This window comes from Malania oleifera, chromosome 1 (assembly GCF_029873635.1).
Source record: "Malania oleifera isolate guangnan ecotype guangnan chromosome 1, ASM2987363v1, whole genome shotgun sequence".
Lineage (NCBI taxonomy): Eukaryota > Viridiplantae > Streptophyta > Magnoliopsida > Santalales > Ximeniaceae > Malania > Malania oleifera.
In genome coordinates, this window is record NC_080417.1 from 12,985,815 (window position 1) to 13,057,903 (window position 72,089).

At 36.6% G+C, this 72,089-nt stretch overlaps 2 protein-coding genes and 1 long non-coding RNA gene across 4 annotated transcripts; 1 reads left to right on the forward strand and 2 right to left on the reverse strand.

Moving 5' to 3' along the window:
- Positions 1 to 19,662: 19,662 nt before the first annotated feature.
- LOC131160489 (uncharacterized) lies at positions 19,663 to 20,919 on the forward strand. The gene is made up of 2 exons (XR_009138071.1): positions 19,663 to 19,972; positions 20,643 to 20,919. It is a non-coding gene; the product is annotated as an uncharacterized LOC131160489 (long non-coding RNA).
- Positions 20,920 to 21,692: 773 nt separating this feature from the next.
- Positions 21,693 to 50,152, reverse strand: LOC131160690 (protein NONRESPONDING TO OXYLIPINS 2, mitochondrial-like). Of its 2 annotated transcripts, XM_058116557.1 has the most exons (3): positions 49,885 to 50,152; positions 49,519 to 49,641; positions 21,693 to 22,064 (listed from the first exon to the last, which is right to left on the reverse strand). In XM_058116557.1, the coding sequence occupies exons 1-3, from the start codon at positions 50,037 to 50,039 to the stop codon at positions 22,061 to 22,063; spliced, it is 282 nt and encodes a 93-aa protein (XP_057972540.1). In that variant the 5' UTR covers positions 50,040 to 50,152; the 3' UTR covers positions 21,693 to 22,060. The 2 variants fall into 2 exon arrangements, with proteins under 2 accessions (XP_057972540.1, XP_057972532.1); XM_058116549.1 differs by lacking the exon at positions 21,693 to 22,064 and having other exon boundaries at positions 49,293 to 49,641.
- Positions 50,153 to 62,320: 12,168 nt separating this feature from the next.
- On the reverse strand, positions 62,321 to 63,328 carry LOC131149803 (putative fasciclin-like arabinogalactan protein 20). Its single transcript, XM_058100597.1, has one exon. It carries the CDS (start codon positions 63,326 to 63,328, stop codon positions 62,321 to 62,323), a length of 1,008 nt encoding a protein of 335 aa, XP_057956580.1.
- Between the last annotated feature and the right edge of the window lie 8,761 nt (positions 63,329 to 72,089).

Here is a 72,089-nt window from a genome sequence, read left to right on the forward strand (position 1 = left end):
CAGGAATTACGTGGGTTTGTCAATGCTTGCATCCACAGGAACAAACAGCAAGAATTCACTATATTCTATGTAGGAAAACTGGAATTAATCAACTCTGTTATCCAAGGAGTAGAATGCTTCTGGCTTGCTATCTTTCCTATTCGATCCATACAAGGTTCTAGAGCATATTGTTAAATTGTGCAGGGCCTTTCTTTGGGGTGGAAGAAGGAAACCATTAGTGGCATGGAGGGAAGTATGCCTCCCGAAATCTGAAGGTGGACTAGGGATCTTTGATCTAAAAACTAGGAATAAAGCTTTTCTCACTAGAGCCGTGTGGAATGTACACGCAAAAAAGGACTCTTTGTGGTCAAAATAGGTGCACCATTTTTATTTAAAAGGTTCTAACCTTTAGGGGATGTCCTTAAAGCATGAAGACTCACTGATGTTTAAGAAAATGATTAACACCAAGGATCAAATTCTTCAAGGGTGTGGTAATCAAATAATTACAGCATAAAGATTGTTAATTGAGTGGTTTATGAATCATAACAGTTCATCTAAATGCTATGATTTCTAGAGACTTAAGGGTTGCAAGGTTCAGTGGGTTAAAGAAGCATGGAAAAATGGGATTACAACCAAGCATGCTTTTACTCTTTGGCTGGGAGTTAAAGGTAAGCTACTCACAAGCGACAGGATATGCTGGAGTGATGGTGACAATAATTGTGTATTCTATATAGATGAGATTGAAACGATTGACCACATTTTCTTTAAATGAAACTTCTCCTCACATGTCTGGGAAAATATCAGGAGATGGTTGGGTATTTGAAGTTTCATGACCACTTTAAAAGCTATAGTGAAATGGCTACACAAAGAGGTAAGAGGGACGGGTATTCATGCAATGGGGAAGAGGATTGGTCTTGCCGCTACAGTCTTCTTCATATGGCATTTCAAAAACAAGAGGAGATTTGAGGATGAAGCTATTACACCCGAGGAATTGATTGTAGTAATCCAAAGACATATCTATAGAGTTGTTTATGGAAAATTTGATCTTCACTCTCTAGGCTAGTTATCCAGTTGATATACTAGTGTTTAACTTATCTTTTGTAGAGTGGATTAAAGGATGATTATTTTTTATTAGTACATAATTGACTTAGTACTATGTAACTATGATGGGGTATGCCCCTTTCTTGGGAATTCCTAGTGTATATTGTATATATGCATTTTGATCAATATACTTTACTTTTACTGATCAAAAAAAAAAAAATTCACTATCTTCTTGTGTGAATTACAAGAGTAGTACAAGCACCCTTTTAATTCTCTCAACAACCATCAACCAACACTCTAAATACATGCAATAAGACATATAAATAGAGTTCTCAGAGGTTTTCGCTCCAAACTCCAACCATACTAACGTATCCCATTCAAAATATGAAATCTGTGCTGGGCATTCCAAGCCAAACCGTCGACAGTTACAAGGCTACCATCGACAATTTGCCCTGCTGCACTGTTGCACCCTAATTTCCTTCATACTTGCCCTTTGTGTGTGCTATCCACTCAGTATATGAGCCACAATTCACAACAATTCATTTTGGCCCAAAAATTTAAAATTTTAAAGAATAAGTTGAAAGGATGGAAGCTAGTGCTCTTTTCAAGAAGAAAATGCATTGCAAAAGCATAAGCTAATGCAAAACATTGGCAAGTGGAATAGGTTGGAAGAAGGCAATCAGTTAGAGGCAAATGATAGAGAGGACAAAAATAATTCAATGAAGAATTTACTTCTCATTCTCAATCAAGAGGAGTCTTCATGGAGGCTTAAATCAAGAGAATTATGGCTTAAAGTAGGGGACACGAATTCTAATTAAGTTCTTCCACAACATGACTACTTTTAGAAGAAAGATCAATTATATATTGAATATAGTTGTTAATGAAAATTCCTATAAGTCTTCTAAGGAGATAAAGAAAGGGGTGGTTGACTATTTCCAAATGTTGTACAAGGAGACTAGCTCATGGAGACCAAAGCTTGATAGAAAGGGCTTCAAGAAACTCTTAGTTGAGGACAAAAATTCACTCAAAGGGGATTTTTCACAGGAAGAAGTGTTATATGCAATTAAATCCTTAAATGGTGACCAGTCTCTCAGACTAGATGGTTTGACTACCGCTCTCATTGTGAAATGTTGGGAATCCTTTAAACATGAATTCATCAAGGCCTTCAAAGAGTTCGCTTCAACGGGTCAGTTTGTGAAAAGTTTAAATGTCACATTCATTTTTATTATTCCCAAAAAGAGGGGTGCTAAAAATGTGAAGGACTTCAAACCTATTAGTCTTCTTGATACTTTATACAAAATTCTAGCCAAAACTCTAGCCATCCATCTCAGATTGGTATTGTCGTCTATAATTTCAAAGAATCAAATGGCACTTGTGAGCAATAGACAAATTCTTGACACATCCATACTGGCAAACGAGTGCATTGACTTCTAAAGAAAGAAAAAAAGGAGGGCTTACTTTGCAAATTATATTTGAAGAAAGCTTTTGATCATGTGAATTGGTGGCTCCTGTTAAATATAATGGAGAATATGGGCTTTGTGCAAAAATGGATAAATTGGATCAGTTATTGCATCTTTTTTGCTTCATTTTCCATTCTTATTAATGGTGAAGCGACAGGTTTCTTTAATAGTACCAGAGGGTTGAGACAAGGTGACCCACTCTTGCCTTTCCTATTCACCTTGATTATGGAAGCTCTATCACAAATGATTTTCAAGATAATCGAGCTAGATCTCCTTCGTGGTGTTAACTTCAAAAGGATAGGTGTGTCCCTTAATTTTGTGCATATCTTTTTTTTGTAGATGAGGTTAGAAATTTGCATAATCTATTATTGTGTTTTAAGGCATCGACAGGGCTGAAACCTCCTTGAGACAAAAACCTCATCTTCCAACTCGCCACCTTATTTCAAATTTTTGAGACCTGCGGTTCAAGCATTCTAGCAGTAAGGTGACCAAAAATCAAAGGTGCCCCAAGGTACATCATTGAAAAATTTCTTTCCGCAAAACCCGTCAATCGTAATAGCCTCCTTCTTCTAGAAATGTTGATCTTATTGGACAAAAAGAGAGCTAATTTCTCCTTGTTGATTAATTGGCCAGACCAACTTTCTGATGGGTGGAGGGGACTCACTCAAGGTTGTGATTGAAACTCAGTGAGGATTGCACTCAATTGCAAAATAATTAATTTCAATAATAAACTAGAAATAAATTAAAGAGGAAAATCTCAATACAAAATCTCTCAGTAGTTATTCACCCTCTCTACACCACACACTACATTACATACACACACACATCTATTTATAGCAAGGCAAGAACAATATAATCAACAATGGTGGCTGAAGTTGGTGAGATTTTGGTGAGGTTTGCTGCCAACTCTAGCCCAAATTCAATAGAGGTGGGCTACCAGCCATCTCTAGTCAAGTTTAATTTTCAACATTCCCGTTAAACTTGACTCTCCTGGTTTTGTCATTTTGAGCATTGTCTTCCGTCTTACAAAAATATCATGTCTAAGTGGCTTTGTAAAAATGTCAGCAATCTGATCATACGTTCTGCAAGATATCAACTTGACTTTTTTCTTCTTGACATGCTCCCCTTTAGCCTTGGTGTATTCCCAAGAGGGGCATGAATTGGAATTTTAAAATTTATTCCTAGGTTAAACCAGATGTTAGCAGTATATCACAACCTAAGGTATTTCTAAGAAATCCCAAATGCGTAGATAAATATAATATGTAAAAATTTAAATCATGCACATCATTCACACTATAACATACACGTGTAGGAATATAAATGGCGAAAATATAAATAGACTCATGATATGTTATCGGGGTTTGGTTAATACTACCTACATGGGCCTTTAGCTCGCAAGTCCGAGGATTCCACTAATGCTTACTTAACGGGTGGAGCAACACCATTTACAACCAGGTCAATTAATGGGGCTGACCTCAACCTACACCTTACCAGGATAGTGCACCTAACTATCCTAATCGGGTTTAAGCCAATCCGGGACTATTCAACAGGGCTAGTCTCCCTCTTCAAGCCCACGCCTAAAATACAACACATATGAAATTTTTGTACATGGAAATGTGCTTCTCAACTAAGCAAATATGTAACACTATGCACAATATAATCAATGCACCTCAAGAATGTATGAACTATAAGCTTGGTGCTCTACGTGTGCAATCAACACTCAAGGTTATGTCTATAGTCTATCAAGCACAGGAGTGTTTTACAAGCTAGTCTTTGAAAGCAAAGTATATCAAATCTCAATATCAGATTAGTGTTTCAAAGATGCTAGCAACAATATTCAAATCAACTCAAAATATTTTCCTCAATGAAATATGGCACAAAAGTTGTTTGAAAAATATTATAGCTTGTGAAAATATTTGCACAACAAAAATATAGCTATAGGAATCTTGCAATGACAATGCAAAGATCCTCAAGCTACTTAGTTTATCCAAAAACAAGATTTATTAAATCTGTGGGATAAACTTAGCTTAACTCCCCAAAATAAATATCAACCAATCAAGCAAACAATGGGAGTATTAGCCAATTAATAATATAGCAATAGCTCACTAGATACTCTCACAATGCTAGGATTTATCAAAGGTATTAAGGTATGAGAGTATTTGGAAGTAGAATGGGCAAAATAAGGTCATGGATTTTCAAAGAATTTTTTCCCTAATCTTTTTGCTAATCCCCACTAATTTTGACAAATGATTGGGTATATATAGAAATGGGGGAAAAATAATCGTTGGGGGACATTGGGGTCATTATTAAGAATGTTTTAAAACCAATCAAGAAAATTAACCCCATTTAATTAAATTTAATCCCGGTAAAAAAATAAGCAACCCGAGAGGTTTCGAGTGGCTGAACCTTAGTTTGGTCGCCCAAATAGACTTAGCTCAAAAAGCTATTTTTAAATATTCGGGTGCCCGAGTCTAGGTTCGGTTGGCTGAACCAAGGTGATTTTCCTACTGACCGCGATTCGGGTGCTTGGTCTAACATTCGGTTAATCAAATTGACAAGTTTGATCCCCAAAGGCCATTTTGAACGCAAAGGTTCAGGCCCCCAGGTTGGTGAAAAGTACCTTGACACATGTTCGATCGCCCGAGGGCGATACATTCATTACAGGTTTGGTCGCCTAAAACCTGGTCAACCCACTGACTTCTCAGCAATTCGGGCACCCGAGGTGTTTTGAACACCAAGGGTTTGGTCGCCCGACCTCTCACAGTGTTTTTCATTTTAAGTCCAATTTTGCCTCTGTTAATTCTCCTGATATGATAAGTGATGTTGGAGACTATGTGCACTAAGTGTTGGTACCTAGGGTCTTTTTTAAGGTCTTTTTACCTTACTAGAAAAATTCAGTGTCGGTCGATCGGTGTTCCTTAAGGTCATTCGGTCTTTCCGAGCTTATAGATCCTACATGTATGTAACGCATTAATTATTATAGACCGTTCCTATATTACTATAATAGACCCAATATTAAACTTATAAAATTACAACAATGAATCTTATGGGTCTTCTTTTTTTTCAAGCCAGTGTGTGCCACATGCCATCAATATGATCTAGTTAGTATGATCCTGCACACAAACTTGAAAGCCATCAAATACAAAGAGTATTTGTCATTATCAAAACCGAGTATGACCAATAGGGTCAATACTCCCTGATAAAATAATACCGAGTATCAATATGCTTGCTTCTTTCATGGAATATTGGATTCTTCGCAAGTGCAATCGCTGATCAATTATTGATGTAGACTTTTGTGGGGTCATTTTGAAGAAATCTCGGATATTTCAGTACATTCCTGAACCATATACCATGACAAATAGCTGATATGGTAGCAACATATTCAGCTTCACATGATGACAGCGTTACGATGGGTTGCTTCTTCAATGACCACGTTGTATCTCCCATGAAGAATGTGAATCCAGTCGTGCTTTATATTTCATCAAGATCTCTTCCCCAATCGCTATCTGAATAGCCAATAAGTTTGCAATCACATCTTGATGAATAAAACATACCATCAGTGATGGTACCCTTAACATAGCGAAGTATCCTCTTTGCTGCATTCAAATAGGACTGGTTAGGAGTCTCCATGTACCTGCTGACAAGTCTAACTCCATAGAGTATATTTGGTCTCGTGCATGTCAAATACCTCAAGCTTCTAACCAAACTCTTGAAATATGTGGGTTCAACATTTCATTGCTCATTTTTTCACAACTCTAATCTTGTTTCAAATGGAGTTGTCACAGGGTTGCATTTGTCCATCCCAAATTTCTTCAGTACTTCTTTTGCATAGTGGCTCTAGGAGATGAAGATTCCCTTCTTGCTTTGCACGACTTCTATGCCAAGAAAATGAGCCATCTAGCCAATATCCGTTATTTTGAATTCTTTGACCATGCTCCTTTTGAAAGCAGCAAACATATCTGGATTGTTGTCTGTTGACTTTTTGGTCAGCTCCCTGTTTTGATTATGAAAAATCACAGTATCTCATCTGTGTGTTTTGAGTGTATGAATAGGATTACTTGTCTAAGCACAGATGACATATGAGAGATTGAAGCTGAGATGCACTTAAACGTGCACATTTTTTTGGCATATTCCATGGATTTGCAAAGGAGTAGCGCATGAAGACCGATGTCTATTTCTAGTTGTATCTTTATATTCTATTTTATATTTGGGTTTGTAATAATTTATATCGGTCTGTAAAATCTCTGCATGACATGCATGTAGGTTTTGTAAGCTCAACATGACCATAGGGACCGAATGACCTTAGGGCACCCTTCGGTCGACCGACGTCAGATTTTTGGGACTATCTCAAAACAGTCTTAGAAAATACCCTAGTAAGACCTTAGGTCTGAAACACTCATGCACAAATATCATTCACAATCATGAGTGTTAAATATGAATTGAATTGAACACTATAGGAAAGTTTGAGAGAGCTCGGGCAACCAAACCCAAGGAGTTCAAAACTCCTCAAGTGCCCGAACTGTTGAAAAGTCAACAGTTGACCAAGCTCTTGGGCAACCAAACCTATTTTAAACATATCTTCCCCGGGCGCCCAAACCCTCTGAAAGGGACCCCTCACCAACTCAGGCTGCCAAGGAAAATAGTTCAAAATAAGCCCAGGCGACCGAACCTCTGAGTTCGAGCTACCGACCCACTAACTGGGCACCCGAAACTAAAAATGAATGCTACTAACTTTGGTTCGGGCTATTGAGCTAATATTCGAGCTGCAGAAATGTTTTAAAAATTTTTTTAAAATAAGTCTGTTCGAGTGACAGAACATCGGTTCAGCCACCCAAACTTCTCGGGTTAAATTTATTTTACCCGAGGTAAAATAAGGGTTAAAATGGGTTAATTACTCTTAAGTGTTTTTATACTTTTCTAAGAATAACCAATAGGTCCCAAACGGTTATATTTTTACCTTTGTCTATAAATATAGGTTCATTTATGAAGATTAAGATGAGATTAGCCAAAATCATTCGCAAAATTCCTCTCTATCTCAAAATCTCATTTTGCCCAAAATACTCTCAAATATTCATTCCCTTGATACATCTTGATATTGTAAGAGTTTATGGATTGTTCTTGTGTTTATTAGATAGTGCTAATACTCTCATTTGTTTGGTTGATTGTTTGATATTATTTTGGAGAGTTTAGTTAGGTTTGTCCCATAGATTTGAACATCATAAATCTTGTGTTGGGATAAACTAACAAGCTTAAGGATCTTTGCATTGTCATTGCAAGATTCCTACAGCTTTGATTTTGTTGTGCAAAATATTTTTCTACAAGCTAAAATATTTTCAAACTACTCTTGTGCTCATTACATTGAAGGAAAATATTTTGAGTTAAGTTTGAATATTTGATTAACATCTTTGAAACCTTAATTTGCTATTGAGATTTCATTTAACTTATTTCAAAGATACAACTTGTTTAGAACACTTTTGAACATTCTTACGATCATATCTTGTTGAGTGTGGCTTGCACAAAAATACACATCACTGAGCTTACATTTACCTATATAGTTGATGTGCATTTGATTGATCTGTATTGGTACAAATCTTCTTATATTAGAAGCATTTTTCATTGTATGAAAAAGTTTTATCTGTTTGTATTTCCAAGCGTGGCCTGAGGGGGCTTGATCTAGCCCGTAAGAATGTAACAGGTGCCGCTCCACCTACTAAGTGAGCTTTAGTGGAATCCTCGGGCTTGCGAGCTAGAGGCGAAGATGTAGGCACAGTTAGCCGAACCCCAATAACATATCGTGCATGTTCTTTATATTTTAGAAATTTTATTTTTTGCACTTTTAATTTCTGCACATGTATGTTGTATGTTTGATTCATTATATGTAGTACATGTGTATGTGTTGATTGGGTTTATAATTAAATAGAAAGATCCTAGGTTTGTGTAATGCTGCTACTAGATTGGTTGACCTAGGAACAAATTTTTTTGAAACCCAATTCACCCCCCCCCCTCTTGGGAATTCACCAAAGCTAACATTGTCGATGAAAATTAGATCATCAACATATAGGCAGGCAATCAGCATGCTTCCGTCTATCCACATCTTCATGTATAGTGCGTACTCGTATGGACACTTCTGAAATCCATTCTTCTAGAAATAGTCATCAATCCTCATGTTTCATGCACGAGGTGTCTGCTTCAAACCATAAAGTGATTTCTTCAGCTTGTACACTCTATCTTCTTTTCCCTTCTTCACATATCCAGATGGTTGATCGATGTAGATCTCTTCTTCCAGAAAACTGTTCAGAAATGCTGATTTCATGTCCAGCTAGTAAATCTTCCATCCATTTTGTGTTGATAGTGAAATTAGTAATTTGATGGTTTCAAGTCCGGCAACTATGGTAAAGATTTCTCCATAATCAATCCCTTCTTTCTGCTAGTAACCCTTGGTGACAAGTCTTGCTTTGTATTTCTGGACTTCTCCTTGAGTGTTCTTCTTAGTCCTGTAGACCCATTTTACACCAATAGTTTTACGGCCCTTCGAGAGATTTTTTAGCTCCCAAGTCTTATTCTTCTCAATGGATTGAATCTCCTCATCCATCGTTTTTCTCCATTTTTCTTCTTCATTAGCCTCCTCAAAGCTAACTGGGTCACTGGTCAACAATAGACAGTATAGTGTAACATACTCTTCTATAGGTTCAGTAGTTTCATACAGGTCAGCTAGATTACAGGCTCCTCTAGGCCTCATATCTGAGATTTCACGCTCAATTGGTGATGGAGCTTCATTCCTCTGTAGTGAACCGTATGGAGGTGTCTGCAGCTCGAGAACTTGTGACTTGATAGTCACTTCTCTTGTCTGTATGGGTTCTTCTTTTTCAAGCGTCAATTCCGCATCTTTGGAAGATTTGGCCTAGTTCCACTTACAGGATTCATTTTCTTCAAAAATGGCATCCCAACTATGAATGACTTTCTTGTTGATGGGATTGTAGAGTCGATATCCCATGGTGTTGTCTCCGTATCCAACAAGGATATATTTCTCTCCTTTATCTTACAACTTTGCCCTTCTTGCCTCTAGGATCTTGGCGTAGGCTATGGACCCAAATACTCTAAGATGACTCACACAGGGCTTATGAGTACTCCAGGCTTCATGTGGTGTCTTTGTATATAGACTCTTCGTAGGACATCTGTTGAGTAGATAGACTACACATGACACTGTTTCTGCCCAAAAATTTTTGGCATATTCTTATCCTTTAACATGCTCTTGGCTATGTCAAGGATCGTACAGTTCTTCCTCTCAACTACATTGTTCAGCTGGAGAGTGTAGGTCGGTGTGAACTAATTTTGAATCCCTTGTTGCCTAAGGAATTCCAGGAAAGTTTCATCCTTGTACTCTCCTCCTTGGTCTAATCAGAGTGATTTAATGTGATAGCCACTCTGCTTCTCCACAAGAGTTTTGAATTCTTTGAAATTGTTGAACACCTCAAACTTACCCAAATCTTCCTAATGTAATCTTCAATGAAGGTGAGGAAGTATCGGTTTTGTCCATTTGAAAACGACCTCAATGGACCACACATGTCCGTGTGTACTAGCCGAAGCGGCATGGAAGATCTCTAGTCGGCTTGCTTTCCAAAGCTATTTCTGTGTTGCTTGCTTAGAACACAGCTTTCACATATCACATTTGAGTGATGGATGTTAGGTAAGCCTTTCACCATCTTGTTGCTTCCCAACTGTTTCAAAATTTCAAAGTTCAGATGTCCAAACCTGAGATGCCATAGCCAGTCTTTCATGATAGCGTTCAAACACCTTGGCATATCATGTTGAATGGTGAGTGGAAACATTCGATTCTTTGTCATTTTTACTTGAGTAGCGAGCTTACCTCGAGCATCTGTTATCACCATCTGGTTATCTTTAAGGATAATTCGGTAGCCTTTCTCCACAAGTTGTCCAAGACTTAAGATGTTAGTCTTCATGTCTGGCACGTAGTACACATTGGAGATAAAAGCATGGTCTCCATCCTTTTTCTTGATTAGGACATTTCCCCTTTCTCGAACTTAGACTTTAAAGAGATCACCAAATGATATCTCTCCCTAAACTTTCTTATCAAGTTCAGTAAACAGGTTCTTTCCTCTAGTTATGTGATTACTAGCTCCAGACTCAAGGTACCAAACATTTTGGTCTTGGTGGGTTGAATTGTTTGCCATCAGCATCAACGATTCTCCTTTGGCTTTCTCTTTTTCTGCAAAGTTAGCATTTTCATTTATTTTGTGATTTTGGGGATTACCTCTGCACTTATTATTGTAGTGTTCGTACTTGTGGCAGTTGTAGCACTGAACGTTTCTCTTATCTAAGTTCAGACAGTTATTGTATCCCCCTCTTCTTCTTTGTCTTTTGTCTCGTGGGACATAATTCTATTGATTGTGTCGTTCTCTAGTGGGACCTCTTCCTATCGCCTTCTTTAGATTCAAAATTTCTAAAATTTCTTCCACGAGATTCTTGGCCTTGTCCTCTTCCTCGTTGTGACGTCCCCCTTTTTTTGTATTTATTTGTAGTGAGGGACAACTTCGTTTGGAGGGCTTACTCCAGTGTTTTATCTTCACTCCTTCTGTTGAATTTTTGCTCATGGGCTTGGAGTGAGCCCACAAGTTCTTCTACGGACATGGTTTCTAGATCTTTTGTTTCTTCCATTGTCACAGCTATATAATCAAATTTTAGATCCAAAGATTGCAAAATTTACTCACAAATTCTCTCATCGTTAAGAGTCTCTCTATTTCTTTTCAATTGATTTGATACTACCATAACTCATGTATAGTAGTCAGCAATAGATTCAGTAGATTTTATTCTTAAAGATTCGAAATCACCTTGCAATGTTTGAAGGCAAATCTTCTTCACTTTGTCTACACCTTTATGTGTTCAATGGAGAGAGTCCCAAACTTCTTTAGACGTCTTGGCGGAGGTGATGATTTCAAACGTGGCCTCATTAAGGCCTTGGTAGATTATGGACTTCGCCTTTCAATCCTTCTTTCGATCGGCTCGCAAGGTCGTTCTTTGAGCGTCAGACATAGTTGTTTCATCTTTTCTTAATGGGGCTTCTACGTACCCATCTTCAACGATGTCTATGATATCCTGAGAACTTAGTAAGGCTCTCATTTGAATAGACCAATTGTCATAGTTCTCCCGTGTCAACTTTGTAATAACAATTTGTGTAGTATCGTTAGCCATTAGATTTAATATATCAAAAAACAGAGTGATAGGGATAGATTTTGGAAAATTTGATGCCACCACTGTGTTCAAAAGGTCGAAAAACTTTAAGAACTAGTTTAAAAATCACTGAACCGACTCAAAGAAGTTTTGGACTTTTTTTTTTAAAAAACGGTTTGACTTAACAGAGTTTAACGGTGTCAAATATTACCGTTAGGGTGACTGGATGCGGGTTTGTCAACCGAGTCGGGTCGTCCATGCAGGTCTAGAGCCGGGTTGCTGGGCCGGGTTGCGGATTGGGTTTTCGGTGTATCCAGGTTGAATCTCACCATCCGAGCGAAGAAGACGCGTGCGAGTGCATGAGGAGTGTGGCGTCAGTGGTCAGTATCCTCTCCGGAACGTGCGGTGCATGTGGAGGGCGTTGTTTCGTCTGTCGGCGCATGAGAGCACGTGTGGGGACTCCCGAAGTCCGTTTAAAGCACGGTTTTCACTGCTGAACTCGTCTCGATGCGAATTTCATAATAGTATGCTCGATTTTGGATTTAGAGTAACTTCAAATCTGGGAAGAAATCAAATTTCCTCTCTGTTCGTCTCTGTTTAACGAATTCCTGCAAACTTGAATCTCTGATACCACTTATGGGTGGAGGGGACTCACTCAATCACTGGTTGTTATTGAAACTCGGTGAGGATTGCACTCAATGGCAAAATAATTAATTTCAATAATAAATTGAAAATAAATTACAAAGGAAAATCTCATTCTAGAAATGTTGATCTTGTTTGACAAAAAGAGAGTTTATTTCTCCTTGTTGATTAATTGGCCAAACCAACTTTCATATAAATGCAATGTCTTCAAAAGCATTTTCAAAGACCTCCTTTCTCTGTTAGCAAAAACAAGTAAGTCATCTGCATATAATAAATGGGAGATTAAAGGAGCTCCCCTCAGAAGATAAAAAATTTCAATCTTGCCTTCCTCAAAAAAAAAATTTAATAGTTTAAAAATAATTTCTTACATCAAAATAAAAAAACAAGGAGATAGTGGATCACCTTGTAGCCACATTGAGACTTGAAAAAACCCCTATACGTATCATTCATCATGATCAAAAATCATGGGATCTTAAGTAACACACTCTGCTATTAAGTTACGAAGATGACTAGAAAAGTCAAAACCTTTCAAGACCCAAATCAAAAATCTCTAGTCAACCCAATCATAAGTTTTTGTCATATTCACTTTTAATACTACATTTCCCCTTTTACTCTTTTTGTTGATTGAGTATGAACCATTTTCTGTGCTAGAGTAATATTTTCAAAAATACTTCTACTAGGGAGAAAAGCCCCTTACTCCGGAGAGATAATTCTATTCAGGAAACGTGTCAATCGACCTACAATAATTTTTGAAAAAATTTTGTATGCGAAAGAACACAGGCTAATTGGTCTAAACTTTTCAAAACTTCTTGGATCCTTCACCTTCGGGATAAGATCAAAATACGAAGAAGTGAAAAATCTGGGTAGAGGCCCTCCACAGAAAAATTCCTTGGCAGCTTCCAACAAGTCATCTTTAACAAAGTCCCAACAAGATTTATAAAATCCTGAGCCAAAACCATCGGGTCCTAGACTACTATCTTTTGGGATAGAATTTAGAGTTGTTCTCAACTCCACCAAACACTCATTTTCTTCATCCGAAGGTGCGGTCAAGCATTTTCAAAATGTTCTCTTAGATGATGTATATTATTATTTCTTCCTAATGAAATGTACTGGAGTTGTCTAAATACTATTATCCAACATGACCTCTACAACTTATTCACGCCAGAAAAGAAGGAAAAGGAAAAGGAAAGATTTTGAGTAATGTTTATCCTCTTCCCCTATAAAAGAATGTCAAGTTAATTCAGAAAAGAATATAATTTCACTATCTGCATGATAACAAACTTTTCCCGAAAACGAAGAATCATTAAAAGTAAAGAAGTTTTCGAAAAACAAATACAAAGCTAACGATTAGCCATTTACATGGGGAGCTATTTCGAAACAAGAAAATTAATGCTGGTAATCGACACATGATTTTGACAACTTCAAGAAGGGCAGCCAAAAGTGCAAAAGAAAAGGACCCGTAAAGAAAAAGAGCAAAAAGGAAAGGCAAAAACCCGTATAGATTAATGCACACTGGATGAAAGTCTGGATCCCTTGCTGGTGCATTCGTACCAAAGCTGCATGAATGCTTTGCGAAAAATGCATGGACAAGAACATTGAACCGCAAGGTGGGCGCTGAATCTCTCTCTCATCACAGGCACCAATTCCACTGAGCTCTCTCCAAATTTATGCATGCTGAGGCATTTGAAGAAAATTGAGTTCCAATTGGCATGCGAATGTGTGGTTCTATATGGTAAAAATATAGAAACTGCATACCCAACAAATTGACCACAGGTCCATTTCCTTTTCCCTTCATTGAATCTTGTGCTAGCTAATTTGTTCTCTACATTCATTGCTTGCTACCTTTCTCGCTCTTGCTTGCTTTCTCTTCTTGTCATTTATATGAATTGAATACTGAATACTCTTCTTTTCTGATAGCGCTGCTCCCATACTACAAGTAAAGGCCACGACAAAGCAAAGAAATAAAGTGAAAAGGACGTTCAGGGCATGCATGTTTAATTGTGAAATTAAATATTTTTTATCATTTAATTTATTTTTAACTAATTACAAAATGTCCAGTTCTGTTATTTAGTTTCCAGAGTTTATATAGAAGAAAGTCGAAACACAAATTTTTCTTTATTAATTTAAAGTATTTCATATAAATACTAGAGAAAAAAAAATTGCTACGACGGTTCGCTAGCACTTTGAAAATTTTAAATAAAAACTAACATTATTGCAATATCAAGTTACTATATGTGTGACGATTGATGAGTTTTTGCCTGTGGGCTTATTTTATGCGAGTGAATTTGCATCCTTCCCAATATAGACAAAACTTATCTTATTGAGTATATATAACTTTTAGAATTGTCCAGCTCAATTTGATATATATACATATGGCCAATCTTACAGAACAGATGAGTAGCACATGTTTTTCTCAATCTTCTCTCAATCATGTCATAAAATTTGAACATATGATCTCCAAGAATTACGGTATTATGTGATTGTCTACATTCATCAAATGTCTCTATCATCACTATGCATTGGTGTCCATCTTTGAACATCAATACCATTCAAAAGTTTTAATCATTAAATTAATCTTGAACTCATTTTATTTGCCTAATAACTGATTAATTTGTAGCTAGTAGGAGAGCAAGAACATTTACTTAACCAGCGGGGGCAATTATTACTACTATATATAGTTTCAATATTTAAAAAAAAAAAGTATATTAGTATATATGTTGCCTATTTTTACCATATAATTTCAAAGCAACTAGATACAAATTAAAATGTTTTTTTACTAAAAAAAAACTATTAAAATGACAAAATTACATCTCACATTCATGAAGTAAATTAGTTTTTGGAAGTATTAAGTAGTTATTTCCATTCTCATCGGCCAATATAGACTACCTATTCTTACAATATAGACCAAAAGAATGTACTGGTGAAGAAGAGCGGTAGTTTACTGGTTGTAGCTAGGTAGGAAATTGAAAGATACATATATAAAGTAACTCGGACAAAATTACCAAATAAAAATATGATATATACTTTTTACTTTCGAAAAGGATTGTCTAAAATAATAAAACTCACCTATAAACATATATGCACATAGGTACTCACTTGTGGTCTTTATCTAAATACTATATGTTAAAAATAATATTCCTACATATCTTTCCTCTACCCTCCCTATACTTCTTCTTATGTATTTCTTCACCTTCAATTCTTTCTCTCTACTTCTCATCTTCATTCTCCTTAACTATCTCCATATATTTCTATCATATTTTGAACTCTAATTAGTTTTTAACTCCTTACAGTATCTTTACATATTAATTATACGGCCAACAGGCACGTACGTACGCAAGTAAACATATATTTTTCATTGTTTATTTTGAAGTGCAAGCAATATCATTGCAGCTTCCTGGCTAGCTAACAACACTAGTGTCGTAGTTAAAAATTTCAGTGACAACCATGCAGCCATGCATGTGCAGCCACGTAGGAGGGCTCGACACACCTCATTATAAATATTATATATGCTAACTTAATTGGTGAAATGCTAGCTAGCTAGCTAGAATCCATGCATGTTCATTGCGACCATAGACGGAGTAATTAATTCCTATGTATAATTTCCTGTTAACTCAAACATGCACGCACGCAGTCCTAAGCAAGCGATCAATATTCCCCAATTAAAGATTTTTCTCTCCCTCCACAACTATGTGCATGGCAGCATATGCTAGCTTGCTGCCTACCTTCATTTCAAAACTTCTAGATAGATTTTTTTCCCAAGTGGCAAAAGCCAGAGGGTGAATCCAATTAAGGAGCTGGCTAGCATGAAACACATGGTGGTCAGCACTGCACATCGGCTCCATCTGCAAAATTAATACAGAGCTGCTGGTCAAGATTTCATCATATAATACAAAAGCTAGCTAGCTAGTTAGAGCTCTATATAATGCAAGTTAGTGAGTGTAGATGGGTTCCACCTGTCTCTCCTGTGCAGTACTGCTCTACACCAGCTGGTCAACCAACCATGCACCCTGTTTTCATGCATTTAATCTTTAATTCCAACAGCCCCACAAAGCCAAAGCTAACTAGCTTGTAATTAATGGATCACATTAGTTTATATATATAAGCTGGTGTTTGATTGGTTGTCCATTAGATTTATACAAATATATGTAGTATATATAGGGGGGGTAGCTAATTAGGTATGAGACCATATATATCATTCATGAAACGGAATAAATCACAAAGGATAATCAGTTTGAAACCAACGGACCACTTCCGCTTGCCCCGTCAAAAATGTTAAAAGCCATGTCTCACTGCACTGTGGCCTAACGCAGAAAGCAATTCATCTCTCTTAAATATATACGAACTTTGTAGCTTTGTGTGTCTGTTTACTTTATTATCTATATCTATATGGGTTCCTTGCATTATATATATATATGGGTTCTGTTAAATTAGCTAGCTAGGTGGGTAGATAGGTTTCAATTGCCCAGCTAGGTTTTGATGTTACTAGTGACATTATTTCATTAATCAATGTTGTCCATTTCATTTTCAACGTAAGTAGTTAATGTAGAGAAATATTTGTAAGGACCGTTCGCACATGACATTTGAAACACTCCAATGGCAAGATATTGTATTAATGTTTGGATCCTTAAAGTGATGTGAGACCCACATAATGGCAACTCATACCAAGTAATACCTCTTATGCCAACATTACATCCTGTGAATAAAGGATTCCAAATTCTACATGAAGAGTTTGCCCCTTATAAGGTTTTCTATCGGTACCGTGCTTGTGTTGTTCAATTTTGGGGATATCCCGACTTCTCTTTTAGTTTGCGAAATAATTATTCTTTGAAATAAGATGAAATATAATAAAAAATTTAGAAATGTAGGTATGTAATAGCTATTCATTGTATGTTCTTTATTTTTTTATTCAACAGACAATAAGAAATAGACATTAGTTCTCATTGTGAAATTTGGAAATAATTTTTTTTGTTATGGACATATAAAAAGTTTCATGTTGTCACTTGTTATGTGGTATAAACATTATTTTTTATATAATTAATTGAAACTAATCTATTATACTAATTTGTCCCTAAAAATAAATCTTTCGTGAACCAAACATAAAGTAATAGTTAAAGTTGAGATTTTCCAAGCTTCAACCTCATATATGCGAGAGGGGTATGAAATAAAGATGGCCTTCTCGATCTAGCTCATGAATTGTGTAGTTCAACCTAATGAACCTCCAATTAAAAAATAATAATTGTTGTCATTGCGATTGAGAATTCTGATTTTATTATCAATTGAATGATACTAATTAGCTTATTTATGGCTTCAAATATTGTTTGTATTTCAATTACTAGGGCCACTAATAATACACATTCATCATTGAAAAACTTCTTCTTCTTCTTCTTCTTCTTCTTCTATCTTTAAGTCGAGATGGCCAGTGGCCAAGAATTTACTAGCTCTTGCATGAGCTAAGAAGGCATCCTCTCCAAATTTAAAAAAAAAAAAAAAAACAAGAAAATTAACTAGTGCACCAAATTAACATGGGTAAGTGTGGCTCAGCCAACCTTAGACAGCTACTTGCTAATAAAAATAATATATCTTTAGTTTACATCTGTATTGGTTCGCAAAATATATATATTCTTAAAAATAGAATGATCATAAAATAAACTTTTGCACAAGTGATATCAAAAGAATACCTATTTTGCAAGTCAAACTTGGGATCAATAATAACAAGGAACAACTAAAAAATTTTAAAAAGAAAGATAATAATTACTACGAGATAAAAAGAGAGATCAAACTATCTTTTAGCAATCTCTATGAATTTAGGTATTGCTTAATTATAAAAGTCTGCTATAAGATTTTATTTTACTTGTAATATTAGTTTATACTTGATTTATTTTGAATGTCATTAATTTTTTCCACTTACAATATTAATTTCATCTATCAATATCTAGTCATCCTCATTATAAAGAGTGACGTCACAAGTCCTCCAAATTTTGCAATGGCACCTGAAGTTTTTTAGTAATAAATTAATAACAATGTTAAAAGTTATACTGTTTTTCACCCCAAAAAATGTATTGAATTATGTTATTCATGTTTTGGTGATAGGCAAGATGAAAAGGAAATAAGGTGGAAGGAATAACATAGGACAAGTTAAAAATCTCAAAGAAAAATATCATTTTCAGGTACACTTCTTGATAGGCTTTACCTAAGGTAATGTGTTCCTTATAATATTAGTTTATTTTACTTATTTTGTTTCATTTTCAATATTAATTTTATCTACTAGTTATAGTCATCATTTGCACATTTATATTATTATTATTATTAATTTTAATAATCCTTGGCTTTATTTCCTCAAAGCACATTGTTGCTCGCAATCTCAGTTTAATACGATCTTTAGTCCGCAATATGTCTTTAGTATGATCTCTAGACCACCCCTCCTTAACTTACAACCTCTCATTAACTCTTCTTTTGACTTTCTTTATAAAAGGGAGATGATATTCGGCTTGAAGACTTGCAATACACTTTTAAATATTTAATGTATTGATTATATTCTAAATATCATTAATCATACTCTTTAAAACCAACAAATCTACAAGAGTTTTTTTGACTTACAAAATGAGATAGAAGCATGGGCAAAGGAGGAAACACTTCCACACATATGGAAATTAAAAACAACACGTATGAAATACAATCAATGGGTCAATAAAGAGAGATTGCAAACCAAAGATTGTATTAAAGAGAAATTATACTCTAAAGACCGCCGCCAAAGAGAGATTATAAGTCAAAGATCACATGAAAAAAGAGATTGCAAGCTAAAGATTTCATATTAAAGAAACTATGCAAATGCTAGAGACCACATTAAAAGAGAGATTGCGAGCAATATTATCATTTGAAGCAATAAAGTAGGAGATTATTTTTCAAAAATAATAATAAAAAATGTAAAATCATAGAAGTTGATTTCTCCCTTTTCTAATCCATTTTAAGATCTGAACTTGAGATTTCTACTTTAAAGAGAGATGGGGAGTAATCTTGTCCTCTCTATTGTCCTGTAAAACAATCAACTATTAAAAAAGTTATACACAAAAGTTTTTTTTTTTTTTTAACTACTCTTCTTACATTTTGTTTTACGATTTGAACTTGAGATCTCTCATCTCGGTGATAAATTTCTCATGTTAAATTATTAGAATGTGTCACTTTCACTTTGGCACTTTTGATGGTAGCTCTGAATTACAGGGATCATGAGCTACTATGTGGCACCTTCTCATTGGCAGGCCATATTTGGCTTTATCAAAATTGATATTGAAGGTTCAATATTCCCAGTGGGTCTGCAGCATCTGTAAAATGAAGATAAGAAAGAAGAGGGTTTGGCAGTGTACCAAAAAAAAACAAAACCCCTTTTGCCTTTGGAACCAAAAAATCAAATACAAAATCAAGCAAGAAATTGGTGATGGACTGAAAACCCTTTTTCCAGTTTGACTTTTAGCAGCCCTTTGATGAAGAGATAGACATTATTGATGATGCTCGATGCTTGATGCTTGATGCTCTATCATTAATACATGTGCCCTTGGCTGGCTAGAGTTCGTAATCATTAAGGACAGGACGACTGCAGCCTATCACCAGCTCTGGGAATGGGGAGAAGCAGGTGAACAGTGTTCTATGGTGTCCCTTTGGGCTGGGTAAGGCTCAAAAACTTTGATTCAAAAATAAAAATAGCAAGTTGTATTATCTACATTTTTTTATGGTATGCTTAGTTTCATAATGACGTTTCAGAAAGTATTTCGATAAGACATAATTGAGCGTGGAGCTCATATCTGAACATAAAGTTTATTCACCTTGACCCAATTGCGTCTTATCAGTATTCCCCTCAAGACACAAGCTCGATCCCCCGGAAGCTAGACTAACATTTACTTCTATCCTTTGTTTTTCATCTTTAAATTTATCTTTTGTGTTTTGGAAGAAGGGGTGAAATGACAAGCAAGAGATAAATAAACAGTAAGCAGAACTGGAACAGAGCAATACTACAGGGTAAAAGGCTACAGGCGCAGCAGAGATCGCAGAAAACAGAGCACTTCCACATACTTACAAAACAACTTTTTGTCACCTTATAATTACTCTGAAGCATCTATGTGAATGTGTACATTTAAATCGTTTAATTTATTTTGGTTCTTAATTTGGGAGGAGGGAAAGGTTTTGGTCAAAGACCTCCCTCACATGCTTTTCAATAGGAGAGACCCTCCCCTCCTCCTAGGCATGTCAGATTCCATCAGACCATGTTCTGTGCTTCTCAATCCTTCTGCCATTTTTTTTTCCTTTCCTTATCTTTGATTATTAGGAGAAATGAAACAGGTACAAGAAGCACGGTACAGATGGACTAAGCGCATGAAATAAAGATCAGCGAGTAAAATAAAGAGTGGAGGGAAAGAAAGCCTGACACCCTGTTGTTTCAAATGGATGGTGAAGCACTAATACGAGGATACTGTGTTATCCATGTATAACCCAACTAGGTTCATTTCAAGCAGCAGAATCAATTGCTTCTTACTTGTTTCTTCTCTCAAAAAGAAAAATTATTTATTTAGTTAAATGAAGAGAATCATAAAAAATCAAAGTGAAGAATTCAATTCCATTCCATTTGCTTTCTCGAGTATTATTTATGGAGCTTCTAGTATTTATAAATACATGAAATTTAAATGTATTCTATCTTATTTCATTCTATTTCTATGAACTAAACTTGTCATACCGCCCTGTTGCTTAGAAAAAAGACCTCTCTGGTACCTATGGCGCCATCCATGGAACTCCTAGTATTCATAAAAACTCAGGCCTAAAATAGACGATAGACAATCATAGATGGGAATAGATATTTTTGCACAATTTTGGATACAATAGGTAAAATATCTTCACTAAAATGTCGTACCCATGCATCTGCAACACAGCTTTGCTAGTTCTAAAAGTCAACGAAATTTTCAATAATAATTTCCAAGACATGATGCCATGTCATTTTTCTTGAGAAAAAATGAAAGAAAAAAACAAAATGGTAATAAGCATAATAATCAACTTTTGAAGAAATTATATGAGGCTTTTCCCGCATGTGTCCGTACGCTAATTTAACGAGTCATATATTCGTTAATATCAAACATAAAAAGAGTTGAAACTCATTTGCCAAACATTCAACATCTATAAAATCAAAACACATTGACATTTGACGGAACCATCTCCCATATAATTTCTCCAAATTTTGAATCTCAAGGCATTGCTGAGCCTACAAGTCAAATCGAATTTGCTGTAAAAAGTTTCCAAAATAGGAATCAAATACCCAGGTTGATTTAATGAAAACGAGCTAAACAAGGGAGGGATCAGAACAAAACCATGCACCATTACAGCAAAAAATAAAGTACAGAATAGTCTCAGAACAAAAATCATCTATTTGCTAAAATTCTAAAAGAACTTCCTCGTTAATTTCAAGCAGAAGAATAAATTGCTTGGCCATTTCCTCTCTCAAAAACAAAAATATACTCGTTTCTTTTTATTCTTTATTCTGTTTTTTAGGAACCCAACTCACCTCTGAGTGATTGAGGCAAATAAAATACATAATAATTTAAGAACAAAAATCATCAATTCGCTAAAATTCTAAAACAATTTCCTCTACCCTCCACCAAAGTACTCCATCCATGCTGAAAACAAACAGGAGACCCCAAAACAAAATCCGCAGACCACATAATTCTAACCCTCACAAGCAACAGCACCTGATGTGCAGATCCCAAGCCAGTTCAAGTACCTACAGACACCACAAGATTAATAATTAGATCAAAATTGAATTCTATATCGCATACAAAGCATATAGACAATACAATAAGAAATCTGCCTATAGGAGTTCATTTTTAGGATTTGAAGAACCCTACACTACTTCCCTGAGGCATGCATTAACCAAATTCAGCTCAGACAAAACCCACAACCTTAACCCACTATAAAATATTAGCAGAGTTCCATCAGCCAGTTACTCGCTACTAAAAATTAACAGGCAACTGAAACAAAAATTAAGGGAAATTATACGTTTCTCTCTTTCTTCTGATCAAAAACAATTAAAAAATTTGGTCTCAAATGCCAATTCTCTCCATGATAGTGCATCCCCTTTTGTCACGGGCTAAGCTTGTTCAGGACATTATGCTTGCCTATGACCGCTTATCTCGTGTGTTTGGGATGGGTTTCCATCATGTAAATACTAGTGTAGGGTTATTTTCTAGTATTTCTTTCATTGTAAGCCAAATAAGGCAGTATGACTCCTCGGTCACTTTGATGTTTCCTAGTGCTAGAGTGAGAATGGCCTAGAAAGCTCTTTAGGGGAGGGTGAGTGTTCATCAATCATTGTAAAACTCACTAGCAATTGTCAACGTGCTTAGCCTACTTGCCTCCCTCGCTAAGTACAACATGTCAACGGAGGATTTATTAATGAATTACGTTTGCTTCAATATTTACTGCTTGGTTGTCACGGCTTTCATGAATTGATTATTATTTCCGCTGCTATCTGATTGAATGTTAATGAAAGTGCTTCGTGGATGAATGTTGGTAAACAAAAGGCTGGCTAGTTAAGCAAGAGTGCTTTAGCTAGCGCGGCACGGCCCTTCACAACGGTGTGAAAAAGGCGGACCGTGACATTTGGTATCAGAGCCCAAGTCGGTGACACTTGGTGAGAGCCCAAGGTTGAGTTGCTACGTGAATTCGATTGCCTTCGTTGTTGGGTTTGGAAAGCTTTGGTAAGTGACCATGGCACCAAACAATGCTGAGAGGATCAGCGTGCTGGAAGCACAGGTTGAAGAGTCAACCAACACTCTGGCCGCGGAGGTGGCCCAGATGAGAGAACTTGTTGATGAAGTGAGGGGATCACAAAAACATCAAGCAGGTTTGATAGGCGACATGTCAGAGGACTTTCGCCACACTGTGGAAACTTTGCAAGCCCGGATGGCAGATCTGGATGCAAAGGTAAATGTGATGGTTCTTGCTATGGGGAACTCCAACACTCCGGGAGTTAACAAGACCAAGGTGCCAGAACCCAGGACGTATGGGGGTGCCCGAGATGCCAAGGAGTTAGAGAACTTCTTGTTTGATGTGGAGCAGTACTTTCGCGTTGTGAGGATGGCCTCAGAACAGGCAAAGGTGGATACTGCGACCATGTACTTGGTCGGTGATGCCAAACTGTGGTGGCGTACCAAGTACAGAGAAATTGAAAATGGAAACTGTGTGATTGATAGTTGGGCAGACTTGAGGAGAGAGCTCAAGGCCCAATTCTTTCCTGAGAACGTTGAGTATAATGCAAGGAGAAAACTGAGAGATCTCAAGCATACGGGGTCAATCAGTGAATATGTGAAACAATTTTCTGCTTTAATGTTGGATATTCGGGATATGTCGGAGAAGGACAAGTTGTTCTATTTTCTTGAGGGGATGAAATCGTGGGCAAGAACTGAACTTCATAGGCAAAGGGTTCAAGACTTGTCAACTGCACAAGCGGCTGCAGAGCGCTTGACAGACTACGCTGGTGATGAGACCGCTTCGTCCAAACGGTTTGGTGGAGAGGGAAACAGTGGAAAGTCTTTCAAGAATGGCAAACCCAAGAGTGGGGGAGCCGACTCTAAATCATCAACCTCACAGGAAGCTTCGTCGTCTCAAGGGTTCAACACACCCAATGGAAAGGGTAAGAGTAAAATTGAGTGTTTCTTGTGTCGGGGTCCTCATAGAGTTTTTGAGTGCCCTCACAAAGCATCACTTAATGCCTTACAGGCTTCCATTGTAGAACAGGCAGTGGAAGACGATGGGGAAGAGGATGATGCCCCGAGGGTGGGTTCAGTACGGTTAGTGAACGCATTGGAAAAGCAGGCAAAAACACCGAAAGTTACACGAGCAAAAGGGTTAATGTTTGTGGACTTGAGGATAAATGGGAAGAGTACTCGCACTATGGTGGATACGGGAGCTACTCATAATTTTGTTTCGCAGTTGGAAGCAGGAAGACTCAACTTATCCTTAGAGAAGGATACAGGACGCGTGAAAGCAGTTAACTCTGTAGCCCAGCCTACTCTAGGAGTAGCCAAGCAAGTGGGTATAAAGCTTGGACAGTGGGAAGGTCATGCGAATTTCACAGCGGTGCCATTGGATGACTATCCAATCATTCTAGGAATGGAGTTCCTAATGGGGACGAGGGCAGTGCTGATGCCTTCGGCTGGTTCCCTGTGTCTGATGGGAGATCACTCGTGCATGGTGCAAGTCGTTGCAACGAAAGGAGACGAAGGGAAGTCCCTTTCAGCCATACAACTCAATGAAGGATTGGGTCAGGGTAAGCAGATACGTCTAGCCACGGTGGTGGTAGACAAAGAAATAGGCCAAGAGCTGGAGCCTACAACCATCCAAGCGGTGTTGGATGAGGACAAGGAGGTGTTTCCGGATAAGCTGCCTCAAAATTTGCCTTCACGACGGACTGTGGAGCAAGAGATCGAGTTGTTATCAGGAGTGAAACCACCTGCTAAAAGGCCATCTTGGATTGCGCCTAGAGAGATAGTAGAGTTGGGGAAACAGCTTGATGAAGTGGAAGCGGGATGTGTTCGCCCTTCCAAAACACCGTTGGGAGCATCGGTGTCGTTTCAGAGGAAACATGAAGAGCACCTACGGAAGGTGTTCGACAGGCTGAAGGGAAACAGTCTGAATTTGAAGAAGGAGAATTTCTCTTTCGCTCGGAGGAGCAACAAATTCCTTGGTCAAGTCGTTGAACAAGGTCGTATCCGGAGGGGTATGGAGAAGGTAAGGATGATTCAAGAACGGAAGATCCCCACAACAGTGAAGGAGTTGCGTTCCTTTCTTGGCCTTACTAGATGCTGCAGGAAGTTCGTTAAGGGGTATTCGCGGAGAATGACTCCAATGACAGGACTACTGGGGAGGTATTATTGGCCGCACACGCGGGATGATGTGGTTGATTATACCAAAACTTGTCTCACTTGCCAACAAGACAAGGGGAAGCGGAAGAAGTATGGTACTTTCATGGCCGCACCAAAGTACTATTTGGCAGAGGGGACGACACAATTGTTCCTTGTGACTATTGTGAAACATTGGGGTGTTCCCCAAGTTATTATTTGTGACCAAGATTTCATGTTCACTGACAACTTCTTGACAGAGTTTTTCAGGATATTCAGGTCACACCTTGACATCTCTTCGAGTTATCATCGACAGACAAACGAACAGATGAAGAGATTCAGAGAGCTACTAGATGAGTACTTGCGCCATTGTGTCAATGACAACCAGATGAATGGCGTGCAACTACTTGATGTGGCTCCGTTCTGTGGCAACGCCCAAAGGCGCTCAATAACCAACCAGAGCCCTTTTGTGCTTGTTATAGACCAGCTGCCGCTGTTACCTCACACAGTGGGCGAGCCGTACAGACGAAAGAGTCCTAAGGCGTACATCTTCACCAGTGAAGGGAGAAAGAATGCAGAGTTTGCCCAAGCCTATCTGGAGAATGTCTCTAAGCAGATGATGAAGTGGGCAGATCAGGAGAGGAGACCGAACTTTCATGTCAACCGCTTCAAGCCATTCAACGCCAACACTAAAGGCCTAAGCAGAAGTCAGTCAAACAGCGCAGAGTTGAAGACAATGCCACCTGACAGACATGATGTTGAAGAGATCCTTGCAGATAGAAAGTTCATATCCTCAAGGAAGAAGCGGCAGAAGTTCCTAGTGGAGTGGAAATGCCTTAATGACAAAGAAATCAGCTGGATTTCTACGGAAGATATTCAACTGTTCGTGGACAAATTTGAAGTGTACCTACCGCCAAAAGTCTACGAGGACGTCGACCGCATAAGTGGGGGAGAATGTCACGAGCTAAGCTTGTTCAGGGCATTATGCTTGCCTATGACCGCTTATCTCGTGTGTTTGGGATGGGTTTCCATCATGTAAATACTAGTGTAGGATTATTTTCTAGTATTTCTTTCATTGTAAGCCAAATAAGGCAGTATGACTCCTCGGTCACTTTGATGTTTCCTAGTGCTAGAGTGAGAATGGCCTAGAAAGCTCTTTAGGGGAGGGTGAGTGTTCATCAATCATTGTAAAACTCACTAGCAATTGTCAACGTGCTTAGCCTACTTGCCTCCCTCGCTAAGTACAACATGTCAACGGAGGATTTATTAATGAATTACGTTTGCTTCAATATTTACTGCTTGGTTGCCACGGCTTTCATGAATTGATTATTATTTCCGCTGCTATCTGATTGAATGTTAATGAAAGTGCTTCGTGGATGAATGTTGGTAAACAAAAGGCTGGCTAATTAAGCAAGAGTGCTTTAGCTAGCGCCGCACGGCCATTCACAACGGTGTGAAAAAGGCGGACCGTGACACCTTTCCATGTAACTTCAATTGAAAGTAATAGCTTGTGCTTGGTTCACAAAATAGTTTACAAAAGAAAGAAGAATGTCATCTTAAGGTAAAGACATTTCCATCCCAAAATTTGAGAAATGGTCATTTTTTTTTCCAATGCATATTTCATATTCATTAAAATAACACCAATTTTTGCATGATAATTTTCTTAGGAAGAGCACACATCCTTGCACAGTTGATATTTCATTCCTTCCCTTTTTCATTCCGCAAGCCAATTTTAACTGTGGAATTACAACCATAAATAAACTATCGTGTTTATGATGTGCACTGCATTCAATTCAGCTACACAGTAAAGGTCATTAATGAAAAAGTGCACACATATGAACAAAAGAAAATAGACACTCCGAAAAGCAAGAAAAATGTGTAACCATAAAATACAGAGTCCAACTTCTCTATTGTCACACAAACACCTATTGATGGAAAATATTAGCATAAGCTCCTACAAGCTACAGACCATTGATACTTCCCTAATGAGTAACTTAGGTTAGAACATTGAGATCACAACAAACACAATGTGCCTAATGAGAATGTGTTTGGCATCCAGTGAATCAAAGGGCAGAGAGAAATGAAACACCAAATAGCCTTAAATGTTTGAATACATCTAATACTTGATAAAATGAATATAAGACATACTAAAGCCTACAAGTAACACTACCTCATACAATCAATAAATTATATATGGATCTCTCACAATGAACTTACACAATAGGCATGTGCATTGGCGAGCGTCTAGTGGGGGAGAGAGAGCGAGAGAGAGATTACAAAAACATTAAAAAAATTAAAAATGTGGTTAATAAATTACAATTCATATGCCTTGTCAATAAAATTTCTTTTGACATAGGGATGAGGTAGTGTTCACTACTGTGTGTGACCCAACAAAGGCCAATAATGATCTGTTATATTCAGACATGCCCTTCTTGAGTTCCAGCAATCAATCTATAAATTGGACAAAAACAGACTTCAAATTTTCCAGTCACGTGGCTAAAGAAGTTACATCATATAAGTATGGACTCTGGAGGAGGAGAAGATAAAGAAGAAATTCTTCTGCCTCTGTTTACTTCTTAGTGGTACTACAATGTCAACATGCAGAAGTTATGGGCTTTGGTAAAACAGCTTTTCATTTGAGCACAGCACCACAGAACACAACTGAATACATCATAAAATTAATTTCTTCAAGCAAAAAAATTTTTTTAAATCAAAAAAGAGGAAATAGTATTAAGAAAGAATGTACAAAGGAGTACAAGGAATCCTCCTAAAAAAAAAAACTAAAAAAGAAGACAACTGTTGACAGGAACCAGCCAATCTATCAGGCTGAACATCCTCAAAACACATCCTCTTGAAACCACCTGCAGCAACAGCCCACAAAGAAGCCAAATATTGAACCTTATCACAGAAACAAAAACCAAGTTTTCCTCCCCTTAAAAATGCGAATATTCCTTGCATTAACAATGCACTATTCTATTAGATTTCTTAATAGAGTAGCATCCTATTTTCAAACCATTCAACTGAATCTACAAGAACTGCACCAACAAGACTACAGGAAATCAATAACTGAAAGAGCTTGCACTGCTTAGGCCATGTGAATACGAAAATCTCATGCGACGTACATTATTACCTAAACATAACATATACGCAATCATGCATACATACTTAAATACATACATATAAAAACACAAACACATAAAGAAAGATGGAAAATGTTTCCACAACCCCTCCCCCCAAAAATAGAATTAAATACTCATGAGCTCCACTTAATAGGGGAGAATTTTTTTTTTTTAGAAAATAGATTTTCTACTTCATTTGGTGCGGTTCCAAGATGCACAGGACTAAACCAATTTGTACTAGTTGTAAGCAATCTACCCTTGTGGATTGTAAGAGAAGTACTCGTTCCTTCAAAGCTCTTGTTTTGAAGAAACAAGTAGCCCAAATCTCCTTTTCACAGTTTCAGCATTAGCCCATTGATGATCGGTTGTTCTAAAAATTACTGGCCTAGACGTAGAGAAGCAGTATACAGCCCACAATTTTGGCATCATCTTCGCGTAAAAATGCCTTTTTTTTTACCAAAGTAAAGCTCCTCTTTGCAAGGTTATTAATGGTGTGAATCTTTCCCCAAGTTGCCTCCCAAGTAAAAAACATAAAACTTTAGTTGGCACAGATATTCTCCAAATAGCTACCCCAATTAATCCTGGCCTCAGAGGGGGCGTCCAGCTGCTCTTAGAAGGAATTAACCGTGACATAGGCACATTTGTTAAGCTTCCATTTAGGCACATTCAAGTTGGTCCCATCGGGACATTTCTATATAAGCAGCCATATAGATCAGCAAAAGAGTCAAGCTAATCAATGTGTTTCTCTCGTGAAGAGGATGTTCCAAGTTGTTCCATTGTCAGAGTGATCAGCATACCTCCTAAATGATCTTCGTTGCAGGATAATTGAAAATAACAGGAAATTGGGAACTGAGTGGAAATGAGCTGCACCAAGGGCAGTGCCAAAAGAGGATGCCCCCATTTCCAGCATCGAAATGGATGACATGAAAAAATCCTCTCAACCTTTCTAATTGAATTCAAGACACTTACTCCATAGGACTGCCTGGGCTCTTTGTATGGCCCGTCTCCCCATCCCCAAAAATTGTGATCTCGGACTTTCTTCAAAGCAATAATCATCCTCCATAAAACTCTCTCACTCAACCTCCAGAGTCATTAACCAAGAAGGCATCACTGAATAACTTGAGAGATTTGAGACCCAAACAACCTGTTGAAATTGGTCGTCGAATTACTTCCCATTTAACTAGATGGAACTGAAAAAAAAAACCTCCCCAATATTTCACCAAATAAACCTTTTTTGAAGACCCTTCAATATTTTGGCCATAGAGCAAGGTATGGAGAAGATAGAGATGCAAATTGGAGGATGGAGAGACTGCTTCTGATGAGAGTGAGTCTTTCCAATTTTAGAGAGAGAAAGTTTAGTTTCCAACCAGCCAACTTTTCAAATCTCACAATTACAGACTCCCATATTCTTTCTTGAACTTTCCACCAATATGGCGACCAAGGTAGAGCAAAGGAATGGTCCCCAGCTGGCAGCGAAGAAAATGACGTCATTCACATTCTTGAGGGGTATAAGTTCGCTCTTCCCCAAATTGACTTTCTACCCTGAAACTACTTCAACACAAAGTAAGCATCTCTGAGTCGAGGTTTGATGAGCCTTCATTTCACAGAAAATCATGGTGTCATCCACGAAGAGGAGGTGAGAAACTTCCAGCTCACTGCCATTTTCTTCTGTTCTGTAGCAAGAGGCAGAATGCCTCCGTTATAAAGATGAAAAGCAGAGGAGGTGGGGGATTCCCTTGCCACAAACCCCTGGAAGACTGGAAGAAGCTCAAAGGAGAGCCATCAATGAGAATTGAGAATGGTGTGGCAATGCATTGCTCAATCCATTTGCACCACAAGTTCTCAAAGCCCATTTTTTTCAGTACCTATGGAAGAAAGTCCTGGAAAACATGATCAAAAGCTTTTCCATGTCGATTTTGCAAACAACTCCTCTTTTCCAGCTTTGGAATGACCATCCACAATTTCTAAAGCAATAAAGGCAGCAACCATGATTTGCCACCCTTTATCAAAAGCACACTAATGCTGCACACTGACTAACCAGGTGTCTTTTTTTAGTCTTGAGGTGAGAACCTAGGATAAAGCTTGTAAACACTTCCGTCCAAACTTACCGGGCATAAATCTTTGTTGTTAACAGCCCCCACCTTCTTAGGGATCAAAGCAACGAAAGGTAAAAACAATCCTGTCCACAAATCTGCCTGAATAATGGAACTCATCAGACCTTGATAATATCAGCTTTGAGAACATTCCAAATTGCTTGGGAAAAAAAAAAGCCATGGTAAATCCGTTTTAAACCTAAAGCATATATATTTCATCCTAACTAAGAGATTTTCTGGCCACCGAGCTGTAGACATGCAGATTCTGCTGAAATTAATCCACTCAACATGTGATCTCCAAGTAGATAGTGTGGAGTAAAGGGTTTCATAGAATTTTTAAATACCTTCTTCGATATCCCAGCTTCTTCTAAAGTTTCCCCTTTATTTACAACACTATTCAAGCCTTCAAGGTGCTGCATCTCCTATGAGAATCAGTTGTATGATGGAAGAATTTGGCGTTGCAGTTTCCTCCCTTTCCATAAGCCATAAGGCCCTAGATTTTGTCTTGAAGAAATTTCTTCCATATTTATGATCCTTGATAGGTATTTTCTCAAGTGTTCTTTCTTGCCTCATCATAGATAGGTCTTTTCTCAAGTGTTCTTTTTTGCCTCATCATCATCGATGAATTGTAAGAATTTTCTTTGATTTGCAAAGCCTTCGAAGTGCAGAGTAGAGCACCATTCCTTGGTGTGCTTCCCAAAACCATCTTTTTTGTAGCCACATTTTTTCAAAGTGGCAGTCGGTCCCCAATTTACTCCACCGGAGCCTAGCAAAATGGAAACTAGTTGAAGGTTCGCCTAGGGAGGAGTTTTGTGTGACCTTGGGAAAGCATTCCTCCCATCTAAAAACCTGTCAATTCTCAAGAAAGAGGGGGTCCTCTCTGGAGTAGGATCAAGTAGTAGGGCCCAGAGGGAGATCAATAACAGCATTCACATTAAGTCAGTCCCAGAATTTTTTACACTTGCATTCTTCCTAGTTCCCTTGTTTCTTTCATGGGGGAAAAGCACCATGGTGACATCCCCTCCAATGACCCAAGAGAGCATCCCATTTTGTTCTAGCTTAAGAAAGTTCATTAAGTCATTCCAAACTAATTTTTTTAATAGAAAAAGAAATTTATTAAGAAGAATGTACAAAGAGGATGAGGAATCTTCCCAAAAAAAATAAAAACGAAACAGAAAAACTAATACAGAAAGAAACCCAAGACTAAGTTAAAAGAGCCAGCCAATCACACTGAATATCAAGAAAATTTGTATATCGAAAACATCTTGTGAAGAACACCCACATGGACGCAAAAATACAATCCTGTCCCAAATCACATCAACAAATGACCCATGATCAAAAATTTTCAGGCATTTCTCTCCAACCAAATAACCCAAATAACAGCAAAAATAGACTGCCATCACAAAATCCTTACATTCATGCACCTTCCAAAACCTCTAAAACTAATCACCAGGAAATCATCCAATGAATAAGGACATGCTCAACACTGTCCCAACAAACCAAACAGTTTGTTCACAAACACCAAGCTAGCAAAAATAAATGACTGTGATCCTCAATACTGCTATCACACATAACACACATCGGAAGAGAGAGAGAGAGAGAGAGATGTACTGCCTCAAACTGCAAGGTGCTAGCTCTATTAAGAATAGGGATCTGCAAAACAGCCTTAGCCTTTAAGGAACTTTAGCTCCTCCCAATCTATCAGCAAAAGGGAAAAAATGAAAAGAAATTTTTAGATGAGTATAGATCATTTTACAAGCAAAAACACCTGAATTATCCAGACACCAAATCCTAACATCCCCCACAACAAGAATAACGAACAGAATCTACCAACCTAGAAGGGAAGCAAGTTCTTCTACCTCCCTATCAATAAGATTACAACGAAATTGAAAATCCTAAGAAACCTCAAAGCTATTCATAACAAGAAGAAATAGGTGTATCAAGATGCAAAGAAAGACACAAATAGGAAGAAAAAGCAACAGAAAAGCAAACATCCCTAAGCAAAATATCCTTCCAAAAATGTACCCTACACCCATATTCCACTTTATATTTGATATAAGGAAAGAAAAAGCTACCTAGGAGATGAATTCCATGGGTGTAGGTGCACTACAAACTCCGTCTGTGATGCACTTAATATCCTAATCTTTTCACGCACAGGCAGCCCCAAGCCCAAGTAAAGGAGGAGGGTTGCGTTAGGTAGCTGATAGCCAACGTAAAATTTGTCAGATCAATATGATATGAATCCTAATTGAATATTCGTTGAGGCATAACCTATAAGCGAAATGTTGCATTTATACTTTCGGGTGTAGCGAAAAGTGGGTAAGGGTGGGCTAGGTCGTTGCCCCAAAGCAACGTGTCGTGTCAACTCCCAAGTACAATGTCAAATATGCGAGGATTCCCACATCATTCTAGACGTGGGCAGATAAAAAAGTTAATTCAGGAGACTAGGATTAGATTAGTAACTTGGAATATAAGACACTTACAGAAAAAAAGTATGGAAATTGTGTACATAATGATTAGAAGAAAAATTAATATAATCTGTCTTCAAGAAATTATGTGGGGGATGGAGAAAGTTAGAGAAATTGATAAATCAATATTTAAACTTTGGTATACTAGAAAAGAAAAACATACGAATGGAGTAGGAATTATTATAAACAAAAATTTAAAAGATAGCATTGTAGATGTAAAAAGAGTAGGGGATAGAATATAAAAATTAAGATGGTCTTAGGCCAAGAAATAATAAATATCATTAGCGCTTATGCTCCTCAAGTAAACTTAGTAGAAAATCTTAAGAGACAATTTTGGGAAGATATGGATATTATTATACAAGGCATATCAGGGACTAAAAAAATATTCAAAGGAGCAAATATGAATGGACACATTGGAAGGGATAGTAAAGATTATGAGAGAATACATGGAGGATATGGATATGGAGACAAAAATGAGCTTGAGGTGATGAACTATGTCATATAATTTTATCACAATGAATACTTGCTTTAAGAAGAGAGAACACTTAATAACCTTTAAAAGTGGATAAAATATAAGTCAAATAGATTTTATCTTAACTAAGAGGATAGATCGTTTATCAAGTAAGGATTGTAAAGTTATCCTAAGTGAAAGCTTTAACCACACAACATAGAGTTTTAGTATTAGATACATGTATTAAAAAATGGAAGAGAAAGAAAAAAATAAACCAGTGTAAGAGAACTAGTTTATCAAGTAAGGATTGTAAAGTTATCCTAAGTGAAAGCTTTAACCACACAACATAGAGTTTTAGTATTAGATACATGTATTAAAAAATGGAAGAGAAAGAAAAAAATAAACCAGTGTAAGAGAACTAGGTGGTGGACCTTAAGGGAGAAAATATAATAAATTTAAAGATAAAACTATCAAAGATGGCAATTGGAATATTGAGGATGGTATAGATACTAATTCTCTTTGGAGTAGGATACTAGAATAGCTAGCTCTATTAAAAGGATAACAAAAGATATTTTAGGTGAATCAAGAGGAAGATTTTTTAATAGCAAAAAAAGTTGGTGGTGGGATCAAGATGTCCAAAAAGTCGTAAAGACAAAATTAATTTGATATAAAACATGGCGAAAATGTAGAAACATAGATAACTTTGAAAAGTATAAAAAGACCAAAAAAGATACAAAAGAGTCATTAGTAAAGCTAAACATGGATCATTTAATAATTTATATGATAGATTAGATACAAAAAAAGGGAAAAAGATATATTTAAACTTGCTAAAGCTAGAGAAAAAAAAAAGGAGTAAGGACTTAGGTAATATAAAATGTATAAAAAGTAGGGATGATATTGTCTTGGTTATGGAAGAAGACATAAAAGAAAGATGACGAAGTTACTTTAATAAGTCATTTAATGAAAACCAAATAGAAGGCTTAAACTTAGAAATCACAAATGAGAAAAAGACTAAAAATATGAGATTTATTCACAAGATTAAAGTTAACAAAGTTAAATTTGCACTAAAAAAATATGGAAAATAGAAAAGCTATAAAACCGAATAACATCCCAATTTAAGTTCAAAAATACTTAGGTGATAACGGAATTATATGATTAACTAATTTATTTAACACAATTATAAAAACAACAAAAATGTCAGATGAATGGAGGAAAGCACTTTCATACCCATATACAAAAATAAGGGAGATATCCAAAATTGTAATAACTATTGTGGAATTAAACTTATGAGTCACGCAATGAAATTGGGGGAAAGGGTAGTTGAACAAAGATTAAGGTTAAAAATGAAGGTCTCAGAAAATCAATTTGGTTTTGTATTTGAGACTGCAGAAGCTATATACCTTTGAAGATTATTAATGAAAAAGTGTAGGGAAAAAAAAGAGGGACTTGCATATAGTATTTATTGACTTAGAGAAAGCGTATGATGGGGTGTACCTAGGGAAGTTCTATGGTGGGTTTTAGAAAAAAAAAAAAAGGAATATGATATCATTAAGGACATGTACAATGAAGTAATAACTAGTGTAAAGACTACAGATGGAGAGACTAGAGAATTTTCAATCACAATAGGTGCTTAGAGCCCTTATCTTTTTGCTTTAGTGACGGATCAACTAACTAGAAGCATCCAAAATGACGTTCCATGGTGTATATTGTTTGTAGATAATATTGTATTGATTAATGAAATTAGGGATGGAGTAGAGGATAAGTTAGAATTATGGAGAGAAGCTTTAGAATTTAGAGACCTAAAGACAAGTAGAAATAGGACAGAATATATGAAATGTAATTTCAGTAATAGTAGGAGGAATATTGAAGATAAAGTTAAACTTGATGAGGAGGAAATAAATAACACTTGTAGGTTTCGATAACTTGGATCTATCATGCAAACTAAAGGAGAAACTGAAGAGGATGCAATGTATAAAGTTAAAGCGGGTTAGGTAAAATGGAGAAATGCTTCAAGTGTGCTTTGCGATCGTAGAATACCCTTAATATTAAAAAGAATTTTTTATAGGACGACTATAAGACCAATTATGTTATATGGATCAGAATGTTGAGTAGCTAAGAAACAACATATCCAAAAAGTAAAATTTGTCGGATGAGCATGCTTAAATGGATGAGTGGTATAATATTGAAAAATAAATTAAAAAATAAACATAATCGTGGTAAGTTAGGTGTAACTTTTGTAGAAGATAAGATAAGGAAGGAATGACTCAAATGGTTGGAGCACTTGCAACGTAAGCCACATAGTGCCCCAATGAGGAATAGTGAGTTAGTTATTGTAACGAGTAGCATAAGGGCTAGGGTAGACCTAAAATAACTTGAAATGAGATAATGAGTAAAGATTTAATAGCCCTAAATTTGTCCAAAAAAATTGTCTGTGATCGCATAAATTGGCAGAAAAGGATTCAAGTAGCCGACCCCACCTAGTGGGACTTAAGGCTTGGTTTTGTTGTAGTTGTTTGTTATTTAGGTGTGCTACAATATTAGCATCCCACCACTCTCCTACAAACCAAATTTATTTCTAATAACCCTATGCGAAGAGAATTTAGTTTCTAAAGGAAACTTCCATAATGATTTACCCACCAAAACAATGTTTTTAGACACCAAATTACCAAGACCCAAGCCTCCCTCTTACCTACACTTTCCAATGACTGCTTGTCTTGTGTGGATAGGATAGGTTACCATCATGTAAACAGTACTATAGGTTTTGTTAATTGAGTGTGCCAATGCCTTAGTGCAAAATGAGAGTATGACTCCTTGGTCATTTTGATGTTTCCTAGTGCCTGAGCTAAAATAGAATATAAAGCTCTTTAAGGAATAGTGGGTGTTCATCAATCTTGTTTGTAAACATGCTTAGCCTACTTACTTCCCTAGCTAAAACGCGTTGCCTGCGAAGGTGGTGTTAATGAATTAGTTTGCTTCAATGTTTACCGTGCTTGTCGTTTTCATTCAACTATTGTGAATGTGTTCTTACGGTAAACCACGGTATATTTTGGCTAGTGCCGCATGGCCCTTCATAAGGTGTGAAGTGTTCAGCCCATGACATCCGGCATGCCTACAAATGTTGGCTTGCCATACAAAACAAATTGGCAACTCATGAAAAAATATCCAACTGGGGAAAAACTGAAAAGAAAACCTCCCTCCTCCGTAAAAATGTTGATGAAAGTAGAAACCCTCTATTCTTTGACTGACCTTTTTCCATAGAGGTCCATTATAAGGCTCTTCTGGAAATTCATTGCCCCCAAATCTACTATACTTGGGAAGAGGATATTCATTGGCTTACTACCATCAAGGACAGTAATTATGGCACTAGGATAAAAATGACTTGGGCTGCCTTAGTTTACCAGCTTTGCAAGGCAAGAAATGGCTCCCTAATGAACAACACATTCACCCCTCCTAAAGTCATTATCTAAAGGACCAAGTTTGATGTCTATGGCAGATGTTACAGCATTAAAGTGTGTCGATAGCTTTTTTTTTCATGTTTCTTTCTTTGTCTTTGAGGGGTTGTCCCTCTTCATGTAGCCTCGTTGACTTTTTCCCTTAGTGCAGTATATACTTTGTACATTCTTCCAAAGAAAAACAAGGGCCTTGATCTATGTCTGTTTTGCATCATGACCTCTATAGAAATAACTATTGGTGTTAGTTGCTATTAATATCCATCCACACCCAATACAAATGAATGGGGTAGGATCAACTCATTTAATTATATGGGTCATATTTGGGTAATTAACTTAAGCTAGTGATAACGCGGATGCATAGTAGTAACTGTGCGACCTTCATTTACACATGATGGATAGCATTTCTAGCATTGGCTATAGAAAGAGGGGGTTAAAGAGTTCAACTTGTGGACAACAATTAGGTGGTGATAAGCAATTATGCAGAGCGATGGTGCTTGATATGGCCTTCCTGCTGAATGGCAAAGATGAACAAGGTAGCAAGGCTTCCAGGGAAGGACAACGAGTAGACAGAGTTCAGCAAACAGCATAAGTAGCAACCAAAAGTGTCTAATGTGAAACATGCCCTAGGGTTATGAATGCACATACAACAAATCAAAATAAAAACAAAAGAAAGCAAGAAGAACACAATGATTTAGGTGGTTATTTTGACATTGAGGAGCATTGGATGATGAGAGGTTCACCATACGTAATGTTTACACTATGGCATTGGCAAGTGGACCTGTTAGTTGCAACTCCATGCTACAATTGGTTCTTACATTATCCACTAGCAAGGTAGAACATATGGTAGTGATAAAGGTAGCCAAGGACACTATGTAGCTAAAAGAAATAGCAATTGTTCTTGGCATAGTGGAAAAGGCTATTCATTTGTATAATAACAATCAACCTAAAATCCACTAAATGATATCAATTCTATTGACAAAAAACATTGCAATTGGGTATTACAAGATACAATAGTTTATTGTTCACAATATTAGGGTGTGTATGATTAAAAGACATGTCGATGAAAGTTGTTACTAAGGAGCAAATTTTGTAAAAACTGATATTTGAATCATGAATCAAAATCCCTATTTGGTGAATTAAGAATCAAATCGATAGCAATATTTGATAAAATTTTCCAAACATGCATAAATTTATAACAAGAAAATAGTAAAATATATAGAAACTTAAACCCCAAAAAAATGATATTTCAATCATGTGCATGCTTGCTCTAGACGATTAAAAATAAGGAAAGCATCAAGAAAAATTAATAAAAAATTTTAATTTATGGTGTCTAAGGAATCAAGAAATAAAAATAAACAATTGAATAATTGGTGTTTAACAGCAAAAAGGCATCCCTGACCACTAGGCTCCCCGCTTTGGTAGGGTAAGGGCGAGATTGACACAATGTACGCAACCTTAGCCCTACTTTTTATACAGAGAGGAGCAACCTTACTGTTAATCCAAGGCCTGCTCTCTATTGTTTAACAACGACAATATATATATAAACAATCAAAATAAGGTAAGGCATCAAGAAAAATTAATAAAAAATTGCAGTTTATGGTGTTTAAGGAAAGAATTAAGAATTGATAATAAACAATTGAACAATTGGGGCTTGACAACAATATTGTGTGTATATGTATACATATATATACATACTACGCGCATACGCTTTCTTGAACTAAAAAGCAAAAAAAGTGAAGAAAAAAATTCAAAACAAATCTAACAAATAATTCAAAAAACATATATAAATCAAATTTTGAATCTTGAGAACATAGAAAAAGTTCTATACCAAATTAGACAATGAGGGTGTTGTGGCCCTTCTTCTTAATGACAAAACATTATACTCCTAAACAAGTTAAGAATGCTTTTGACGAGGATACAAAATATTAACATTCTATTTTCTCATCTTTTTGTAGGAATGGAAGGCAATCGTGTAAAATGAAGTTGTAAAAAGGATCTTATGTGGTCTTAAATACTCAAGTCCAACTAGTTCCGATAAGTTCAAAACTATGAGAATCAATCAATTTAGATCGATTCTTTAAATTCTGAAGATGAACATGATTCAATTGTTCTTCAATTCTCAAGTAAGATCCATATCAATTAGGTTTGGAATTGATACGAATTGTATGATTTGATTCAAATCATGAATCGTACAATTCTAACAACTATGCTAAGGAGAACTTACTTACTCCGTGTAACTACGTGCTAAAAGAGTGAATTACAACTTGAGGTGGAGGTATAGGTCTCAAGGAATATTCTCCAAGGTGGAGATTGTTACATATTGAATCATATTTAGGCTTATCCATTTGAAGTTTGTAAATAAGCGAAAGGCTTAGCATGAGGCCCTCAACCTCTATTTGATAAAAAATCAAGCACTTTTTAAGCAATAGTGTAGATCTAGACGGTTAGGCGGTTGATTGGTTGTGAATGGACTCGTTGTGTCTACTCTCATCAATAGTGCAAGGATAGCTATAGAAAGAATCATAAAAATCGTAGAAATCATAGGAGGGGGAAAAGGGGGAGGTGAAAAGATTTCAATTAAAAGAGGTAAGGAGAGATAGAGAGGAAAGGGACTAAAGGGAAAAGAAAGTAAGAGAGAAAAAATGAAGAGATAAAGAGGGATAAAAGGCACTAGGGTCTATTTAGCACTAAGCTATTACATGATATTTGTTGAGTTGAGTTGGAAATGCTTACAAGATAGGTTGTACACCTATTTATACCCCGTTGAGGTCAAATCTACATCAATTCTAAGATTACAAATCATAAATTCAAGCCATAAATCCTAATCATAAATTCAATTCGCTTCTAAAATTAAGGATCCAATTAATATAATTGACAAAACTTTATTGCAGTTGATATACATGATTGTCCAATGCTTATCCATCTTCGCTTGATGACTAGGTTATCTCCCAAATAAACTAAGGACCATCATCGCCTAATGATTGTGCGGCTTTTGTAATGACTATGCAGCTTTTGTCACCTAGGCAACTATTTGTGATTCCTTGGTCGTTTGGGTGATGTTTGTCTTACGCATCATCTAGGTGATTCTCCACTTAGTCACTAGGGTGGCCAAGCAACATGTGATTCACCTCGCCTAGGCAAATGCTTTTTGCCTTGCTTAGGTGACCTCCATTTATAATTTCTCAAATGACTACCTTAGTTGGGTGATCTTCGTCACATTCCAAGGGGGTGCACAAAGATGGCACAAACAATGCCCACCATGGCTGCTCCATTTAGTTGCTTTTAACACTTACAATGAGCAGCCGTAATTTATTTTTATTTTTGGCCTAAAGTGTGTTCTTATTTTCTTAGGTTGAACAATTTCCTGATAAGTTAATTATTTGTAAATGATGCTTCAAAACTTGTTACAATATATCTTACTGATCAATGATGAGGAATAAAATATTATCACTAGATACAAATTCTAAGCCAGGCTAAGGGATGGTCCTCGTCTAACTTAAAATTTTTGCCAATGAGCTCGCCAATCTAAGCAATCTTTATAGCCAATAGTTTCTAGGAAAATATTTTATTGCCCCCATGCTACTGAGTCTAGTCAAAGTCATCATAAACAACGGTACAGCCATATGGCGATTGTGAGGCAAACGAGATTTCACCCAAGCATCCTCCTACAAAAGAAAATGTTGGTCAAATCCATTATTGCAGCTATAGGCATTGGTTCAGCCATGCCCATAGGAGAAATGTGGAAGACTAGCAGCAAAAGATTTCATGGGCATTTCTGTTGTGAATCCAAAATTGTCAAACATATCTCTTCACATACGTACATCCAAGATCTCATCTCAGTTTGTTGATCGCCTATAATTGTTTTCATCACAATTGTCACCTTGTGAGAAGTGTGAGTGACTGCTCGAATACTTTCTCTGGTCAATTGTTGTTGAATCATCGCCAAGCCAGCATTGGTAGGTTGATTGGTTTGAGCAACATAATGGTAGTATCTTGCACCTTCGGTAACTGATGGCATAAAGTGACCCATCGGACGTGGAAAAAAGATGTTTGATTAAAAATCAAACACCTTTTAAGGGATGGTGTGGATTTAAATGGATAGATGGTGGACTGGTTGTGAATAGACTCATTATGTCAACTCCCATAAAAAATACAAGTATATCAATAATAAGAATCGTAGAAATCATATAAAGAGGGAGAAAAGTGGGAAGTAAAAAAGAATTAGATAAAAAGAGATAAAGAGAGGTAGAGAGGGAAGAGACTAAGGGGAGAAGAAAGTGAGAGAGAAAGAGATCAAGAGACAAAACGAATAAAAATACATTGGAGCCTATTTAGCGCTAGGCTATTGCATAATGTTTGTTGAGTTGAGTTAGAAATCCTTACAAAATAGCTTGTACACCTATTTATGCCCCCCTGAGATCAAACCTACATCAATTCTAAAGTTAAAAATCATAAATTCAAGTCATAAATCCTAATCATAAATTTGGTCCATTTCTACATTAAAAATCTAATCATAAATTACGACTATTTCTAAACAGTAAAGATCAAAGTAATATAGTTAACATGCATACTAGTGATGTAGGATAGTTCTAACTAGTCCTAGTCCAACGGTTGACCCTCTTTGTAGCACACACACAATATCACAATCTATGGGAAGAATTGAATTAACCAAGCATGAGCATCACAAACATATTCTAATGATCACAAGTTGTTGAGATTTTGAAAACATATATGATTTGGTTTAAAAGCCCTTAGTTGATCATTTCATTCAAGTAATCAAGTTCACTTTAAAAGATGTTATATCAGAAGTCTTAAATCACAAGTCCTAAAGTACAAATTAAATATCCCTAAGCATGGTACTAGCAAGCATGTTCATGTTGAAAATCTAGGAAGATTCAAAGAAAATGAACAAGGTTTTTCAATCAAGGATTCGGGTAAAGTTTCAAGGCTTACAAGGTACCTTTAGGGGCTGTTTTAGATGATCACAAACAAGGAATTGAAACGAGCTTACCAAAAGGTTCAGAATGACAAACACCAAGACACACAAGTACTCGATTGCACCACAAACAAGCTTGTTGATCCTTAGGAATCTTGAGACAAGATTAAAGCTTGAGGAAAGTTACAGCTGTGAGCTACGAAAGAGGAGTCGGCGTGTAGTGTTGATGATGACATTGATGTTGTTGTGGTCTCTCACCACCCAATCTTCGGGGAGACGGAACGTAGCCTCACACTACTCACTCACAAGGAGAGAAACAAGATTCACAAGTTTAAGCAAAGGCTTCCTTTTTAATTGATAATGCAAAGATCCTTTATACAATACAAGTGATGGCATATTTATAGCCTTACATGAGCATGCACATGACTTGCACATGACTTCTTAAGATATTAAAGAAAATACAAAAGTAAAATAAAACATTTAAAACATAGGTTATGAGGTTCCTAGAAAATAGTTTGTCATAGGAAATAGGTGCCTAGGAACTACAATAATTATGATAGTGGAGTCTAGGAACTTAAAATGAAATAAATGCTTCTTGAAAAAACAATACTCTTTGACTTGCAAGTTGTCATGCTTCTTGAAAAACCAAGACTCTTTGACTTGCAAGTTGTCATCCTCTTTCCAAGCTAACTTCCAAGAGAAACTTCAATTGCTGCAAATAAAGTTTACATCCAATGGTGGACTTCGGGTGGTTGTCCACATGTCACAATATTCACGAAAGATACTCGAGGTGCATGTTGATCCCCATCATCTCTCCTCGACCGAAAAGAATTCTCCTCCAGAGAATTATGTCGAAATTACTCGGCATACAGCTCCGGGTTGAGAAGAAGGACATCATCTTTAAGAATCCAACTACTTTCTGATAGTGGCTTCTCTTCCCATTTGATCAGAAACTTTTTGTACATTCTAGCTCGTGTGTTTGCTGTTTTAACATCCAGAATGTCTTCAATTTGCTCGAGTTTCTTTGGTGGGACTTATGGTGGTGGTAAAGGTAAATTTGGCTTTTCTTGTGCAACTAGAGTTATGAATGGAGTAGGTTCATCTGCATGGTTAGTAGGGCTAAGTTCTGCGAAAGAATTAGCTTCAAGAAAAGGCATTAGATCTTCAACATTAAATACATTGTTTATACCAAAATCATCAGGAATATCTAACATGTAAGCATTAAAACTTATTTTCTTGAGAACTTTGAATGGTCCCATCTTTAAGGCATGAAGCTTTCTTACGTTTCCTGAAGGAATCCGTTCGGGGCGAATTCTAACAATAACCATATCACCTTCTCAAAATTCCTAAAACATGCGATATACATCAGCAATAGATTCATAATGCTCATTGCTTAAATTAATTTTCATTATTATCTGATAGTGTAAATCATGTATGTGCTTTGCAAATGTATCAGCCTACTCACTCACTCTAGACTCAGGTGGTAATGGAATAAGATCTACAAGCTTCCTAGGACTATATCCTATAACAACTTGAAATGGGCTAAGTCATGTGGTCCTATTCACTAAACTATTGAATGCAAACTCAGCCATGCAAAGGCATAAGTCCCAAGCTGCGATGTTCTCACCTAACAAACATCTCAATAGGTCCCCAAGGCTCCTATTTACCACTTCAATTTGCCCATCAGTCTATGGGTGATATGCACTAGAAAATTTGAGTTTGGTACCTAATAATGCCCATAAGGTTTTCCAGAAATAGCCCACAAACTTCACATCCCTATTAGAAACAATGGGAAGACCATGAAGCGTCACTACTTCCCTAAAAAATATAGTGGCAATTCTGTAGGCATCATGTGTTTTATTGCATGGAATAGAATGTGGCATTTTTTAAAATTTTTCCACAACAACAAACACCGAATCATTTCCTTTGGCAGTCCTGGGGAGACCCTAACACATAGTCCATACTGATATCCTCCGGTGGGATGTGTGGCACTGGCAAAAGGGTATACAATCCTGAGTTCTGTTTCCTACCCTTCACTATCTGACAAGTACGGCTTTGTGAAACAATCCTAGCAACATCTCTCTTCAAACTAGGCTAGTAGAACCTATCCTCAATCATAGCTATGGTCTTATCTCTACCGAAGGGACCCGCAGCACCTCCAGCATGTAATTCCCAAATCAGCTGGTCACGTAGAGATGTGGATGGGATACACAGTCTAGCTCCTCTAAAAAGAAATCCATCATGAATCACAAAGTCTAGGTGAGATCTAGGAACTCCCTGCAATAAATCAGAAAAGATATCACAGAAGTATTTATACTGAGAGTACTGTTGCTTGATGCTAACAACTTTCACCTGAAGAGTTTGTATAGTGGCTACAACTCGGCTCAAAACATCCGCAGCCTTGTTCTCAACACCAGCTCGGTGTTTGAGTACAAAGGGTACTGTTATATGTACTTAAGCCATTTCATACGTCTACGCCCTATCTTCTTCTAAGCATGTAAATACCTAAGAGCCTAGTGGTCTGAGTACAAGACAAACTCCTAAGGAAGGAGGTAGTGTCTCCAATGTTGCAATAACTGTACTACAGCATAAAATTCTCTATCATAGGTAGAATACCACTGTTTTGCCTCATTCAACTTCTCACTAAAGAAGGCATGAGTGTCCCTCTTGACTAAGTACTCCTCCAATGCCTACACCTAATGCGTCACATAAAACCTCAAATAATTTCTGAAAATCTGGGAGGTGTAGCAAGAGTGCCTTAGCTCATCAAATCTTTTATATCCAAAAAGGCTTTTGTCACAGATTTCCAACCATGTAAATTCTCCTTTCTTGAGGCAGTTTGTAATGGGGGCCATGATGGTGCTAAAGTTCCTAATGAACCTCCTGTAGAATGTGGCTAACCCATGAAAACTCCTCGCATCATGTATGTTCCGAGGAGTAAGCCAATCTCTAATGGCTTTGACCTTATTAGGGTCAACAGAAACACCATGCTCAGACACAACAAAACCAAGGAAGATGACGTGTGTAGTCATGAAAGTACACTTCTTTACATTGACATACAACTTCTGCTCCCTCAAAACCTCAAACACTCTCCTCAAATGAACAAGGTGCTCCTTCCAGACTATAGATCAATATATCATCAAAGTAGACTACAAGGAAGTGTCCAATGAAAGACCTTAATACCTGAGTCATAACTCTCATGAAAGTGCCCGGTGCGTCAGTTAGTCCAAATGGCATGACTAACCACTCATATAACCCATCCTTCATCTTGAAGGCAGTTTTCCACTCATCTCGCGATCTTATCCTAATTTGATAATATCCCCTTTTAAGGTCTATCTTTGAAAAAATCTTGGATCCTACCATCTGATCTAAGCATATCATCTAGTCTAGGTATAGGAAACCTATACTTGACGATGATCTTGTTGATTGCTCTACTATCGATGCACATCCTCCAAGTGCCATCTTTAGTGAGGAGAGCAAGGCAGGAACATGGACTCATGCTCTCCTGAATAAAGCCTTTTTCCCTTAGTTCATTCACTTGTTTCATCAACTCCTCATGTTCTCTTGGGTTCATTCTATAATGTGGCAAATTATGCATAAATGAACCAGGAACAAGGTCAATGACATGTTGAATGTTTCTCATGGGAAATAACTCACTAGGTGGCTCGGAGATAACATCCTCAAAGTCAGAAAGTATGGGTAATACTTCCAGTGGTATTTCATGCTCAGGAAGGGGTGCCTCAATCTCCCTAATAACAACCACATACACTACCTGTGTATCTTGACTCTCCTACTCAAACTGCCTTTTACTCATGATATTTAATGATTTTCCACTAGTTTTTGTCTTTTTCTTCTTCTTTTTCTCACCTTTCAGCTTCAGTGGACTTAAAACAATTCTCTTGCCATTACACTTGAAGGAATAAGTGTTGGCACACCCATTATGTGAGACATCCAAATCATACAACCAAGGTCGTCCTAAAAAAATATGGGCAACGTCCATGGGAAAGACATCACACCAAATCTAGTCCTCATAATCACCAATCTTAATGGGGACTAGGCATCTATGGCTCATGGGCATGGTAGTGGCATCAACCCAAACTACCTTATATGGTTGTGGGTGTAGCTCAACTTTCAATCCCAACTTCTCAACTGCGGATTTAGACACAACATTCATACAGCTACCACCATCTATGATCATCTTGCAACTTTGACTCCCACACTTGATATAAGTATGGAAAATAGAAGTGCAACGCCAATCCTCCTGATTCTTGGGAATGATCATAATGCGTCTCATCACACTCAACTGGACACTCACATCTAGGTACAACTTCAAGATCATATACTTGATCCTCCTCAGGCTCATCCTCGACAACTCATCCTCACTAGGTACAACTTCAAGATCATATACTTGATCCTCCTCAGGCTCATCCTCACCATCTTCCCTATCAAGTGCCAAGTTCCTAGTAGGATATTGTTTGGCAAAGTGTCCTTCTTTATGGCACCTGAAACATACTGTATTTCCTGAACTCTGGCGATAGGATTCAGTCATGAGTGCTTTTCCCTTGTCCATAAGCTACTGGACTGTGGGATTGCTCCCTCGGGAGGTGACTTTACCTTATTGCACTGGTCGGGACTTGTCATAACTTTGTACCTTTCAAAAGTACGACTCATTTGAAGAGTCACCAAACCGTTTTTCCATGGGCCCTTTATTCATTTGCTCAAAGTCATGAGCTAAATTATGGGCCTGTTCAAGGGACTTAATGTGATGGGGAAACAGTTCTCTCCTCAGTTCAAGCTTTAATCCTATGCGAAATTGAGAGACCTGCTGACTAACAGTCTCATAGACACCACATCTTATAGACAACTCATCGAATTGACTCATGTATTCTGACACGGTCATGCTACCCTGACGCAAACTATAGAGCTAATCCACAAGGCGCTCTCTATAGCTAAGGGGTACATACTTCTCCCTCAAACTATCCTTCGTTAGGTCCCAATGCTCAATGGGCCTATAATATAACCTCGCCTCTTGCCTCTTGACATTCAACCAATGGAGCTTGGCTTGCCCCGTCAATCTCATTTTTGCAAACTTAACCCGATGAGGTTCAGTCATCCTATACCAGTCAAAATAGGATTCCATCTTAGTCAACCAATTTTGGAAGACTTTAGGGTCCGTCTGTCCATCATAGGTGGGGGCCTCTATCTTCACTTGTCTCATCACATCCTTGTAAGGATCACGACGGTCCCTACGGTAAGATACCCTACCTTGAAAGTCATCAACTCCATAGTCCTCATCACCCCAATGTTGGGCATAGGACTCATGAAAGTCATCTTGGCGATTCACTCGCCTTTGTGGAGGAAGAGGAGGTATTTCTCTAGGAGGCATAGGTGGCTCTCTAGGTTGTTCATCATCATTGCCTCGCTCAAGGGGCTGCTCTAAATTGTCTTGGGGTGGGTTATGGACAAGTTGGACTTCCAACCTATCTAGTCTTTGGTAGGTCTCAACCAGCTCTTGATTCAAGTCACGGACTTGATCTCGAAGCTAATATATTGAGGCATCTCTCTAAACATCATTCGTACGACCTTGGTAAGGATTCCCGACTCGAGTAAACATCCTAGGGGTTGGGGAAGGATTTGGCCAACACTAGGGCAGCCCTTTGGAATGGTGTTTGGTCACACAAAGTAGGGTCAAATGTGAACCAAACCTAGGCTCCGATACCAATATGATGTAGGACGGTTCTAAGTAGCCCTCCTACGGTTGACCCTCTTTGTAGCACACAAACAATATCACAATCTATGGGAAGAATTGAATTAACCAAGCATGAGCATCACAAACATATTCTAATGATCACAAGTTGTTGAGATTTTGAAAACATATATGATTTGGTTTAAAAGCCCTTAGTTGATCATTTCAATCAAGTAATCAAATTCACTTTAAAAGATGTCATATTAGAAGTCTTAGATCACAAGTCCTAACGTACAAATCAAATATCCCTAAGCATGTTACTAGCAAGCATGTTCATATTGAAAATCTAGGAAGAATGAAAGAAAATGAACAAGGTTTTTCAATCAAGGATTCAGGTAGAGTTTCAAGGCTTACAAGGTACCTTTAGGGGCTGTTTTAGATTATGACAAACATGGAATTGAAACGAGCCTACCAAAAGGTTCGGAATGACAAACACCAAGACACACAAGTACTCGATCGCACCATGAACACGTTTATTGATCCTTAGGAATCTTGAGACAAAAATGAAGCTTGAGGAAAGTTGTGGTTGTGAGCTATGAAAGAGGAGTCGCCGTGTAGTGTTGATGATGACGTTGATGTTGTCGTGGTCTCTCTCCACCCAATCTCCAGGGAGATGGAACGTTGCCTCACACTACTCACTCACAAGGAGAGGAACAAGATTCACAAGTTTAAGCAAAGGCTTCCTTTTTAATTGATAATGCAAAGATCCCTTTTACAATACAAGTGATGGCATATTTATAGTCTTACATGAGCATGCACATGACTTGCGCATGGCTTCTCAAGAGATTAAAAAAAATACAAAGTAAAATAAAACATTTAAAACATAGGTAATGAGGTTCCTAGGAAATAGTTTGTCATAGGAAATAAGTGCCTAAGAACTTGAATAATTATGATAGTGGAGTCTAAGAACTTAAAATGAAATAAATATTTCTTGAAAAAACATGACTTTTTGACTTACAAGTTGTCATGCTTTTTGAAAAACCAAGACTCTTTGACTTGCAAGTTGTCATCCTCTTTCCAAGCTAACTTTCAAGAGAAACTTCAATCGCCACAAATAAAGTTTACATCCAATGGTGGACTTCGGGTGGTCGTCCACGTGTCACATATCCGCGAAAGATACTCAAGGTGCATGTTAATCCCCATCAACTAGCCCAATGCTTATCGGCCTTGTCTCTAGATGACTAGGCAATCTCTCAAATTACTATGCAACCATCGTCGCCTGATGACTACGTGGCTTTTATCACCTGGGTGGCTACTTGTAATTCCTTGATCGCCTGGTGATATTTGTCTTACGCCTCATTTAGGTGATTCTCCACTTAATCACTAAGGTAACTAGGCAACACATGATTTGCTGCACCTAGGCAAATGGCAGCTACCCTCCAATATAGGAAGGGTGTAGTAGTGCAGCTACCCATGGTACAACACAATATGGCAGCTTTTAGTAGGGCATCGTGAAATGAGGGCATTTTTGGGTTTTTCAAAGAAAGAAACCTTGTAGTAGTTTTCATTGACATTACACTAGAATTTTCTTGCAGGGACTCCATGGATGTAGGCACACTACCAAACTACATAAATTACTTTATTATTCTCACTTTATTTAATTCTCTTCAATTTCTTGTGTGTGAGAATAATCCTAGGTGGGTCTCACACTAAACATTGATGCATTGGAAGCATGGTAGCAATGACACTAATATGATGATGGTGCAGTAGCCTAATTGTATAGTTGATGAGGCTAATAGTTATCATCTTGATTTTAAATGGGTTGCATATGGGAAAAAAGTTGAAGCATTTTTTAATGGGTAATATTGTAAATGGGTCATAAATGAGTACATCAACCAGAATAGATAAAAATTATTTTGACCCCACCTCTTTTTTGCACACCCCAACCCACCCATATAACATGTCTAAGAACCAATGAAATCTCGACTTGACTCACGAGACAAAAGAGTAAAATTGACTAAATTTCAAGTACATAAATAACTAGGCAGCATCATTTTGAAGACTACCATATAATATAAGACTCACAAAAGAATGAACTAGCGATCTTGACAAGTACGACGAAAAAAGGTACCCTGAGACAACTCGCAGCAAGCGCGCGCTTCAACCACGAGGTGTGACGTGAGACAAGTGACGGTCACTGCGCTGTGCAGCGGCAGAAGAGACTGCATGCATCCCAATTCTCCTAAATTCCTTCGCATTAATCACAGGAAAGAGATGAACAGTAAGATAACCTACACGCACGCACATAGCACATAGGCATTTTTATAAACTCGGGAACTTAGGGGAAGCCTTGTTTAGAACCATGGAGTTTGAGCACTAAATTTTTCTTTAACATTGAGCAGAATTCGAGAAATTTTAACCCCATTTTGCTTTTTATTTAAATTCACAGAATTCAGCTCTAATAAAACACCAAGGTGGGAGAGGATTGGAAACCTGGCATTTGAGAAGACTTGAAGGGGAGACCGGAGGCGGTTGGCGTTAAGAGACGGCGGCCGGAGGCGCGTGAGCGAGGGGGAAGAACGTACCGAGGATGAAGCTCTCGCAGTGGAAAGCAGTGACCTTGAAAGAGATCCGCAGCGCCAAGCCATCCCTTTGCCTCTCTTCACCGTGCCTACGGGTTTTAGGCAAATGTTTATAAATACGTTCTAAACAACGCCGTCTCCAGAAGGGTTTAAGCCGCCCCACGAGAGAGCAGCTTCCACGAAAATTATTGGTTTTAAAACTTTTTGACTTACATCTATAGAATATAAAGATTGGATATAAATAATTATTTATTATTTGAAATTAACATTTTATACTGTAATTCTATCACACCAATACAAATTAAAGAAGTTGTGATGACAAGAATGTGAGGAAATTTAAACAAAAGGGAGACCGAAAATGTCATAATATATTGACAATTATTGGTATTTTCATGAAAATTTTTGGTTAATATGTATGAGTATCATTTAAATATTTAATAAATGTTATTTGAAGTAAAGAAATTTGAGATGCCTAAAAGTTTTAAGAATAGTTAAAGGTTTGTTTAATGGTGGAGAGCATTTTTTTCATTTTTTATTTTTAGTTTTTTGAAAAAAAAATCAAATGACAACTTATTTTAAAATTTTTAAAAATTTGTATGAAAATGGTAGAAAATGAAGGATTTACTTAGTTACATAAAGCGGTTTCCATTGTGTTTCTAGATTTTCAAACAATTACAAAATCACACATTATTTTCTAATTTTTCAAAATTATATAAGAAATCATAAATCTAGAACACGATAGAAAGATGTTTTCAACTTTTCAATAAAAATTTTTAAAAAATAGAAAATAAGGTGGTATTTTTAAAATTTATTTTAAAAAAATTGGAAATAAAAAAAAAATTATTTCTGCAAGCAGATAGTGTCAAAACTTTTTTGTCTAATTTTTTATATAGATGTTATAAGACTAAAAATAAGTTAATTTTTTTATAATTATTTTAAAAATAAAAATTATTTTCCACAATTGGACAATTCTCTTTTTTTTCATAGTTAAAGAGTTTTTATTCAACTAAGATTAAAATTAACTTAGCACTCTAAGTCTTTTAAGAATGTTTAAGAACTACACATGAAGTAGGGCAATTTCAAACCCATGACAAGTGATGCATGTGCACACACAAAAAGGTATCAAAAGTGAGCTACTCGGTTGTCTAGTCTCGCGCCAAGTGAATTCTACTACTTAAAAACTACACCTTATTTGTTAATGAATCCATCTAAGGTGGACTTTTCTTTTTACTATCCCAACAATAAACAATACACCTCTAACAAATTGAAGAGCAAAGAAAGCTTTTTAAATATTGGGAGGAGGGAGGGCAATCTTCTTCTCCACAATCCTTTCTATGGAGGAAGTTTAATTCCGCCACTAAATTCACATAAGGTAATTGTCTCCCTATCACTTGTCAATATATATATATATATATATATATTTCTCTCTCTAAAATTGGTCACAGGAGTGGGGAGTGGTAGTTCACGGAATAGATCAGCTATGAACAAAGTCATGGAAGTTAGTGGATGGAGCAACCTTGCTCACACAGTTAAGAACTACATTGATTCCACGCACAGTTACATCGTTGCCAATGGTAGATACAAACAAATCAAACAATGGAACTTACTGTAAGCAAGAAATAGACAAACAAGCCACTCATCACTCTTGATACATGTTGTGTGTGTGCATGCTATAATACTAAATTTGAAAGAAATGGATCCAACGGCTCTGAATTCCTAATCCTAATTTTAGGAAATTTTTAAATTTCAAGATTTTAAAATCAATCATTATTGGACAAAATTTTGTATTTTTTTTATTATATTTTTTGTTTTATTATTTAATTGAGGCCAAAAAAAGAATAAATACAACTAAGATATTCTTGTGCAGTTTATTATGATAAAAGTTTCTCACCTGCTCCAATTGAGCATCAATCTCTCTCTCTTTCTTTGGAATTTTCTCTCTCTCTCAAAATAGAAACTATATATCTCTCAACATATCTATACAACTTATTGAAGAAACACAAAATGGTTTCTCAACCTACTTATGATGCACGTAACAATGAGGTGATGCTTGATAATTCTAAAATCCCATAATGTACAATCTTCTCTATTTACACCCCTTTTAAAATTGATCTTTTAAACTGAAAGGATTCAAAAGCCTGACACTTGTCCATGCAATTGTTGAATTTCATAATCTTCTTTATAGTTATTTTATTTTTGAATTAAATGTAATTATATATTGTTATAATATGTGACCCATATCAAATGGAACACATATGCAAAGTAAGTAGGATGAAGAATATAAGGGAGCTGGTGTGAAAAATAATCGTCGACTGTTTTACTAGGTACATCGACGGTTTTAGGCAGAAGCCAAATTACAAAGAAAACCATCGACAATTTGATGTAGGTAGATCGATGATTTTCTCTAGTGAAGGAAAATCAGCAACGGTTTTGTTGGCACTGTTTTTGAAATTTGAATTAGGAAGAACAATAGGTTGGGGATACAGAGGCAAATCCTCCAGAGATTGATACAGAGGTGTTTGGGGCATTTTCTAATCCCTTTGTACGTGTAAGGTTAGCATAAATACAATGTTATAACCCAAGTTTTGATAGATAGTAAAATTTTGCCGCCACTTGCTCCCGTGGACGTAGGCATGCTGTCGTACCACATTAAATCCTTGTGTGTTTTTTATTGCTTTCATTATCTACGTTTGTATTTCTATATTGTTCATTGTAATTGCTACGCCGCACGATCATTTTTGCATGTTTCATTGCACAACAATTGGTATCAGAGCCAAGTTACAATGACTGAGATTTCTTCTAGAAAGTTCAACATTGTCAAGTTCGATTGAAAAATTTCGGACTATGACAGAGGAGAGTCAAGGATTTGTTAATGCAACAGGGTACAGTGAAGGCGTTATCCGGAAGGCATGGACAACATCAGTTGAAAAGAACAAGAAGCGAAGGTTGTGGCGACTATTAGGCTTTGTCTGACTGATGACATAATGTACCACGTTATGGATGAGGAATCACCGGCAGCAGTTTGGCTGAAACTGGAAAGTCAGTATATGTCCAAGTCGTTGACGAACAAGCTTTATCTTAAGCAGAAATTATATGGACTTAAGATGTCAAGGGGTTCAAATCCAAACCAGCACATCAACGTGTTCAATCAGATCATCAGTGATTTGAAGCGAGTTGATGTGAAGTTCAAAGATGAAGACAAGACGTTGATGCTGCTAAATTCCCAACTTGTGTCTCCTACGTACGAAAATTTGGTTACAACTCTGATGTAGGGAAAGAAAACTCTCGAATTGGAGGAGATCACAAGTGCTCTTTTAGGTTTTCATCAAAGGAAGAAAGTCATTTATGAGAATCTACAAGGTGAAGGGCTTGTGGTAAAAGGTAACCAAGAACGTGGGAGAAGCAAGTTCCTCAGCGAACCAAGTAACAATAAATCTTGGTTCAATTCCAAGAAGAGGAAGCATATACAATGTTTTAAGTACGGGAAAAATGAGGATATAAAACAGTATTGTCCAGAGAAAAATAAGGGGATTGCAAAAAATAAAGAAGGTTCATCCAAATCTACGAATGTACTGGAAGAAGGAGACTCAAAGACCGGTGACGGGGATATGCTTTTTGTTTCATCCGGTTTAGATCGTCTCACAGATTCTTAAATCCTGGATTCGGCGTGCTTCTATCACATGACACCCAATAAAGATTGGTTTGACACCTACATGTTAGCAAATTTTGGTTCTATTCTGATGGGTAATGATGCATCATGTAAAATTGTTGGAATAGGGAATATCAGAATTAAAATGTTTTATGGTATTGTTAGAAGGTTTTGTGATGTTAGGTATATACCGGATTTAAGGAAGAATCTGATTTCATTGGGCACTTCATATTATAATGAGTTTAATTACAAGTTTGCAAATGTGGTAATGAAGGTGAGTAAAGGTTTACTAACTGTGATGAAGAGGCATAAATTTGCAGGAAATATCTATACACTCCTAGGTACCATAGTTGTAGGTGGAGTTGCAGCTGTAGAGACTGAGTCATATAGTATTGTCTTGTGGCATATAAGGTTAGGGCATATGCATGAGCGTGGGATGATGGAACTTCATTACAGAAATCTTTTTAATGGTGTCAAAACATGCAAGCTAAATTTTTGCAAGTATTGTGTTCATGAGAAACAAAATAGGGTGCAGTTCATGATACCATATACAAGACGGAGGGAATTCTTGACTATGTTCATACAGATGTTTGGCTGCCAGTAAGGGTAGATCAAAAGGAGGACATACGTATTTCGTGAGTTTTATCGATGATTACTCACTAAAGGTCTGGGTGTACTTCATGTGGCACAAGTCAGGAACGTTTGCCAAGTTCAAGTTGTAGAAAGCTGAAGTGGAAAACCAGACAGGGAGGAAGATCAAATGCCTCAAGTCCGACAATGGTACTGAGTTCACATATTCAAAATTCATGGAGTTGTGCGAGTAGCATGGAATTAAGAGACACTTCATAGTACACAAGACACCACAAAAAAATGGTGTGACGGAAAGGATGAACAAAATAATAGCTTAAAAGACTTCAGTGTCTCAAGTTGAATGCAGGGCTTGTAAAGAACTTCTGGGTAGAGGCAATTAATATGACATGTGTAACGACCCGAAGAATAATAGTATTTTAATAATAATGAGGGAGAGATGAAAACAAAAATAGAAAGAGGCAGGAGATTTTGTTGACAAACGCTCCGCGTTCGTCGACAACATCACACTTTGGAGATAATAATAATTTCAAGAAATTTCCAGGGCCTCGTCGACGAATACAGGGGATTCGTCGACGAGGGTAGCGCAGGACCTCGTTGACAAGGGCGAGCTTCGTTGACGAGAAAATACCGAGAGAAGAATTTAGGCTACTCTAAATTTCGTTGACGAAGGGTAAGGTTTGTCGACGAAATTACTTAAGGACTCGTCGACGAGATGACGTGGCTCGTCGACGAAGCCCGTAGTATAAAAATCCCTAAACTCATTTTAATCACAAAAATTAGTGCCGCTATCTTCCCTCTCTCTCTCTCCTACGACCTCTCCCTCTTCTCTCTTCGATTCTGGCCCCGTTAGTCCCCGGATCAACGATCTGAGGCCACCACGACGTTCCTGCGGAGTTCTCTTCAAGTCTGCCGGAGAGGATCGTTGGTAAAACGAAGTTGAAATTCATCCCAAATTCAGGGTAATGCTTTTTAGTCAATTTTTTGCCTTCTAACAGTTATAGGAAATTATGTAGGTAAAGAAATACTGATATTTTGTTATGGAAAATATTGTTTTCAAGGTGTTGTGTAGGAAGCCCTGTGGGTGTTAGGTCAGTATACCATAGGGGCTTTGTAGTAGTCAGGTAAGGGAAATATGCTATGCTATGTAATTTTAAAATGATTTTTAGTATGGAATGTATATTTTTACCAGTTTATTATTCACAGCAGAACATTATACAATTTATTAAATTATGAATATTATGTATTAAAGTATTGTGTGGCTTGAGAATGTGAAAATAGTACGAAAGTATGTTTTACAGTTTTCAGTACCATGATTATACGAATTTCAGTACCATGATTATATAGTTTTCAGTATTATGATTATACAGTTCTCAGTTCCATGACGTACAAATTACAGTTCAGTTCAGAGATACAGATGATACAATTACAGTTCATTACAGTTTATTTCATTGTCATGGTTAATACAACTATTTTAGAATCATGGTAAATCAGATAATTGTATATATAGATGTATTATATAGTATCAGACCCTGTTGGACCATACAGTTACAGAGCACGGTACCGTAGCTACAGATATTTCAGTTATAAGTGCAACCACCTATTTAGATAATACGTGGTAGTAGGTCGATCGTATAGTGCCCTAGACGTGACAGACTCCCCATCAGATATGGGTTAAGGAGGCCAAATCAGACCAAGGGAGTATAGTGATTTAGTCTAGTCGGCTAGCCAGTGTAGATCCCTCCTACGGGCCGCACAACCCTGTCATGAGGGGTTAAATCATGACACACAATTATCCACAGGAAAAGTTTTCAGTTACTATTACGTATATACAGATTTACAGAGACAGAGAATATACTTATGTATATTAGAAGTATTTTGAATAGTAACCTAAAATACTGATATGTTAAGCAACACGGAAATGGTGGTGGTTTTATTATTTGTACTGTATTTTCAGATTCAGTTATATATATGCGTTTATATAGAAACAAATTTTCATGGTATTGTACTCATTTGCCACATACTAGTAATAGAATATTTCGTCTTACTGAGCGTTGCCTCATCCCAATTACTTTAACATTTTTCAGGTGATCCAGGTAGGCGAACAGATTAGGCTCGCAGATAGAGGAGCCTCAGTATTGCCCTGATATTAAAGTGAGTATTTTGGGAATATTATTGCATAGCCCTATCCAGTTAAAGTTATTTTGGGGATACAATTATATTTGTATATTTTGGGAAACATTTCAAAACTCTGGTATTGTATATAATGATTTATGGTTATGTTTATATGATTTCCGCTTCTTGCTGCTTAGGTTGGTAATTCAGTTTGGTATCAAAACATTTTTTTTTTAAATATTACAAAAAAAAAAAAAAAAGAAATTAAGTAGGTCGTTACAACATGTTTCTTGATTAACAGATCACCAAGGGTTGCACTAGATGGGAAAGTAGCGAACGAAGTGTGGACAGGCAACGCAGTGGACTACTCTAGTTTGAGAGTGTTTGGATGTCCAGCCTACAAGCATGTTTCTAGTGAAGAGATATTGAAGCTTGATGCAAAGTCTAGACTCTTTCTAAGGTATCAAAAATGGGTGAAAGGTTTCAAACTTTGGGATTTGAAGGCAAACAAGACGGTAGTTAGTAGAGATGTGGTTTTTGATGAGAAAATCATGTTACAGCGTACTTAGGAAGAAGAGAAACAGGTGCCATAAAACTGTAGCAGCAATAAGCATATGATACATGTGGAGTTAGAGACTCAAGGTAGAGATGTCAATGTTCAGAATGCAAGGAATTCTAACTCAGAAGACCAGCACCATCAAAGTATAGCTATAGACAAGCCCAGATAGACTATCAGGCCACTCCCCCCCCCCCCCAGGTATGGTTTTGATTATTTGGTTTCGTATGCACTCATTACTAGTAGCGGGGATTATACTACTTTTCAAGAGGTGGTGCACAGTCAAGAGAAAAGTATATGGATGAGTGCTATAGTAAGGAGATGGAATCTTTGCATAAGAACTAGACATGGGAGTTGGTATAGCTTCTAGAGGGGAAAAAAGAGATTTGATGCAAATGGGTGTATAAGAAGAAAGAAGTAGTATCAAAAAAAGAAGGAAAAAAATTCAAGGCTCGTCTGGTAGCAAAGGGTTACTCACAAAGGAAAGGGGTTGACTATGATGAGATCTTCTCCCATGTGGTCAGACAAACTTCCATTAGGGCAGTGTTGGGATTGGTGGCGCATTTAAATATGCATTTGGAGCAGATGGATGTAAAGACAACGTTTCTCTATAGTGATTTGAAGAAGCTGATTTTCATGGTACAAATAGAAGGGTTCAATCAACTTGGACAAGAACACTTGGTCAGTAAATTGAGGAAATCGCTTTTATGGGCTGAGAAAGTCTCGAAGTAGTGGTACAAGTGATTTGACTCCTACATGATCCAGATTGGCTACAAGAGATGTAAGTATGATTGTTGTGACTATGTGAAGATTCTTGATGGTGGTTCATTCATTTTTCCATTGCTTTATGTGGATGACATGTTGATTGCTGTGAAGAGTATGAGTGAGGTCAACAATTTGAAAACCTTGTTAAGCAAAGAATTTGACATAAAGGATTTGGATGTGACCAAGAAGATTCTTGGGATGGATATTCATAGGGACAAAGCTTCCAAGAGATTGTGGTTATCTCAGTGTAGCTATGTTGAGAGGGTGTTGGAGAGGTTCAACATAATGCAAAGCCAGTGAGTATACCATTATCGAATCATTTTAGATTGTCTACCACCTAGTACCCGAAGACAGATGATGAAGTTCAAGACATGTCAAAGGTTCCTTATTCTAGTGCAGTGTGGTGCTTGATGTATGTTATGGTTTGTACAAGACCAGATTTGGCACAAACTGTCAGTGTGGTGAGCAAGTTTCTTTCAAATCCGAGACAACAACATTAGGATACAATCAAGTGAATTTTCAAATACTTGATGGGTACTAAAGACTATGACATCATGTTTGGCAGACAACAAGGTGATCCTTCAGTAGTGGGATATGTGGATGCAGACTATGCAGGAGACTTGGATGACGGGAGGTCTACCATAAGGTATGTATTCACCCTTGTGGGGGGACCTATTTGTTGGAAGTTCATAGTTCAATCACTTGTTGCACTATCTACTACTGAATCAGAGTATATGACAGTGGTTGAGGTTGCTAAGAAAGCTTTGTGGCTTACAACATTAGTCTAGGAGCTGGGTATTCAGTAAGGTGGAGTTCAGTTGTATTGTGATAGTCAGAGTGTCATTTATTTGGCGAAGAACCAAGTGTATCATGTGAGGACCATGCACATAGATGTGAGGTTTCACAGGATCAGGGAATTGGTTTCTTCTGGTGAACTATTGCTTGAGAAAGTTCACACTTCTGAAAATGCAGCAGACACATTGACAAAGCTTGTTACCACAGATAAGTTAAAGCACTGCTTGGACTTGAGTAATGTCTCCAGCTGCTAGATGGGAGACATCCCAACCTATTGTCCTAGGTGGAGCTCCGGGCAATGTTTTCTTTTCTCCTAAAGGGTGAATATTCAATAAGTTGGAGATTGTTGTAATATGTGGCTCATATCGAGTGAAACACAAGTACAGAGTAAGCAGACTAAAGAAAACAAGGGATCTATTCTAAAGAATAACCGTTGACTGTTTTACTAGGTACATCGACAGTTATATCGACGGTTTCAGGCAAAAGTCAAATTAAGAAGAAAACTATCGATAATTTGATGTAGGTACATCGACGGTTTTCTCTAGTGAAGGAAAATCGTCGACACTTTTGTTCAGCGCTGTTTTTGAAATTTGAACTGAGAAGATTAATAGGTTGGGGATACAGAGGTAAATCCTTCGAGGATTGATACAGGGGTATTTGGAAAATTTTCTAATCCCTCTATATGTGTAAGGTTAGCATAAATACAATATTGTAACCCTAGTTTTGATAGATAGTGAAATTCAGTTACCGCTTGCTCCCATGTACGTAGGCATTTTGCTGAATCACATTAAAACCTTTTGTCTTTTATTGCTTTCATTATCTGCATGCGTGTTTTCGTATTGTTCATTGTAATTGCTGCATCGTACGATCATTTCTGCATGTTTCATTGCGTACGACATATATGAATGTATATCAACTAAAAAATTATTAGGCGTGGGTATGAGATATAGAGTACATATTATCAAAAATCTTGTAGCCTAAAATTTAAAATTTATAATTGAACTTTGTTTATATATTATTCTTTTTTAAAAAATGGGATTTACATGCATGTAGGTGCACCCACACATATGTGTATATATATATAGTAATTATGTAAAGCAATAATTAATAATCATTTGTGACTCCCTTATACCCATCCAAACCATATCCTATAATACATTAATGTTGTGTTTAATTCGCATCACTCAATTTATAGGTGTTTATGAGTTAATTATAAGTTAGTTGATATTATATAAATACATCTAGATTGGTATTATATGTGATATTTTCCCACCACTGTCATTAATTTTCTTGTTCAACTAGTACTTTTACAAGTATAATTTGAAAATAAAAATAAAAATAAAGTATACATCAAATTTGGGAAATCTCCCTTATACATATTAGGGATTACATAAACATGAATCATGTGTAATCTATTCTTATTTTCATATAAATAATTATTTTATATTTTATATTTTTATAAGTTCATTAAATTCATTTTTTGTCTCTAGTTAATATTGCCTCATTATTGTCACAAAATAAATTATTATAAAGTGTTGAACAAAATATGATTCAGTAAATTTTTTTGACTAAAATTTAAAATTTATTAGAATATTATAAAATTTCAAAAATAGACAAAAAAGAAAGAATTTCATTTGTGGATTAGTTATTTGTTATGAGTTAACTCATCTTTTTTTTTTTATTACATTATCTTTACTATTCAATCAACATTTTTATATAGTTATTTTTAGGAAATTAAAAGCAAACCCAAAGGGGATAATAAGTTTAATTTACTTTTTAGTATTATTTATTTTACTTGTATTTTATAATTAAATTAAAAGTTTTATGTGTTTTTATCACTACTCCTATTCCATTATAAATTATTGTAAGCTTTGACATTGAATAGGATTAGCAACAGTAAATTCTTTTATTGAAATTTATAACATATATAAGGATATTTTAGGATACTAAAAAAATCATACGAAGAAAGAGTTGTAATTATTTATTAGTTAATTATGAATGTCAGACTTAGTTATTAGTAGTTATGGATGAATTTTGGCATATTTTTTTTCATACTGAATTAGTTTTATTATTCAATGAATATATACATTCGTCAATAGGTACTTTTTATAGTTTTAGTCTATAACTAATTATTCTGTAAAGATTTATTCAAAAAATTTGAGAATTTAGAACCTACCGTGTAAATTATGGAACTTGAGAAATCGAACTTATCAATTTTAGGTCAATTCAAGTTATACGATGTATTAGATCTTGTCGAAATATGCATATATTAGATCTAGTCTAATATCTATATTAGAACCCTTTATACATATTACAAGGTCAATTCTAGAACTAGCCTTGGTGGGAGTTATCGAGTCAATTCCAAGTGAATTAATCTCTAGTTAACTTAGCACAAACCTAGTTCTCAAAACTTGAAACTAAAATCTACCTAACTATGCCAAAGAACTGCACAAAACTTTCTCGCCAAGGTGGATGTTACCAATTCTATTTGGACTTGATACCCACCCCTACTAGATATTAGTCATAAAAAATAAAAAAAAAGTTACATGCAATATGTTTTTGTTCATTTTTATACATTATTTAATTATTTCTATTCTATTTGTAGTTAATTAAAATTTTATTTCTACATATATTTATTTTCCAAAAATTGTATCAATGTAAATTTCTAGACAAAATATACTCAACTAATAACAATTTTTTTTATTGAAATTTGAATTCTTAAGATGTTAAAAAAAAAAAAACATTAAAGGAAAAATTGCAATACTAGAACTAGTTGTGAGTTAGTTACAAAATATTTATGATAGTTATAGTTATGAGTTAGTTATGAAATACTAATATCTTTTATATTGTAAATGATATTGTCTTAATTGATGAACCTAGGAGTGGAAGAGAATATAAGTTAGAATTATGAAGATAAGCTTTAGAGTTTAGAGACTTTAAGATAAGTAGGAATAAGATAGAATATATGAAATTAATGTAATTTTAGTTATAATAAGAGGAATATTAAAAACAAATTTATACTTGATAATGAAAAAATCAATAGCATTATTTAACCTTAGATTTGCTATGCAAGTTGAAGGAGAAATTGTAAAAGATGTAATACGTAGAGTTAAAGTAGGTTGGATAAAATGGATAAGTGTTTCAAGTGTGTTTTGTGATTGTAGAATACCCTTAAAATTAAGTCCGATTATGTTACATGAATCAAAATGTTAGACCATTAAAAAACAACATATCCAAAAAATAAAAGTAAAAAATAAAAATGTTAAGATAGATGAGTTGTGTATTATTAAAAAATAGAGTAATAAATAAATATATTCACAGTAAGTTAGTCATAACTCTAGTAGAAGATGAAATAAGGGAGTGATGACTCAGATAATTTGGATGCTTATAATGCATGTAACATAGTGCATCGATGAAAAATAGTAACTTAAATAATGTAAGGAATGATAAAAGGAAAAGGGATAAATTTAAAATAACTTGAAATAAAATAATGAATAAATATTTAATAGTCCTGAATTTGTCAAAGAAAACCATCTAAGATTGCATAAATTGACAAAAAAAGATTTATGTAATGGAAGCCACTTAATACGATTTAAGATTTGGTTTATTGTTGTTGTTTGTTATATATTATTTCACTAACCAATCTATATCTTTGTAAAGGTGTTGAAAAATTAAAGTGTGTAATAATATATAATGGATAATTTTGTATGTTGAATATGTTTGGACACTCAATAGTGGGTACTGATCCAACTGACATTAAAGGCTTTAGCAATGGAGGGAATTGGAAAATTTTCTGTACTCACTACTAATCACAATATCCAGGACAAGCTTCTGCGAAACAAATATGGGAAGAAGGAGGCTGTGAAGATCAGTGTGACCTTAAAATTCTCGATCGGGTAACTTCTCCTTGTTGCTTCCTCCATTTTGATCAGATGAAGATTCCGCCGGTGCTTCTGGTCTCTCCGGCATCGTAAGAATTTCCCGAAGGCCATGAACAACGAGCCAGTCACTGGAGTACATGTCCGGGAATGTGACCGGAATTTCATTCAGCAACACTACGTCGCCAGATTTTGTCACATCAATCCTGAAGCCCTCCAAGGATGTCCGCAGCGTCGTCCCATCATCAAAATTTCCTAATTCACTCCACATAAACTTGCAAGGAAGAACGTGTCGGAAGAACAGCGACGAGTACTCGCTAAAATTACTAGCATTGTCGATCATCCCTTCGTCAATCGGAGCGAAGACGGTCAAATTGGCCTGATCCTTTAATGCTTTCAATTGCAAATCAAGAAACGAAGCCATCACAGAGTACCCTGTGGATCTCAGAAGTCCGGAAGCTTCACCAAAGGAGAAGGACCCAGAGTCGTTCGGATCTTTTCTGCACTGAAGAATGGTGCTGGCCTTTCGAATCGGCGCGGGAATACGAAATTTCGGATCGAAGAACTTTTCGATCCCAAAGATGATCAGAGAACCGTCGTCGTAAACCGGCGACCCGTTAACCGTGACGTTGTTCAACGAAATTTGCCGATCGGATTCAGAGGTTGTGACGCGCAGAGAGTGCCCGGACATTGTCGGAATCTTGGCACCGTAGGGGAGCGATTGGAGGCGATGTTGCGAGAGACTGCGAGGCGAGAAGTGAAATTGGAGGAGAGAGAGGGAAGGCTGACCCGATTGTGCGAAAGCGGCATCGGGCGGTGAGAAGATGGTGACGTTTTGATTGGACGAGGGAATTAGGGTGTCTGAGACGAGCTGGAGGGTCAGGGCCATGGAGTCGAAGCCGGAGACGGAGAGTACGGCGGCGGCGCTGAGGAGTGTTTGGGAAGAGAGAGGGGAGGAGAAAGAGATGATAGATAGAAGGATGAGAGAGAAGAGAAGCAAGGTTGCCATTGATGGAAGTTTGGGGAGCTCTGTGTTTGCAGAGACTGATTTGTGAAGGTGAAAGGTGAAGGTGAAGGGGAAGGTGAAGGTGAAGGTGTTGAAATTGAGAGGTTAAGGGCAAGAAGGTTTTGGCGGGAAGAGAGCTGAAAGGCGACGGGAAGCTTAGGGGAGTGTTGGTTTGGAGGGAATCAAATGTTCGTTAAGAGGGTTGGTTGGGCGGTTTCGCCTCTTTTTTTTTTTATCTTCTGAAATCACAAAATTGGGACCGGTGGTTTTGAGCACTGCTGCACTTCTCGGCACCATCATTTATTGAATGCAATTTTTATTTTTAAAAAAAATGAGGAATAATATAAGAAAAATACTTACATCTTCCAAAAAAAAAAGATTTGCGAATAAGGTTTCTCCTTATATGATTTGAAATCTATCTATATGAACTCATATAAGTAATAGGTAATAATTTGATGTAGGTAATAGGGTCTCATATGTGGATCCACCGTTAATATAATTTCTTATAATTGGTATGTTTTAGATCCTATGTGAGTTTCTTACTAAATATTTCTTATTTTTTTCACTCATTTCACATAGTGTCTTGACCACTCACAAAATTAGAAGAGATACCTTACCGATAAGAGTGCATGGGATCCATTCAATCTCTCTAAGCACTCGACAACAGTGGAGAAACTTAATAAATTAACAGCAATCGTCAAGTGATTTATCTCCCCAAATTTTATTGAAAATACAAGATTCAAAATTCCTTGAGCGAATTACTATGACCTTTAAGTGTAAAAGTATGTGTGCGCATGTATATATACTATGGGATGATTAGTAGGAACTGCTGGGGATGATTGAATGGTGATAGGAAAAAACTTGGTGTCACGGACCAGTCTCTTTATTCAGGTTCACCCGATCTTTTGGATATGGAATAGGAAGTCATAAACGTTTAATCAGAAATAAGTGAAATCTGCTGTAAATGGATGGTTGTCTCATGTGGCTGTCCCTCTCCATCTCACCTGCTCCCATCCATCATGTCTCCCTCTCCCGTCTCTTTCATCTCTCCCTCATTCATCCACTCCCACCTTATAAGTTTAATTAATAATTGTAGTGATTCTAAAATTAATTAATTAATTAATTAATAATACTTATTAATTAAATAATATAATATAATAATATTATAATATTATATATATATATATATATAAACAATCCGGATTGAAATTGAAATCCAATTCCACAGAGGCACCCCCCCGCTGCACCAAGTGTCTCACTCTCTCTCCTCAAACACTCACTCTCTCTCTCAAACTTTTCTCCATCCGTAAGTCAAATCAAAAAACGAACCCCACTACACGGTCCTAACTTCGATTCTCGTCATTTTAATCGGAGCATATTTGTGGTTTGAGGATCCTAAACACCACTCCAAAGTTAAGATAAGAAAAATGAATTATGTCTGTTGTTTCAGAATTTAACTGGTTAACGAAAGCGTGAGAGCCTAGGGATGTTAGGATAGTAATTATTTCAGAATTTAACTGATTAAACTAAAATATATGATTACAAGATTTTGTGTGCCAAGCGCCGCAAGCGTAGATTTAGGATCCTTGTACGCACATTCTTAGTAATAAGGTAAAGGGATAGATTATGTCAGATCTTTTTAGAAAATTTACCAGTTAAAATGCAGTATTTAATTTTCAGAAATCATATGTATGACTTTCTGGAAAATCAGGTATATGGAAATGGTGTTTATAAATTAATGTGTATTTTTGGGAAATCAAGTGTTTGAGATGAGTAAACCCTAGAAGTTGATTTAATAATATTTTTCAGCAAAATATGTTTCTCCTAGATAGATAGTATATTATAGAGTAATACTCACTTGTGTGGCATGAGTATGAATATTTCACTGTATATATAAGCAAGCCAAATTATTTTATAATTAGATAGAACAAGTACAGTTTGATATTGATTTTTTAGAAAATGTTATAAACATTACAGAAAGTATGATATTGTTCAGTATAATGTGATAGTTCAGTCGGCCTAGTGTCATGATAATTCAGCCAGCCTAGTGTCGTGACAGTTTAGTCGGCCCAATGTTGTGGCAGTTTAGTCGGTCTAGTGTTGTGACAATTCAGTCGGCTTAGTGCCATGATAGTTCAGCCGACCTAGTGTCGTGATAGTTCAGTCGACTTTATGTCGTGATCAACTATGATATGATAGTTTATTTAGAAATTATGATATAATAGTTTCTATACAGAAATATGAAAATGAGATATGTTATAGTTATATTATGTATTATATAATAACAGAATCCTGATGGATTAGTTTAGATTTAGAGCACGATACCGTAGCTATTATTTCATATTAGTGCCACTACACGTCTCAGATCGAGTGTTGGTGTATGGTAGACGATTGGGCTATTGAAGAGTAGTATATCCCTTCTTGGCAGTCCAAAACAAGTTGGGGTGCCCAATTGTGCTTACAGACGAATTAGCTTTGGTTTAAAGTGGTAGGCCAGCCATTACTAAGTCCTGCCTACGGGCTGCACAACCCAATCATGTAGGGGTAATACATGATATCGACTAATTAAATCCATCCAGGGGAAAATTTCTATAGTGATTCCAAATAATAATAATAATTAATTAATTAAAATTAATTAATTATTAATTAAATAATATAATCAAATTATATATATATATATATATATATATATATATATATATATAAGTAAGTAACCTGAAGCATCCTTCAGGATTCAATTTTAAAGAATCCAAAGAGCTTCTCGCCAACTCTCTCTCTCATTCCAGTCGTCTCTCTCCTCATACTCTCTCTCTCCTTAACCTCTTTCTCTCTCCTAAATTTCTTCGATAGATCTTGCGCTGATTGAAGAACGAAAAATACTCCTGGGTTCTAAATTCAACCACCAACATTTTAACTAGAGTAGATTCGTCATTTGGGCGTCGTAGGCACCACTCTTGGGATAAGGTAAATGAAATAGATTATGTCAATTTATTTTAAAAATATTCCCGATTAAATTGTAGTAATTGATTTGAAGAATAATATACATGATTTTCTGAGTATTTAGGCTTATGGAAATGGTAATTTTGAATTATTATATGTATGTTTTGGGGAATAAATTTTAATTAAATTAAACTGCAGGGTTTTGATCAAATCGAGATTTTGGGGAATATAGTCTAATTAAGTCAAATTCCATGGATTTGATCAAATTATATTTTTTGGGGAATAATTTGGAGTTAAATTAAATTGCAGGGATTTGATCATATTCGATTTTTTAAAAATATATTAGGGATTAAATTTAAAAATGAGGAATTGATCATACTTGCATTATAATTAAATTTGTCAATTATATATTTTGAAAATTCTGTCGGCAATCGGTGAAATTATAATTATTAAATAAATTGTGTGACATGAGATTTAATTATATTTTATTGCATAATTGAATCTGAGTATTTTTGTGGTATTATCGTGAAAATGTGATTTGGACTATTTGATGGAAATATTGGAAATGTGGTGGATTTTGTGAAATGAGATATGACGGTTGAGAGCTGGGTTTGATGTGACGGCTGAGAGCCGGGTTTGACATGATGGCTGAGTGCCGGGTTTGGTTTGAAAGTTATACTGAAATACAAAAATGAGAATTTTATTACAGTTTTATTACTTAAATTGCATTATATGGTTTAAGAACCCTGAGGACTAGTTGTGATGAGAGCACGGTACCGTAGTTAGTATTTGAGATAGTGCAACCACACCGTTATGGATAGAAGTGTTGGTAATGAAAATTCAATTTGGCCACGGAAAGGTTGTGTACCCCCTGGAGTTTAGACCAGACTGGGTAGGCAAATCGGACTTGCAGACATGAGGTTTGACTTAGCCTGGTGGTAGGCCACCGAGGGTTAGGTCTAGTCTTCGGACCGCACAACCCGATCATGGGGGTTTTTGCATGATGATATTGTATGTCTAAAAGGGGGTTTCATCTATGCATATATGTGAATTTATGTAAATGAGGTTATTTAAATGAACTGTTTTATATTCTGAAAGAAATGTGTATTTTCAATTGTATTGGTGTGAGTTATGTTGTACAAATGTCATATCTGTCAAATAAATTAAATTAAAGAATGTGTTTAAATTCATGAGAACTCATATTAGCAACACACTGACAATAATCTATTCCGTCTTACTGAAAAGTGTCTCACCTCATTAGATATACAAATTTTTCAGGATCTTCAGGAAATCGAGTCTAGGAGTTTCAGAGCGGGACCTAGACGAACTAGCTGAGAGTGAGTAGTGTTGGGACAATATTTTGTTCATATCTAGTTGTTTTGGTTATTCGGGGTCGTAATATATTTTTGGGGAGATGTTGATATTAAGGTTGAGAGGTAGTACTCTAGTATGCATGGTTATAAAAGTATATTTTGTTTCCGCTTTTTTTTTTTAAATTAATTATGGGATGGTATTATTTTGGACCCCACTGAGTCCGAGGATATGGTGTGTGTGGTATCATAAATAGCATTGATGATGTCATTATTATGATTATTTGTGGATTAGATTCATGGGCACTTCAATTGTGGTATCAGAGTCTAGGTTGTTAGGTTCTATAAATTCTAGAGGAATAATACTACCAGAGTATAGGAATGAGTGGTGATAAGAGTAGGAAGTGGTGACCTGGGTACAGTAAAGTGGGTCAGGTATAGGGTGGATAGTGGATCAGAGTACCTGAGATGTTGGGGTTTGTCCTGTAGCCTGGTGGTAGAATTCCCTTAACAGTCTTTTGTGGTTTTCCTGAGGTAGCGGTCTTAGAAAAATAATGGCAACCCATCGACGATTTTGTTTATGAGCGGTAAGGTGGACCCTCGGATTGGAGAGTTAGAGATCAGATGATTTATTTGTGCGGGAAAAGTCTATCAAGGAAGGTCTAAGTATTCTAGTACGAGATGTAAGGGAACTTTATAGTTATAGTTACTTAGTTGTACATGTAATGTTTCGCCACTAGAATTCTAAGAAACTATTCTTTGCTTTGTTTTCAAGATGGATCCTAGGGATAAGGCATAAACTCCGGAGGTAATAATAATGTGGATACTTCCAGCAAGGAAGATGTAGATACCTCAGGTGCTGCGAGGTTTAGCTTGACAAGTTAGGAAGGAAATTCTGTGGGACCCCAGAGGACAAAATCACCCACAGGTAGATCGGGGCTACACTATCAAGCAATTCAAGCGTATGAGTCCACCAAAATTTGCACGAGGAGAGGATCTAATCGCGGCTGAGGATTGGGTTCAAAAGATAGAGTAACTTCTGGTTATTCTACATTGCACCGATGAGCAGAGGGTGCAGTACGCTACTTTCAAGTTGGTTGGGGAGGCTAAGCGGTGGCAGAGAGTAGTGAAGCTGTTGGAGGATCAGAGGCTAGGACCTCAGTTACTACCTGGAGCTTATTTAGGGAGATCTTCTTCGACAGGTATTTCCCCGCTTCCACCAGGGAAGCTAAGGCAGAGGAGTTCCTGAATCTAACACAAAGGCACTTGACCGTATAACAATACGTGGCTAAGTTTGTGGAGCTATCTCATTTCGCCACGTACATGGTCCCGTATGAGCCGAAGAAAGCTTGGAGGTTTGAGAGAGGTATGAGATAGGGAATACACACGCAGGTGGAGACATTGCAGGCCCAGAGTTTCTCTGATCTAGTGGACAAGGCCATAGCAGTGGAGAAGGCCATAGCAGTGGAGGCCAGTATACAGGAGTGTGAAGGGGTAGCAAACTGGAGAAAGAGACCCCTGCCTCATGGGTTTCAGACCGACACAAGTCGGAATACATGAAGGAGGCTTGGTGACTAAGCGGGTTAAGGACAGGAGGTGGGGCCCCGAGCTCCTCAGGGAACTCAATCACGCCCTCCTTGCCTCAGGTGCCATCAGAAGCATTAGGGCGAGTGCCAGGGTAGATTCGCTTGCTGTTACCGATGTGGTAAACTTGGCCACATAGCATAAGACTGTCATGCACTATTCAGTGATGCGCCCACACCTCATCAGTTCTAAAGATATAATCAGGAACCCCGAGGTGGTCACCATAGGGGCACCGCCCAGGCGCGTGTGTACTCGCTTAGGCCAAGAGATGTTGTAGAGACTTGAAAATTTTAATTTATGAAATTAATGAAGGAAAAGAGTAAATAAAAGAAAAGAAAGGAGAAAAGAAGGAAAAAGAAATTTTAAAGGATTCTATAGGGCTTCGTTGACGAGTGCCCTAAGCTCGTCGACAAACTGCCTTCTTTGACCCGTCAACGAGGACCCATGTCTCGTCAACAAAGAGATACAAAGAGCAGGGTTTCAGAACATTCAGGTTCGGCAACAAGGTTTATGGGTTCGTCGATGAACTCCCTTCTTCGATTCATCGACGAGTCCATGTGTCTCGTCGACGAGGCCACGTGGACAGCTTATATATATATATGCAAAAATCACATTTTTAGCGAGGAAAACATTTCTTCTTTCTTTTTCTCTTTTCACCTACGGTTTCTCTACACTCTCTCTACGATTTCGACTCCAATTCACCATGTTTTGACGATTAGAAGTTACCACGATGATCCTGGGGTGATTCTCTAAAACTTAGCCAAAGCATAATTTTCGTTTGAGAAGTTCAGACACTATACCAAAATTAGGATAAGTAGGTTATTTTATGATATATATATATGGTTAGTAAGTTTTTCTGAACCCAGACCTTGTGTTAGATGAAAATATACTAAAGTTTGAATTGATTAGACTAGAGTATTGTGATTTCAGTGTTTGAGTTTCCAAACACCACAGACATGGGTTGAGGACCCCAGTGGGTGTTTTCTCAGGAACTCAGGTAACATTGATAAATAATTAGTAGTTTAAAATTCTATGGATAAAAGAGATATATAAGCTTGGGGAAAAGGTGAGTATAGTTATTATTTTGAGTTTGGGTTCATTGAATTAAGAAATGTACATTATTTTCAGTGTTTTGGAGTTTGGTACGCTACAGGCGTAAGAATAAAGTTGGAGTCAGGCCTACCAGTCAATGAGGTAAGGGAAATATGCTATGTTAGTAATTTTTAGAATTTTTACTAGGAAAATATGTGTATTTTGGGATATGAATTCTGAATGTTCTAAGGTATGAAATTATGTGTTTTCAAGGAAATTCTACAAATTATAAATTATCTTTATTATCAGAAAATACAGGTTACAGTATATGAGTTTTATTTATTTAATTGTGTGGCATGAGTAAATATTAGTTTGATATAGAATTTACCTAGCTTTCAAAGTATCATGATTTATAGTATATCTATAGAAAGATGTTATACAGAATTTACAGAATCATGATTTACAATATACACACCAAAAGATGTTTTATCACATTTACAGAATACCATGATATACAGATTATAGAACCATAACACTCAGATACTATAGTTTATTCATATATTACAGTTTATTCAGAATAGTTATTACAATGTTATGGTTAATTCAGTTGAAACAAAATCATGGTAAAACAGTAATATATATATATATATATATATATATATATAATAGTATTATATAGTATTAGACCCTAATGGATCAAATCAAATCTCGGAGCACGGTACCGTAACTATTTAAGTTCAGAGTGCAACCACATATCTCAGATAGTGTGTGAATTTTATAAGTAGTCGATCGTGCCTTGGGAGAGATTGCAGGCTCCCTGGTAGTCCGGGGTGAGGCGGCCGATTTGACGACGGAGGTTTTAGTTGACTTATCCTAATAGGTTAAGTCTCGTCCACAGGTCGCACAACCCTGTCATGAGGGGTTAAGTCATAACTTACAATTATCTATTCAGGGAAGTTTTCACAGTCATGTGTGTGTGTATAAATTTACAGAAAATAGAAGATATACCTACAAATACTAAAAGTATGATTAAATAGAAAGTCCGGAAACAATTGTATTTTAAGCCACGTAGGTGTGAGTTATATTGTAATTTATTTTACCTATTATCTTAGTTTCAATTGATTAAAGTATATTGTTCATGCAAACTTCGTTGCCACACACTGGTAATAACATATTTTATCTTACTCAGAGTTGTCTCATTTCAGTAAATTTAACACATTTCAGGTAATCCAGGGATCTGGTACTGCCCTGTCTGTAGGGTAAGTGAATGCTACGAGATGTATTTGTGTGTATATTTTAGATGATCTAGTGAAGAATATTGGAAAGATGTGTATAAATATGTTTTGGGAAAATATTGAATTATGGTATTGTAATTATGGTTATATAATTTTATGTTTGCTGCTGCATAGGTGTGTTATCTTATGAATAGGTACTCCTCGGTGCCCACTTTGGGACTGAGATGTTATAGTAGATTTTATCAGAGGTATCAGAGTAATATAGTTTTACAGCATATATATAATTGGTATGAATTTTTGGGTCATCACAATTTGGTATCAGAGCCTATGTTGCCAAAACTTGTAGACTCTAGTGTACAACGGAAAATAAGACCAAAATATGGGAATGAAATTTTAAGAAGAATAGAAATTGGGACAGAACAAAATTTCCGTGAGTTAATGTTGGGAAATTAAGATGAGAATTTAGAGTTTTGTTCTGTAGTTTGGAAGCATGAACTTCAGGGTGATTTCTGTGATTTTCTTGGGGTGACAATTTTAGGAAATCCATAGTGAACTATCATCGGTTTCTATTTCCATATGGTAGGACTAAACCTTAAATTAGTAATAGGTGGTATAAGGATATTTTAGTTTGCTTAATGTAAGAATAGCATTATGAAGTTTGTG

Coding starts and splice junctions, on each gene's coding strand:
- LOC131160690 (XM_058116549.1), bottom strand. CDS start 50,039: ATGGCTTGGCGCTGCGGATCTCTTTCAAGGTCACTGCTTTCCACTGCG. Junction 49,642..49,884: donor CAAGTCTTCTCAAATGCCAG/GTTTCCAATCCT, acceptor ATTAATGCGAAG/GAATTTAGGAGAATTGGGAT.
- LOC131149803 (XM_058100597.1), bottom strand. CDS start 63,328: ATGGCAACCTTGCTTCTCTTCTCTCTCATCCTTCTATCTATCATCTCT.